General features: G+C 40.3%; 2 protein-coding genes across 17 annotated transcripts in view; one reads left to right on the top strand and one right to left on the bottom strand.

The window, feature by feature from the left end:
• Window positions 1-20,008: 20,008 nt before the first annotated feature.
• LOC136694110 (uncharacterized) lies at window positions 20,009-55,852 on the top strand. Of its 11 annotated transcripts, XM_066667484.1 has the most exons (22): window positions 20,009-20,338; window positions 25,958-26,224; window positions 26,431-26,706; window positions 27,771-28,052; window positions 28,674-28,781; window positions 29,459-29,599; window positions 29,701-29,829; window positions 33,234-33,368; window positions 33,672-33,812; window positions 37,920-38,021; window positions 39,010-39,063; window positions 41,604-41,687; window positions 42,757-42,810; window positions 45,866-45,946; window positions 46,313-46,351; window positions 47,747-47,785; window positions 48,018-48,056; window positions 48,282-48,320; window positions 48,562-48,600; window positions 52,307-52,345; window positions 54,428-54,466; window positions 54,767-55,852. In XM_066667484.1, the coding sequence occupies exons 1-22, from the start codon at window positions 20,275-20,277 to the stop codon at window positions 54,814-54,816; spliced, it is 2,241 nt and encodes a 746-aa protein (XP_066523581.1). In that variant the 5' UTR covers window positions 20,009-20,274; the 3' UTR covers window positions 54,817-55,852. The 11 variants fall into 11 exon arrangements, with proteins under 11 accessions (XP_066523581.1, XP_066523583.1, XP_066523582.1 ...); XM_066667486.1 differs by lacking the exon at window positions 48,018-48,056; XM_066667485.1 differs by lacking the exon at window positions 52,307-52,345.
• An 8,894-nt stretch (window positions 55,853-64,746) lies between these two features.
• The window catches only part of LOC136694109 (NACHT, LRR and PYD domains-containing protein 3-like), a 23,217-nt gene continuing 15,874 nt past the window's right edge, over window positions 64,747-72,089 (bottom strand). For all 6 annotated transcript variants that reach the window (XM_066667478.1, XM_066667481.1, XM_066667480.1 and 3 more), the window contains 6 exons: window positions 71,858-72,031; window positions 70,272-70,445; window positions 68,876-69,049; window positions 67,336-67,509; window positions 66,930-66,976; window positions 64,747-66,761 (listed from right to left, as the gene is read on the bottom strand). In XM_066667478.1, coding sequence (XP_066523575.1) covers window positions 66,217-66,761; window positions 66,930-66,976; window positions 67,336-67,509; window positions 68,876-69,049; window positions 70,272-70,445; window positions 71,858-72,031 — 1,288 coding nt within the window. In that variant the 3' untranslated portion in view covers window positions 64,747-66,216. The remainder of the gene's footprint in view (window positions 66,762-66,929; window positions 66,977-67,335; window positions 67,510-68,875; window positions 69,050-70,271; window positions 70,446-71,857; window positions 72,032-72,089) is intronic.

Raw genomic sequence — 72,089 nt, 5'->3', positions numbered from 1 at the left:
CTGTCCGAGTGCAACCTCCTGGAGCAGGAGAGAAATAAAACACCTTGGCTTAGTAGCTTTTGGGTTTTCGTATCAGCATTAAAATAAACACATGAAATATATCACTCTGTTTGTAATGAATCTAAATGAGTTTCACTTTTTGAATTGAGTTACTGAAATAAATAAAATTTTTGATGATATTCTAATCTGCTGAGTTGCACACGTACCACAGTAACACACCAGAGGGAGTGTTATACTGTGAGAAATTATTATTGTCACTCGTAGAGTAACTCTCAGCCAATCACATTACGGGGCAGAAATAATATGTAAAATACCACACAGTGACTTTACTCTCAGACACTTTACTCTTTTATTTTTCAGACGCTGGAGAAGGGAATGGAGACAGTAACCCCACTGTAAAGCTGAGTGAACGCTAGCGTGTCTGTCTGCCGCTGCTCTCCGGTGTGTTTCGTTTGTCTGTTTGTTTGTTCCTGAAATTTGGTGGCTTGACCTTATTTTTCCACAACCGAACGGATTACAGTTTTGGACAGTCTTCCCTGGATATTTTCGTCTTACCTGTACGAGTTTTTATCTACCAGCCTAACACGAGCCCTCGCTGCCCTGCTCCACTCTACTCCTGCGTGATACTTCGGGTGTTTGCAAATTAGCGTTCACCTTATGTTGCTTCATGCTGTCAGGTATGTAGTTCTAACTACATTTCCTGGTTTAGTGGTTTGCTGGCTAATGTGGTTTGGTTGTTTTGGCTGAGCCTACTCACGGGGAATCCATGATGTGCTATGTGGATATACATCTGATGATCGGTGTCCTGCTTGGTTTGTTTTATGGCCTATTTAACCCCGCTATCCTGCACTGTGAAATGCTGCGTTATACGACGTCGGAGCTTTTGCATCTGAGGGCCAAGGCTCCACTGCCCCCTCAGACCTATGCGCGTTGTGTCGCTATGGGAATAGCCCGACGCCCTCGTTACGTTCACCGGGGATCTCGCCGCGCTCTCTGTATCTCTGAATGCACTCGCAATGAAGAGTCTATTCCATCTATTCCATCTATATATTCAGCGTTCCGCCGCTATCAAATGAGACCATGGGGTCGAAGAAATAGTGTCAATTTTGGCAACCACCGTCATCTGGTGTATTCACATTCAACCCTGAACAATGTTACACAATCAGTTTCTGAACCAGTACCAGTTAAAATAGCGTTGATCAACGCTAGATCGCTGGTTAACAAGACTTTTTTACTAAATGACTTCTTCGTCTCCCGCTGCCTGGATTTTCTATTTGTGACGGAAACTTGGCTAACTATAGACGATTCAAGCCCCCTTGTTGAGCTTTCTCCTAGTGACTGTACCTTTTTTAATACCCCCAGATCTACCGGTCGGGGAGGGGGGCTTGCAACAATTTTCAGAAACCATTTTAAATGCCGCTTACTGACTGCAGGAGAGTATTCAAGTTTTGAAATACAGCTGTGTAAAGTGGAATTGCCGTGTCCTATACTCTGTGCTCTAGTGTACAGACCTCCTAAACCCAACAAGGACTTCATTCAAGAATTTTCAGATTTTCTGTCTGTCACCTTACCTAGTGCAGATAAAGTCCTGATTCTTGGTGATTTTAATATCCATGTTTGCTGTCCTTCTAAACCACTGGTCAGGGAATTTTCACAACTTATCGATACTTTTAACCTGACTCAGTCTATTATTGGTCCTACACATGTGCAAGGCCATACTCTGGATCTTGTTTTGTCCTTTGGTTTTTCAGTAAGCAATTTAGAAATTATAGATATATGTTGGTCTGATCATAGATCTGTCCTGTTCGACCTTCTAATTCCATGCTCTTCTCCTACAAGTACTCTGCCTGTTTATCATTGTACACGCTCCATCACACCCCATACAGCCAGTCAGTTTTCTGCCGCCTATGTAACCTCTCCTTCAGCTTGTATTATGGAAAATCCCCCTTTTGGCACTAATACTGATGAGCTGACTGATCTGTTTAATTCTACTTGCATTGGTATCATTGATCAAATTGCTCCACTTAAAAGTAGAAGATTTAAAGTAAAGTCTCAGCCATGGTTCAACAGTGTTACTCGTGCACTCAGACAGCAATGTAGGAAAGCAGAACGCAAATGGAAGAAAGATAGACTCCAAATCTCATATCATATTCTTAATGAATGTCTGAATAATTATCAGCATGCGGTAAAAGCAGCCAGAGCTAAATACTTTGCCGATACCATTGCCAAGCATTCTCACCGTCCTAAAGTTCTCTTTAATACAATTAAAACGATACTGCACCCTCCGGCTTCACCCATGCTTGATGCAAACTCTGATTTATGTGATAAATTTACGAGGTTTTTCATTTCCAAAACTGACTGTTTACGGACACTTAACTTTTCTCCAGCACCTGGCTCCTCTGTTCTACCTATGCGTTCTGCATTCCTAAGTCAGTTTGAGCCCATGTCATTGTTGGATCTCACCGATTTAATTCTGCATATGAGACCAACCACTTGCTCCCTGGATGCCTTCCCCACGCCGCTTCTTAGAGATGTGCTGTCTTCAGTTGGCCCAAGTATATTGTCCATAATAAACAGCAGTCTCATTAATGGTATTGTGCCTTCTTGTTTTAAACATGCAGTTGTTCAGCCTCTTTTAAAAAAGCCTGGCCTAGATCCATCAGTCCTCAATAACTTTAGACCAATCTCTAAGCTACCTTTCTTGTCAAAAGTCTTGGAGAAGGTTGTTTTTCATCAATTTTCTTCTTTTTTAGACAAACATAATATCTTAGACACATTTCAGTCAGGTTTTAGAGCACACCACAGTACCGAGTCTGCCCTTCTTAAAGTATTAAATGACATACTCCTAGCAGTTGATTCAGGAAAGTGTGTTGTTTTAATTCTCCTGGACCTAAGTGCAGCCTTTGACACAGTTGAACACACCATCCTGATAGATCGCTTGTTTTCTGACGTTGGCATCCAGGATCTTGTGTTGAAGTGGTTTGCCTCCTACTTAGAAAATCGAACTTTTTCTGTTAATATAGGACAGTCTTCCTCTTCCTCTCCTGCAACTCTTACTTGTGGTGTACCTCAGGGCTCTATCTTGGGACCCATCCTCTTTTCTCTGTACATGCTCCCTCTGGGGTCAATCTTTCAAAAATATAATGTTTCATATCATTGTTATGCCGATGACACACAGCTTTATCTTCCGCTGAAATCAGGAGAGAATTGTTCACTAAAACTCATGTTGGATTGTTTGAGGGACGTGGAGTGCTGGATGTCTAAAAACTTTCTCAAACTGAACCAAGACAAGACAGATGTGATCATTTTCGGAAATTCCCACTTGACCCCCACCATGGCCAATGAACTGGGGCGTCTGTCATCTAATGTACACAGCCAAGTAAAAAACCTTGGTTTCATCATTGACACCGATCTTACATTTGAAAAGCAAATAAGCACTGTTGTGAGAGGTAGTTTCTTTCAACTCCGTCATATAGCTAAACTTAAGAGAATACTGTCTTTTAAAGACCTGGAAACAGTTATACATGCTTTTATCTCCTCCCGTATCGATTATTGTAATTCTCTGTACCTGGGTATATCTCAATCGAGCCTGTCACGATTGCAACTGGTCCAAAATGCAGCTGCAAGGCTTTTGACTGGTACTAAGAAAAGGGAGAGAATTACCCCTGTGTTGAAATCATTGCACTGGCTACCAGTGAAATACCGAGTTGAATTTAAAATCTTACTGTTTGTTTTCAAAGCTCTCCATGGCCTGGCTCCGAAATATATTTCGGATCTTCTTTGCTTTCGATCTACCTCACGTGCCCTACGTTCCTCTGACAAATTGCTTTTAGACACCCCTCGCTCTCGATTGAAGTTCAAAGGAGATCGGGCTTTTGCTGCAGCCGCTCCAAGACTTTGGAACAGTCTCCCACTCTTTATAAAACAATCCCCTACAGTAGTAACTTTTAAGTCCAATTTAAAAACCTATTTATTTTCTCTGGCCTTTGGGTCCTTTTAAATTACTTTAGCCATTTGTCTCTGCCTTGGTTTATGTTGTCTTGTTATCTGTATTTTTCTCCACGTTTTATTGTTGGATTCTTTTATTTGTTTTATTTCTTTTATATGTATGTTTTATAATTTTATTTGGTTTGTTTTGTTAGTTGATTTTTATTGTGCAGCACTTTGGCTGACATTCACTGTCTTTTTAAATGTGCTATATAAATAAACTTGACTTGACTTGACTTGTAAACGGTCCTGAGGGAGTCCAGCTGCTGCCCCCCGGTGAAGGTAAAGTGTGTGTCCTACATTTGAGAAAAGGTCAGTGACACTCAGACGTGCAGTGTGTGGGTTTGTTTGTTCCAGTGGTGGTTTAATCAGGAAGAAAACTCTCATCTCTGAGACACTGTGAAAGGTGCGGGGAATGTTCAGGAGTTTCTCCTGCACACACTGCACAGGCTCCACTCCGTACTTCAAGTTTGCAGCACAAGAGAACATGTCTGACACAGACATTTAATAAAGATTCACAACTGTAGAAATATTTTGTGCACATATGAAAATGTCTGCACACACAGGTATCATTTGCATGTGTCTACAATGATTTTGTAGGTGATTGGAATTATTTGCAGGAATACTTTTAATCAGTGAGGTTTCATGTCTGAGAAATGAACCCACTGAATTCATTTTGTGCGTACGCAACACTGAAGTTGCTCCTATCCTGGGTCTTGATTGTTTTTAAGGCAGAACTGATCAGCCAATCAGCTCTCTGTCCACTTATTATCCAATCAGAATGTTGTTCACTGAGTAGTAAACGAGGAAACAAAAGATTCCAGCGTCTTTTGTTTCTCTGAGTTAATACATGTCTCATGTTTCAACTTTGGGTTCATTATTTAAGCGTGTTAGCGACTTTCCCGTTTTAAGGCTCCTTCCTTAGGTTACTTCCTATTCCACCGAAAATTGCACAAGCCAGAATATATACACTTTTACATATAAAGGTCTATGATGCCATAGAAAAAACACTTTTGCTAATACTTTTAAATTGGTAAGAACCTTAAGAAAGAGTAATTTTTAAACCTTTAAAAGATTCTTCACACATGCATTTCTTAAAATAAAAATAGTTCTTTATGGAACAAAAAGTGGTTCTTCTACGGCTTCACTCAAAAACCTCTCATCAATTTTAAGAGTGTATGTATTTATATATGTTATGGCAATTGTCTAAGTGCAACCAGGAAGGAAGACCGATTCTCAGGTCCGAGGAGAAATCAGAGGAATAAAAACACAGAGTCAAGTATTCACTCCAATCTCTAGTTTATTCAAACATTTGTTGCAGTGTATATATAAGACCCCAGTCACGTACACCCCACTGTCATGTGCCCCTTCTGCACATACACCAAACATCATGTGTACCGTTCGGACGTTATTACAACATGTCTCATTTCACAAACCCAGACATTCCCTTAATTGGGATCTTATGCTATGCATGTATCTGTTATCTTCTATTTCACTTCTGTCAGCAAAATGATTGCAGACAGTTAGGTCAAGTTCAAATCTACCTAGGGACCTTACTTTCCTATTCTAATCTCTCTGTTCCCCTCTCTCCTGGGTCGTGCCCTTAGGACACAATGTAATAAGCCCTTTGAGGTCACAAGCTTAAGCACAATATGTTCTATACTTCAATCAGGACGTATGTGTCTATAACAATCATAATAGAGTATATTGGTGGATTATTATCATTATTAGCTCATTACAATGTTATATTGTATTTTCCCATCACATTCCTCCCTTTTCATGATTAATTAAACATGTAATATAGAGCTACTTAATCATAAATCAACGTAAAAGTAATACAATGCAAAAGATAACATCTAAGCAAAGATGAAGAAGACAGCATCTAAGTAAATTAAATGGTCCCCCATGAAATCACTTTTGTATCTGTGAATTACTTTTTTAGATGTAAGATCCGATAATTTGAATTTAGGAAAAATAAGTATTGGTTCCCCCAGCATGACTAGTGCACACCTAGCTGTCCAATGTGAGGGAAGGGTTGATCTGAGGCGACCTCCGTGGCCATAGCCAACATATATCAACCCTTGGTCTCCGTTAAGTTACCAGATGCATATAACATGGAGGATAGAGAGTATACATGTTTTGAAGTGTAGCTATGTAATCAGAACCCTGTGGAAACACCCTTTGATTTTGATCAACCACCCACATGAAAAAATAACGCCCTGGAAAATGTCCCACTTCGATCGTGCACGGGCGAGAGCGATTCGCAACTACTCACATTATGCTTCTTGACAAGTTTCTTGTGTAACACTCATAGGGAGCATCCAAATTGTCAATGTAGTCATCTGGATTTTCAATCATCCCTGTAGGGGATAGCATTAATAATGATTTTAACCATATAGGACATTCACGTTGGAATACTGAGTAATTGAATGCTTTAGTGCCAGCTGCAAGAGCACAATCTCTAGGACACATATAACCTCCCTTCATTGACTGATCTACGATGTTTTCATCCTCACATGCTTTACTTTTATTACCATGAAATAAGCACTGCATCTTTAATGGTTCTGAATGCATGTATCTTATATATTTGGCACAAATGGTAGCATTGTAAGTAAATGGTATGATAATGGGAACTTTCCAAGCACTCATTCAAACATAACCTGATGAATTAGTAGCTGTTGTAACAGCAGAGATTAATACCAGATTGTATGGTCTCCGTGTTGAGATAGCCTAAACCTTGAAATAGCCTTTACAAAGTTAGTGCCAATAACATCACATTAACACTCAAATAACATTAACAGTCAAATAGTTTGCTTTACAGAAGTATTGTTGCTTTGTAAGGTTGGAGCTTGCTTGCACTGTGTCACGTGGATCCAAGACACACTTCCCTCAAATTTCATCACGGTTTCTGTAGTCAGCAGGACTTGGAATGAACCCAACCCCTGCTGTTGCTTCCAATGGTTAGGCCTGTGATCGCTTATCACTACCCAGTCTCCTGTTTCAAGGAGTGTAACTTCCCCTCAGATGGTTTGAGCAGAGCTGCTGCTGCCTGAGTTAACAGAGCGTAAAGTTGTTAGTAATTTCTTACAATAGATCAACATGTGGCCCTCCAAGTGTGACCTGGTGGATCCAAATCCCATCTCAGTGGCCTGCCAAACAAAATTTCAAATGGGGTTAAACCAGTTCTGGTTCTGGTTCGCATGCGCATATACATTAAGACCAGTGTCAGCCCCTGCACCCAGTTGAGCCCTGTTTCTGCACAACATTTCTGTAGTTTGCTTTTGATTGTTGAATTTCATCTTTCCACTGAACCTACACTTTGTGGATAATATGCACAAAGCAATTTCACTTCTATGTCCAATTTTTCTTTGAGCTGAGTGAGTGCTGTACTAATGAAGACTAGTCCATTGTCACAGCCAATGTGTCAGGGAATATCCCAATGTGGAATAATGTGCACCAAGACTCTTGCTACAGCCTGCACATCTTGCTTTCTAGTACATTCTTCCCATTTAGTGAATGTCCACTATCATCAAACAATACTTCTTTCCCTCACACAAAAGTCCATCTGTAAATGTTCAAATGGCTCACTGGGTGGAGCATGTGCCCCTGGTGTTACTTCAATCCCTCAGGCTGCATTATGCTGGACGCAAATAAGGCACTTCTCACAATATTTCTGAATGAAAATTAAAAATTGAAAAACATGGGCAGACATGGTCCATCTAAGGCCTGTCATACTCTGTTTTGAAAACACAGCCATCTTTACGTCAAGCAGTTTGCATCTGCGGACTGAGAAGTGATTTCAGTGAGAAAGATGGGCTGGAACACACACTTCCTGTAAGAGAAGAAACAATGGGTTATTTTGAGTGACATGCATGACTGCTGTGTTTGTGAGGGAATTGCCCCTAACGATCTCTGAAGTCTTAAATGTGAGCCTGACACTTAATCACTGCAACAGCTTTGGGCAAAAGAATTGCTTTCAATAAAGCCGCCAGTAAATTATGATCAATGTGTTTATCTGTAAATGTAAGAAACTTCCTGTATTACCACATCATTTGAAAAATCATGAACACAGGAATAATACAAATATTTGCACTCTTACCCTCAGCCAGTTTACAGGCCTCTGTTAGAGCCACCGATTCAGCTGCTTGAGCTGAGAATGACCCTGGCAACCTGCCAGAACACAAACACTCATTCAGAGACACAACAACCAAACCAACTTGGTTCTTTGGGATGTTAACCCATCAACAAACAAATTTAGATCAGCGTTAGGAATTGGAATATCTCTTAAATCAGGTCTCAATGAGCAGACCTGAGAGATGGCTGTCAAATCATCCTGTGTAAGGAGCAGGCTTTAGAATTGTGCAACACTGAATAGTAACATTCAGCAGTTAAAGCAACAAGGCATGATGTTGTAACCAGCGTGCAGCTGACAAATGACATGTTTCCTGTTCTAACAAAAATCATTAACACCTCATGTTGAACCACCAACATCAAATATTTTTAACACCATGATATCTCTAGAAGCTAGGATCACCAGTTTTGCTGGAGAAATATTTACCTGGGCACTTATAACGCCATGAGAACACAACAATGCAACATTATCTTCATAACATGCTTCAGCATAAGAAAAACAAATAATCTACTGAAGACGTGCACTGCCTCCTGGAAAAATAAATCCTCAAATCAGCCTTAAGGGCTGCATTAAAAATGATCAGTGATTCTTCATAACCCTGAGGCAATCGGGTCCATGCGCAAAATTTACCCTTAAATAAAAATGCCAACCAGTACAGGATTTCTGGGTGCACCGGAAAGCTGAAGAACGCATTCGGTAAATTAATCACAAAAAAAGAGCTGTTAACAGGTTTAACAGGTACCTGGGATAAGACTATGTGCTGATTTGGAACTTCTGGAGAGGGTGGATGAATCTCAGGATTAATCTCAGAATTTACTGCCTGCAGGTCTTACACAAATCTCCACTCTCCAGATTCCCCTGAAGCACTAGAATTTATTCTTTTTCTTCACCAAATAAATTAGGGTATGAGGAGGTGAATTAGGGCGTGGAACAATCACACCAGCAGTGATGAGCGTATTGAACACTGATGTGATGCCCTCAATAGCGACGCACTTGAGCGGCTACTGATTCTTTTTTGGTTGGTAGTCATTAACTACTACAGGTTGGGCGCATATCATCATCCCCAACTTTATATTTGCTTTTTGCATATAAGCAGTCTGGGACTGCAGCCAGACCCTTAAGAGGAACTGAAACCCATACACAGCTCTGGTTTGTGTGTGTGTTCATGTCAATTGAGAAAACAGAAACCACAGCTGTGTATTAGATGCGGAAGACTTCAGAATTTTTCACCCTTTTTTATTTTTCACACCTCCTTCATGATCCCGCCAATCATTCAAGGAGGTGCACTTGCACTGCCATGGACCCAGATCTCTCCACCCATCCTCAAGAAGTTTAGACAGTGATATATGAGGCTCAGAATGCAAAAATATACTTCTCTTTTGAACAAACAGTTTAAACAATTGCTTTTGTGAGGGTGAGAGGATGATGTGAGCCACAGAGTGACAATGTTCCCCACTAGAGATACACAAGATTTAGCTTCTCACTTAAAACCCATCAAATTCCTTTCCATGTGCACAGTGCAATGAAGGTCCTCTACTGATATGACATCAACCAAGTCTGTCAGGAGGTCAGTGGATTGCAGAAATGTAGACTTAACAGTGGACAGTAAATCTGCTGATAAAGCCAAGCTTTTCCAGTTTCCACTCATATTTATAACAGCAAGCCACTTGCCTGCTTCACCATGACATACACCACTGTATCCTCCACACAGACCTCGATGCCCACATAGACTCATTCATTCATTCATTATCTGTAAGCCCTTATCCAGTTCAGGGTCGCGATGGGTCCAGAGCCTACCTGGAATCATTGGGCGCAAGGCGGGAATACACCCTGGAGGGGGCGCCAGTCCTTCACAGGGCAACACAGACACACACACACATTCACACCTACGGACACTTTTGAGTCGCCAATCCACCTACCGACGTGTGTTTATGGACTGTGGGAGGAAACCGGAGCACCCGGAGGAAACCCACACAGACAGTCACCCGGAGCAAGAAACGAACCCACAACCTTCAGGCCCCTGGAACTGTGTGACTGCGACACTACCAGCTGCACCACCATGCCGCCCCACATAGACTCAGTATATATTAAATACTCAATTTACACATTAAATCCCTAAATCCCTGAATCTCTGCCCAGGAGATTAATTTTGTGAAATTTAGAAAACAAAACAATTATTTTTTTTCTTTTCTGTCTGCATAGAACATCCTAAAGACTCTGTTACTACATATGTAACTTTGGCCAGACACCCCTATGCTGAGGTCTATTTGAAAAACATGAAGCTGAAGTGGTTGCTCAAGAAAATACTAATAGCTAAATTCTATCCTTGCCACTGTCATCTTTATTCTAGGCATGGCAACATAAGAAAGTTATTGTGTTAATAACAAAAATTGTTCACTTATCTGCTCATGATCTTGTCCAGATGCTCCATTCCCGTCTGGCTCCTCGGTCCCGCTCCCCTCATCTCAGTCTGCTGCCTCCATTGTTGTCAGGTTCAGTCTCTTATGAAGTGGTCATGCAGTTCACAAGAGAAACAGCCTGAGATTCGTCCTGCTGTTCGTTGTCCTCGCCCATGCCCATGACCATGGTGAAAACCCCTTCATGGATCTTTACCAGCTACTTGTTTCCACAGAGCCAGCTGAGCCTCTGCCAGTTTACACACTTCCTACTTCTTGCTGTTCAAAGTATTTTCTGTGTGTACAGCAAAGTTCTCCACATAAGCAATGCGTTTCCACATGAGCACTCAAGTCTCCCATTTGAACTGCCAACACTCTCCAAAGTTCATGTAGACTTGGATGTAAAGTCTCACAGAACTGTCTGAGGCATTTACAGATTTCCTCACCCCCATCACTGACATCAGGGAGTGAGGCTGCCACCTCTTTATTTTAGAAAATGTCCAAGGCCCAAACACATGTCCTACACCGTCACCCATAGGCACTTGTAGCATTGGCATGTTGAACTGCTCTATCACATCCATCAGCCCGGAACTTCATATTCTGCATCACAGGAATGGAGCTTTGTGGTCATTGGTCATTGGTTTCTTTCCTTTTTCAGTTTGGGTTGAAGTTTGTTGCAGTCATCTTTGGAAATGTAGTCTAAGAAACTGTGTTGTCTCTCCAGTCTTTACTGTTTCCCCAACAGCGCCTTCTGCATGCTTCAACTGTTGTTGTGGCTGTGTGGTCAGCGTCGGCTGCTGCAGCTGTGTCAGTAGCACTGGCTGTGCTGTCAACTGCGCTACAAGAAACATAGAATCATCAACACCCTACCGCGTTTCAATCAGTGTTCCCTCCTGGTGTCCCGTTCCAGTTCAATATCAGTGGCATGGGTGGACCCGCAGCGGAGCCATCTCCCCACTCTGGAGGCTTCTGGTGGTTGGCTGGATTAAGGTTTTTTAATCCACATTTTTTCTCCACTCAGAGACCTCTAGATGCACGAGATGCCCTGGACAAGGAGCCCCCAAATTGTTTTGGCAATTGTGTAAGTGCAACCAGGAAGGAAGACCGATTCTCAGGCCCGAGGAGAAATCAGAGGAATAAAGACACAGAGTCAAGTATACACTCCAATCTCTAGTTTATTCAAACTTTTGTTGCAGTGTATATATAAGACCCCAGTCACGTACGCCCCACTGTCATGTGCCCCTTCTGCACGTACACCAAACATCATGTGTACCGTTTGGACGTTATTACAACATGTCTCATTTCACAAATCCAGACATTCCCTTAACTGGCATGTATCTGTTATCTTCTATTTCACTTCTGTCAGCAAAATGATTGCAGATGGTTAGGTCAAGTTCAAATCTAGGGACCTTACTTCCCTATTCTAATCTCTCTGTTCCCTTCTCTCCTGGGTCGTGCCCTGAGAACACAATGTAATAAGCCCTTTAAGGTCACAAGCTTAAGCACTGTACTTCAGTCAGGATGTATGTGTCTATAAAAATCATAAGAGAGTATATTGGTGGATTATTATCATTATTAGCTAATTGCAATGTTATATTGCATTTTCCCATCACAATATAAATGCCCTGAAATCCATGGCAAGCATCTTATTTGAATTTCCCCATCCTCCTATTGAGTATACAATACCTTGTGTGTGCAGCACGTGGTAGTGACCACAGCATTCCCTGCTGGGATTTTTTTGGAATGTCTTGGTTTTAATTTATTAGATGGACATGATTTAATATCTGCTGAACTTTACACTATTGAAGAGAGACAGACAGAGAGAGAGAGAGAGAGAGAGAGAGAGAGAGAGAGACTGTATGATTGGTGGAACAATATCTGTACATATGGGTGACTGGATGAGTGAGTGAAACTGTCCACAAGTGAGTGACTGGGTGAATGATATAGTGTGTTTCCAAAAGCTTGGTCTACTTTCTGACTTTAGCCAGACCAAACATAAAAACAAAAACTTATTTTTAGACGCTACCAGTAGTGTTTTAAGGAAAGAATGTGCTTTGCTTATATGTGATTTTAGCTTGTGGGTCACGGCCTCCAAACATTCAGAAGATATTATAATAAATGGTCTCAACAACTTTAAACTTTAAATTTATGTTTAAGTGTCTATTAAATTTAAGCCCAGTTTGACTGGAAGCCACTGTGAGTTGTGTTTAAACCATAAAGACCGGAATTTCGCAAGTGTCCCATTGTCTGATGCCTTTTTACTCATCCTTTGACAGCGTCATCAAACTTCATCAAAATGCACACTTCCAGGAAGGGCATAGAGCATCTGGTTAAGATTGTAACACTGTAACATCTTGGCTGTGTGAATATGAGAGCAGTAACTTGCTTCACCTTGTGCTGTGAATGAGGAACAACCCTAAATAAAAAGGTAAAGTGTTAACTGACTGCGTTATGTAGTCTCATTTGATCTGGATCCGTTTTCAGATTAACTTCTGTAATAACAAAGTTACCAAATTATATCTTGTTGTCATGTGGTCATGAGCTAATAGAGAAGTTAATGAAAATGTGCTTATCTGAATGTAAATGTAAGGACATTATAATGGCTCCTTTCATCAGATCTCCCTTTTCTCACTGAATATTTTTTCATTAACACTTTCCTAAGTGAAGTCTGGAGGACTCTTAAAACCTTAACCATTGTAACTGCTTCAGTAACCCTTCCATTTTCGTATTGTTTTACTGATCAGAAAATATTTTCAGGAATTATCTATGGAAACACACACAGAGGACAAATATGGTACACAGGAGTGCCCAAACTCCTATTTATTCCAAGGAGATTTAAAGAAATTTAAACAGAGGTTTGCATCAGGACAGGATTAAGTGTTCAGTAAGTTCAGTGAAAAACAGTAGGTAATTCAGCCTGTAATTTTCTGAGTACATAGGTGAAAAACACATACAGGGTTAATTCAGATGGCAATGAAACTACGTCCTAAATATGGATTTTCAGAGGTACAGACGAGTCCATACAGACAACACACCCATATAAAAATTGCTGGGGACTTTCTGTGAAGGCTTTACACTAGACGTAGTCATTCCTCCCAGGATGTACTTGTATGTATGCATTTTGATGTATTCTGGCCTACCAGTACACACACAGGTGCTTTGTTCTGCTGTTTTTCATTCCTTGGATTCATCTACTTGTCCATTCTTATTCTTTGTTCATGAAAATGTTTTTTATGAATGTATATTCTTTGAACTCCCTCACTACAACTTTAAACAATGAGTGTTTTTTTTTTTTTTTTGGTGAAATAACGGAGTACTGTGGATTATTTTTCCTGCTGGAACTTGTTGAATCAACTCTCCTACTGGATCTCCTTTCACCCTCTACTGCTCCCAAGGACTGTTGTCTGACTTTTTTTTTTGCACTGCTACCTACTGCACTCATGCTGGATTGAGCACAAGCTTTCCCTCTTCAAATTCGCGCCTGTGGTTAACCTGCTTCTTCTGAGTAAGTCTCCACACACCTGCAAAGGTTTCCTAAGATTTTAAAATGGTCTCTTAGTATGGTTCAACAGACCACACAATCATGGGGGTAACTGCTGATCTGACAGGGGTCCAGAGGGCCGACATTGACACCCTCCAGCTGTATCCAAGCATATTAATTGAAGGTTGAGTGGAAGTAAAAGAGGAAGATGAGATACACCAGGCCCAACAATGCAGACAAGCTGAAGGCCACTATCAAAGCAACCTGGGTTTCCATAACATCTCAGCAGTATATACTTTTCAGTGGGCCAACATTTCTGTGTTAAAATTCATTCTATGTTTCCGACCCCTTTTAAATTAAATAAGTTCCATGCCAGTCTTGGGTCCTAGAGGAAGACACAACAGGATTGCATTTAACAACTGTGTGTTGAAACGGTAACATAGCAAATTTACATAAATGGCAAGCCAATCATGTGTTCTCCTGATGCTCAGCTAACAAACCAAGAAGTAATTTGGTCCAGTCCAATCAATGTTCTCTGCAATCAGCTGACCCTGGTAGAAAGACAGTAAAGAGAAATAGAAGAAAACAAAACCTGACCAGAAGAGAGCTACATCAAACTCTGGATGTCTTATATAATATTTCAATTTTCTGAGATAATGACATTTCACAGTCAGTAAAAACACCTGTGTTCCTGGTAAATCAATACACTGACCATTCCATTTGTAATTTTATGTCACCTTGCCCCTGGTTTCCCCCAGAACTCAGGTTAATGAAAGCAAGAGGCTGTCAAGGGTTCTAAAGCAACTAATTGCACTAGTTGCCCACCCTCTTATTAAAGCTTACCAGCCTTCATTGTACCCACTCATCACCAGGCTCACAAATGCTTCTCTTAGCTCAGGTGATGTACCTTGTATATTAAAGACAGCCATGTTAGGCCTTGATCCTCATAATCTTTGTAATTAATCTAATTAACTAATTAAACATCATACGTTCCTTTCCTTCATCTACTCGTCAAATTGTACGACCTGCACACTTGATGCAATACCAACAAAACTATTTAAAGAAGTATTACCAGTCATAATCAATCCCATTTTAACAATCATAAATTCGTCCCTTAGACTAGGTCACATACCCAAAGCATTTAAACTAGCAGTTATTAAGCCCCTGATCAAAAAACCGAATCTTGATCCTAGTGTACTATCCAATTACAGACCCATCTCTAACCTTCCCTTCATATCTAAGATCTTAGAAAAAGTTGTGGCCCAATAACTTAGGTCATACTTGCATAAGAATAACATATATGAAAAATTTCAATCTGGTTTTAGGCCACACCATAGCACCGAAACAGCTTTAGTTAAGATAACAAACGACCTTCTTCTAGCCTCTGATCAAGGCTGCGTATCCATGCTAGTTCTACTAGACCTCAGTGCAGCTTTCGATACAATTGATCATACTATTCTGCTAGAAAGATTAAAAAACATGGTTGGAATAACAGGAACAGCCCTATCATGGTTTAAGTCTTACCTCACAGATCGCTATCAGTTTGTAAACGTAAATAATGTTTCTTCTACTCATACAAAAATGAGATTTGGAGTTCCCTAAGGCTCCATTTTAGGACCTTTACTATTCATATTATACATGCTGCCACTGGGCAGAGTTATTAGCAGGCATGGCATTACCTTCCACAGTTATGCAGATGACACACAGTTATACATATCAGCCAAACCAGATGACAAACCTACATTAAAGAAAATGGAGGACTGTGTTAAAGAAGTGAAGCATTGGATGTCATACAATTTCCTTCTGCTAAACAGCGACAAAACCGAGGTTCTCCTTCTAGGTCCAAAACCTGCTATAAATAAGGTATCAGATTTAATACATAATTTTGACTTCCCTGTTCTCCCGAGCTCATCAGCTAAAAATCTGGGTGTTATAATTGATTCAGATCTATCATTTGATCAGCATACAGGTAACATTACAAGAATAGCTTTCCTACATCTTCGGAACCTCGCTAAGTTAAGAAATTCCTTATCCCTCCCAGATGCGGAAAAATTAGTTCACGCTTTTATTACATCAAGATTAGATTATTGCAATGCACTTTTATCAGGATGCTCCAGCAGAAACTTGAGTAAACTCCAGTTAATTCAAAATGCTGCAGCCAGGGTCCTCACTAAAACTAGAAAATTTGATCATATCAGTCCAGTCTTATCGGCCCTTCACTGGCTTCCAGTTAAATTCCGTATTGATTACAAAATTCTTTTACTCACGTATAAATCCTTACATGGTCTCGCCCCTGAATACTTGCAAGACCTCATCACACACTATGAACCACCAAGATTACTCAGATCTCAGGGCGCCGGCCTCTTACTAGTACTCAGAATTCATAAGACGTCAGCGGGGGGAAAAGCCTTCTCCTACAAAGCCCCTCAGCTCTGGAACAATCTTCCAGCTAGTGTTCGGGACGCAGACACAGTCACTATGTTTAAGTCTAGGCTCAAAACACACTTGTTCAGTTTAGCCTTTGGCAACTAACCTCTGTCTAGTTTAAAGTTGTCATTTCAGGAACCCATGGACATGGAGAATCAGGGTAAACCTGGATGATTTGCTCACAATTTCTCTTGCTTGGAACGAAAGGATGTATTTGCCTGAGCTCCTTCTGGTTTCCCTACTCCCAGTCTGTTACAGTCTGATCTGTCACTACACTAAAGAAAATATTCACATGCTCTTATTCTCTGCTGCACTCAACTAAACTAACTGCTTCCCTTTTACTGTTTTACTGTTTTCTGAGAGAATGGTGGCCCACTGATGGAAGATTGTTTGCTGGATTCTCCTGCAGACCAGACCAGACCAGACCAGCTGCTCACCTTATTATTATTATTATTATTATTATTATTATTATGTAGCATAATGACACTTCATTGGTGATCATTTAAAATTCAATCTATAGTTTGATCAGAGGAGGATGGGTCCCCTTTGTGAGTCTTGGTTCCTCCCAAGGTTTCTTCCTCCAGCCTCGAGGGAGTTTTTCCTTGCCACTGTCGCCTTCGGCTTGCTTGCATTGGGCTTTGATTTAAATGTTCTGTTTGAAACTGTGAAGCTGCTTTGTGTCAGTTGTAAAAAGCGCTATACAAATAAATTTTGATTTGATTTGATTTGATTTGAAGGAACCCACAGTCTCTGTCCAACTCAAAGAACATCTGTCCTTTAACAACCTTTTTGAGCAGTTTCAGTCTGGATTCATTGGGCCAAGGTGAGGCTCATGAATGATTTGTTGTTGGCAGCTGATTCTGGTTTAGTTAACATTCTTGTACTCCTGGATCTTACTGCAGCATTTGATACGGTCTGCCATGACACCCTCTTGCACAGGCTAGAGACGTGAACTTGTCTTGCTGAAACAGCAATTGCTTGGTTTAGATCCTATCTTATGAGCAGGCAACAGTTTGTCTCTCTTGGTAGTTTCAGGGCAAATCCTTAAACTCTCACTCATGGTGTCCCCCAGAGTTCAGTTTTTGGCCTCCTTCCATTCATAATCTAATTGCTTTCACTTGGTGACTTTATCCAGCAATATGGTCTTCAGGTTCACTGTTATGTATATCATGCTCAAATTTACATCTGCACAAAGCCGAGGAGCCTGCCCCCACATTAATACGTCTCTTGCTGGGGAGAGACATATTAATGTGGGGGCAGACAACCACAGAGCCAGCTGTGCATCAGGCTTATAGGTAGGCACCCTAGGGTCCTTTGGAACAGGTGTCTAGGCTAGTACAGCAGAGTGAGTGGCAGCATCTGTTATCAGTTATGAATGACTAGATGGATATTTTTAGGCTGTTCTCAGAACAGTGGTGACACTCCAAATATTCTAGTAGCTCTGATATGTTTGATCCACACTTCGTGGTGGCAGTGCATGAATCAAGGAGCCCCTCCCATCTCTGTTATTTTACAGGTTTCTTATCAAATGTGAATCCACCATAAGCATTACTGACGTCTTGTGGAAAAATTACATTACTCTAGCTCCCCACGTAAAACTAACCCCATCCCATAGGGCTTTAGACTCTACCAACCTGTGCAATAGTATCATGCAATTGTACAAGACACACACACTACACAACACGTCTACTACAAGACATGCCCTCACAACTCATTTTCCTGACTGCCACCATGTAGCGTGTCTGCATTGTAATGCAGTAAAGCCTCTTTATTAGTGTCTGTCGTTTATGTATTATAGAGGATAGAATAGCTTATCTATTGTGTAGACAACTACAGTTAGTATTTCATTTCATTCCCCCTAAATTGTCATGTTGCCTAAGATTTAGTTTGTATGCATTTATTTAAGCTCTAAAGACTCATGTTTAATTAGTTATATGGAGTTACATTTAAATTAAATACAGATTTTCCCATTGTTTAATACTATGGTGTCAGTCTATCCATGAATCCTTTCAGTTTTACACGTTAACATTATATATAATCATGCAAGTAGTATACATTTTTCCAATGAAGAGTGGTATATTAATAACCATTAGCTTAGTGCTTATTTTATTAACAGAAAATAGATTAATCAAGAAGTGGGGATTTTTTTGACAATGCCATGAAACTCAAATGCGTTTGCTGTTTTTAAGCAAAGAAAATACATGATCACAGTTGCTTTATTGAAATATGTTGTTAGGCACACTCTTAATTTAAATGTCCTTAATTAAATATTCATTCATTCATTCATTCATTATCTGTAACCCTTATCCAATTCAGGGTCGAGGTGGGTCCAGAGCCTACCTGGAATCATTGGGCGCAAGGCAGGAATACACCCTGGAGGGGGCGCCAGTCCTTCACAGGGCAACACAGACACACACACATTCACTCACACACTCACACCTACGGACAATTTTGAGTCGCCAATCCACCTACCAACGTGTGTTTTTGGACTGTGGGAGGAAACCGGAGCACCCGGAGGAAACCCACGCGGACACGGGGAGAACACACCACACTCCTCACAGACAGTCACCCGGAGGAAACCCACGCAGACACAGGGAGAACACACCACACTCCTCACAGACAGTCACCCTGAGGAAACCCACGCAGACACAGGGAGAACACACCACACTCCTCACAGTCACCCAGAGGAAACCCACGCAGACACAGGGAGAACACACCACACTCCTCACAGACAGTCACCCGGAGCGGGAATCAAACCCACAACCTCCAGGTCCCTGGAGGATTAAATATCTGAAAAGAGATTCAATAAAAACACCACTTCAAAAGCCATACCATAATTGCAGTAACCCACACACACAAACAACTAGAACAGCAGTGCTATACAATGCTCACATGTATTTTAGAATATGAAAACCTGTTGAAGTCTGTAAATCAAAAGTGAACATAAAAGGCTCTTTCAATAACAGCATTACTTATTCCTCGGCTTCTGTATTCTCCCTCAGTTCTTTAAAGCTTTTAATCGCATGTCCACATCCATGAACATGACTGATGTCTAAGCTACCCTCTTTGGAGTGATCTGTTCAATAAAAAAAAGTTCAGGGTCCCATGGGGGAACATTGAAGAACAAGGTGAAATGGGGACAAAGTATGCAAACAATAGATGAATTGCAGTCTGTAATAGCAGAACTAGAGGCACAGTGGTGCAGCAGGTAGTGTCCCAGGCACACAGCTCCAGGGGGTTCAAATCCTGCTCTGTGTGACTGTCTGTGAGGAGTTTGGTGTGTTCTCCCTGTGTCTATGTGGGTTTCCTCCTGGTAGGGCACCAAAACAGTTCTTCTATTGTAACAAGCTTGACATTGTAAATAGGGAATAACTCTTTTTTTTGGTGCACCCCGTTCCTTGCCAGGAGCAAAGCATTACGTTAACTATTGCTAACAAAATATTCACGGTAAAGCAGACTACAACATTACATTTAGACAACATTTCAACAAAAACATACTGCTATGGATTATCCGGAGTGGGCGTGTCCTGTAGTGTAGTATTTGCGGGAAGCAGCCTGGAGTAGCACGGTCAGCGAACACGCGAAGTGGGAGGGAGCGGGACGTTGTACTGGACTCGGTTCTGTCGCAAAAAAGCGGGCACAGCCTCCGCATCCGGTTTTGTTCCGTTACTGGACCAAGGCTCCTCAAGCTCCGTAAGAGACGGTTTAAAGTCTCGGTTCACACGCGAACTACACGCCAGAGCTCGCGGAAGTTTGTGGAGAAATTTCTTGGGAAGAGTGGGTTTGTTAACTCTTATTAGAGGCACGAGGAGCGGGTTTATTATTACTATTAAGGACATGAGGAGTGGACAATGATTGCTGGTGGAGGATTAGCGGCCTTCCTGCTCCTCTCTTTTCTTCTCCCCGGTTCTGGAGGTGAGTTCACGGCTGTGGGAGTGTGCAACTGGGAGATGGGGGGTAGGTTTCACTTTATAACGAGCTTAATTTCAGGTAAATTTAACGTCCAGGAGAGAAAGTGTTGCTGAGGTGAACAATACACAGCGTAAATGAACCTCTGTATCGCATTAATGCAGTGATGAATCTGGGTTTTTACGTTTACACAAACCTGGGGATATGTCAAGAATTATTATGGCTAGAGGCAAGGCACGTCTTTTTTATAGAATACCTTTCATACACAAGTGCAATTCAAAGTGCTTTACAGACTCAAAAGAAAGTTTAAAATGCTGTTCAATTAAGAGCAAGTAAAAAACATAAAAGCCATTTTTAAACAGTTGATATTGTATTTTATTAACAGTTAAAAATAATTATATATATATATATATATATTAAAAAAGATTCCAACAGTTAAAATGATAAAAGAAAAATCACTCAAGTGCGGTTCCAGAATAAAAAATTAAGAGTACATTAAAATATTTTTTTAAAACACTGTAAAATATTTCTCCAGCTTCAATTCACAAATGTATGATCAAAAGCTGCCTTAAATTTTTAAGTTAAATCAAATTAGAATTATTATTTACTCCAACTCAAAGTCAAGTTTGACTTTGAATTCCTAGAAACAATTAGACCATGCCATAGCTGCCTTTAATTCTGTTTCAAACTCACTCAAAAGAAAATCAGAGAGGAACCAGTGAGAGGCAGCCTTTGGGAGTGGAGTTAAAGCTACTGTGTCACCCTGAGGGTGAGGCCTCTGACCAATTATCGCTCTAAACAAAGACCTAGGCCATTAAACAACCCAAAAGCACCCGAAATATTACTCCCACTCACACAGCACACAACAATGAATATAAAGCACCAAAAGCAGTGACCAAGACAGGGGTGTGGTGCATGCTGGGAGCTTCTGCTGAGTGTACCAAAGCCCCGCCCAGAGTCCATCTGACTTAGACATAGCCATATCTGGAAGTGTCAAGTTCATTCCACTCCTTCAAATTTCCACTTCTTTAAAGTCATTAAACAGCTTCAGTTGAAAAGCTGGGAACTCCAGAAATCACAATACAATAAGTCTGACACATGAAATAATGATACAATTAAACAGATTTTTTTTTGAAAATCACACATTAAGTGGCCTTTTAACTAAAAATCTAAATGTTGTTAATTTATACATTTTGGGTCATATCGTTTCTGAATGCATCATATTTAGGCATTTACCAAATATATTTTTTCTTTAATTGGTCTTTAATTTAGTTCACTGCATCAGTTAAAACAGTTTTTCAGACTTCTTACAATTTGTTATTCATTTTGATTCATTTTAATTAAACAATTAATAGCAAAGGTTTGTCTCAGATTTTATGAGTTTAGAATTTAAAACACCGACACTAGCAGGGAGAGCATTCCACAAACTTGGAGCAGAACTGCTGAAAGCTCTGTCCCCATCAGAGCACAGCTTAGTGTGTGAAGCAGTTAGATCAGCGTCTGCACAGTGGCTTATAAGTGTGAAGTAAGTCGGAAAGGTAAGAAGGATCCAGTCCATTTACTACTTTATATGTAATAATTATGATCATATCCTATGAAAATATCCTATGCCAATCCATTAGAGCTTCACATAGGGCCCTTCCCACTCTGTTCCTACCGGTAGCCACCAAAATTCCTGTTGATTCCTACACTTCAACACTAAGGTTGCCTTGGCCATTTATGATCCGATCAGCACCCAGCTCTCCTTAACAACTACGGTTACTCACTGAGCCCATTCCATGAGTACCTTAACCACCCACTGTATCACTAGCTCTTCACAGGGGTCATCAGGTAGGCACCTCCCCTCGTCAGTGTTTCACTGAATTAAGCCCACGACTTAAGAAGTAATCATTTAAAAGCTATACAAAAACTAACTGGGAGCCAGTGGCGATTTTACAGAACAGGTGTAATGTGGCCACAGTGTTTAGTCCGGGTCAGAAGCATGGCTGCACAATTTTGAATATGAATGCATTCTCTCCATTTGTTTATCTGGAATTTTAAACAGTAGACTGTTACAGTAATGATAATTTGCTGAAACAGAGACCTGTTATTTGCGTTTCTGCCATGACTGAGTCACTCACTGACTGTGAGAATTAGAGTGAGTCACTGACTTACTGAGGAACCTCCACAAAACAAGATACTCAGAATGGATCATTCCGTCATAGATGAGTGCCCAGACAAAACATTTGTAATTTCACAATATTTTAAATATTGGTGTAATGAGTCCTCTCAGGGTGAATACATAATTAACGTAGTGCAGTTGTATTCACGGACCACAAGGTTGTTTCACAGTAAAACAGAACTTTCAGTTTCTAACGATGACACACCAGTTTCCAGTGTTCAGTTTCACAGTGAAGATGTAATGCCCTGAACATAGAGATTACAACTCGTGTTTGCATTTGCCCATAAGTTATAAACAAGCACAGAATTAGAATCACTTTACTGGCCTCTGTGATTGCACACAGGGGTGCAGTGGGTGGTTTGGTACTTGTGCAATGATGGGGCAGCTGTGGCCTGGTGGTTAGGAAATGGGCTTGTAACCAGAAGGTTGCCGGCTCGATCCTCAGAGTCTTTGAGCAAGACACCTAACCCCAGCTGCCCATCTAGTGTTCACTAGTGTCTGTTTCAGTGCACAGATTGGGTTAAATGTAGAGAACAAACTCCCATGTGCAATCGCAGAGGCCAGTAAAGTGATTCTTATTCTGTGCATGTTTATAACTTATGAGAAAATGCAAACACAAGTTGTAATCTTCCCATGTTCATTTTTAAAAAGACACACTGTGTGTTGTAGGGTCACAATTATCTGAACACTGTAAACCGTGGTGTGAAATCTTTAGAAACTGAAAGTTTCGGAATGTTCTGTTTTACTGTGGATTACTCTTTACACAAATATTTAAAATATTGTGAAATAGCAGCAAACAGTGAATGTCTGGGCACTCCTCTATGAAGGAATGATCCACTCTGAGCATTCTGTTTTGTGGAGGTTCCTCAGAGAGTCAGTGACTCACTCAGTAATTCACAGAGTCAGTGAGTGACTCAGTCATGGCAGGAACATCAATAACAGGTGTCTGTTTTAAAACTTTATCTCATGACTTTGCATTATTTGTAAGTAACACAGTGTTTAGTCCGGGTCAGAAGCCTGACTGCACACTTTTGAATATGAATGCATTCTCTCCATTTGTTTATCTGGAAGTTTAAACAGTAGACCTCCACAAAAGTTACATTTTTGAACAGATTTGAACTATGTTTACATGCTATGCACTGCAGTAAAAACAGTACAAAATCCATTTACAGAAAACTCACCAAAATGTGAATTAAAAAAAAATCATTCATTCATTATCCGTATCCCTTATCCAGTTCAGGGTCGCGGTGGGTCCAGAGCCTACCTGGAATCATTGGGCACAAGGCAGGAATACACCCTGAAGGGGGCGCCAGTCCTTCACAGGGCAACATACACACACACATTCACTCACACCTACGGACACTTTTGAGTTGCCAATCCACCTACCAACATGTGTTTTTGGACTGTGGGAGGAAACCGGAGCACCCGGAGGAAACCCACGCGGACACGGGGAGAACACACCACACTCCTCACAGACAGTCACCCGGAGGAAACCCACGCAGACACAGGGAAAACACACCAAACTCCTCACAGACAGTCACCTGGAGGAAACCCACGCAGACACAGGGAGAACACACCACACTCCTCACAGACAGTCACCCGGAGGAAACCCACGCAGACACAGGGAGAACACACCACACTCCTCACAGACAGTCACCCGGAGGAAACCCACGCAGACACAGGGAGAACACACCACACTCCTCACAGAATTGAACCCACAACCTCCAGGTCCCTGGAGCTGTGTGACTGCGACACCTACCTGCTGCACCACCGTGCCGCCCTTAAAATATTCAATGATTGGTTATTCCTTATAAAGATTTATTAATTGAAGTAAACAGAAAGTAATATTGTCTAAAGTTTTTGGAAATCACACACTGTGTCTAGGAAGTCTGGCGTACATCATTTGTCCTGCTGAAATTAAGGACTTTTCTGACACAGCACAGCACATTGTTCACTTGTTTCCTGTTGCTCTTTCTTGCTCAGTTTATCATTGCATTGTTCCTTGTCTTTGATCCTGTAGTTTCTCATATATTCTCTTTACTGTTTATTTGATTTTTCTGTGCTCTTAAAGGGGAAATCTGTAATACTGATATCAAGTGTTTAAAATCTACAATGCCATTTCAAAACAGTGGAGAGAGCTCTCTGCCTCCTCCCCCTCCTCCTCAGATATCAAGCTCGGGCAGATGCCAGTTTGAGGAAAACTGAATAAAAAGTAAGATGAGTTAAAGAACTTGGGCCATAATAGCTAAGAAGAATGTGCCATAATCAACATATTTACACATCAAAAGTGTTCATCATTTCCCTAAAACATCTATCTACACAAAAAAAGCAAATGAGCGGCTGCCATTTCCCTGCATTTAAAGCCACATTAGATATTTAGACTAGACAAGGCTGGTGTTCCTTTTCGCTTTTTACCTTCCATCATAAATGTCTTTTAGGAGGAAGACCTTATCCACAAATTTCGTAGTCAAATATTTCATTTCACCTAATGTGTCTGTTTTACAAGACTTATTGATGTTATTGCCAGCTTATTAAATTACCTGTTCCACCTTAACAGCTTCAGCTAGTGCTGTAGCTTTTGATTTTTTTTGAAGCAACATCTTATTCCACGTTATCCTTTTATCCAATTGTATGTGATGTCACTAAATATTTACCTAAGTGAAAGGCAAAAATGGAATGAGCTGCCTGCCACTTTCCCTGTATCAGGGCTGGATCAGGGCAACACCTGGAGAGCAGCAGGAACAGGACATCTCAAAGCATGAGAGAGACAGGAGAAAGAAAACCAGACAAAGGGAACAAATAAAAATACTGAGGTTAATATGGTCATGGTAAAGAACGGGCAAAATTGTCCTGCGTAAAAAGCTTCCACTGGTCAGGCAAGAGAACCCAGCGACAGACAGCGTGTTGGCGGTTACTAGAAAGCTAACTAAAAAAGCCTTAGCTATGGTGATATGACAGGGTTAATACAGAACAGTGATAATATGAAAACCAGCTCGAAAACACTAATAGAGAAGGAGTAACCTGAGAGTGAATGATTAACCAAAAGCTTGTTTGAAAAGGTAGGTTTTTAATCTAGATTTAAAGACTGAGAGTGTGTCTGAGCCCCGAACAGTAACCAGAGGCTATTCCAGAGTTGAGGAGCTTTGTGAGAAAAGGCTCTTCCTCCTGCAGTGTTTTTCTTAAAGCGAGGAACAAAGAGTAGATGGGCATCCTGTGAACAGAGTGTACGTGACGGGCGATAAGGTATGAGAGGTTCAGTAAGATACTGAGGGCCTAAACCATTTAGAGATTTATAAGCTAAGAGGAGTATTTTATAGTCAATGCGAAATTTTATGACTAAGTAAAGTATATTTCCTACAGATTGCTCCTTTAAATGTTTATCAAAATATGTCAAAATCTAAGCAAATGGTGTCTCTCTTAAATCTTCATCCAATAGAGAGAGATCTTTTGTCTTTTCCCCACAGATAAACACTCTCTGTTTTACCTCTTCACCGTCCAGTCTGAAGTCTCCTCACACAACATCTACCAGTTCAGTGTAGAGACTCTGCTGAACGACACACAGACGGACTCCTACAGCAGTCGGGACGGTATCAGGACTCCTAAACAGAGCTGGGTGAAGGAGATAGAGGAGAGTGAGTGGAGAACAGGATCTGAGAAGCTGAAGTATGAAGGACAGTGGATGAACAAGAGTCTTCAGACACATATAGAGGCTTTCAGACACAAAGCATCTGGTGAGAAAATATATTTTTTCTCTTATTCCTGTAAATAAGAAAGAAGTATCTCACTTTGTTTGATACCGAGCATCATCATAACAAAGACCATCGTCACGGGGGAACGCTAGTGCATTCTTTTCGAAGGAAAAGGAAATGAGCAGGTAAATGAACAGTGTCTAGTGATTTCTGCAGCTTCCTGATTAACTGTTCTTCTCCTGTTTCAGAGCGTCATGTTCTTCAGTGGAGAAACGGCTGTGAGGGGGAAAAGCTTCCTGACGGCTCAGTGTCAACTTTAAACTGCATTAATGAATACGGCTACGATGGAGAAGATTTAATGTCTTATAACTGGACCTCGAGACAGTGGTCAGTCTCAGTGAAGGAGGCCCAGGAGATGGTGGAGAAGTTGAAATCTGAAGAAAGTCCAGATCCTGCTCTGGTTTGTCAGGACTGTGTGAAGTGGATAAGGATTTATTTACAGTACAGTCCTCAACACACACCCAGTGAGTATCTGGAAACTTGTCGTAATCAGGGTCTGTGATTTCATTCTTCACTGTATGAGGTCAGCATTGTATCTACAATATCCACAGTGTGAGTTCATCAGGTGGTTTGGTATAAGTGTTGATTTGTGAATCTGCATAGAAAATACCGAACATACTGTCTGATGATATTGGCAAGCAGTATCCCACACATAATGAAAAGCAGAGACTATGAATTGAACTCTGGGGAACAAATTGAGAGAGTTGGGAACAGTCTAAACCTGCTATCTGCCTGTGAGATATGATGTGAACTATGCACGGGCCATAACAGTGATGCCAGGCATTGCATCCTGTGTCACATGCTGATATAAGATATAAGAGGGAGAGAATGTTGACCAATCCAGAGTTGTCTTTCATAACCCTGACCAGACTGGTTTCATGTTAACGGTGCTTTCAGCTGGGTAGAAACTGCACCGTCAAAGTGTCAAGCCTAGGCTCAGGTAGCTGCAGCTACTACTGAGTTGTGAAACACTGAACCCGAACTAAAAGAAACATTGATCATTTTGATTATAAGAGGATTGACATGCTTTAACAAGGGGTAGGGGGTAGGATCAAGAGAGAGTTGGCAGATTTAGACTCGATAAGTTTAGCCAGCTTCTGAAAATGGGTCTGTCTCAAAATCTAGTAAGTTGTATACAACATTGTGTGTGTGCTTCAGACACATTTTTAGATCCCTGTCCCAATTTTTAGATTCATTAAATACGCTGCCTACTGAGATACCTTAAAAGAGCAGAATTTTAAGGCAGCATTAAACTTTTCCTCAGATGTGAAGGCTATCCCATGATGCAGCAACTCCCTCATATTTCCCTCTTTTTCTAGAGCAAACATACTGAGGCAGATCACTACATTAAGGGACAGACCCCATTATTCCTCTCCCCATCAGGGATTGTGTGTGAGTGTGACTGGGTGAGTGTGTGAAACTGTGCACAGGTGTGAGTGTGTGAACGACTGGATGAGTATGTTTATACAGCATTTACATAACCTCAACAATTGGACAAAAAACCTTTATATGCTCTTCCTCTCTGCAGCTGTTCCAGATGTGTATGTGTTTGTGAAGAAATCTCAGACTGAGTCCAGCAGACTGACCCTGACCTGCCTGGCCACGGGCTTCTACCCCAAAGACCTGAAGATGAGACTGAGGAGATTCACCACTTCACTCCCTGATCATCTACTAACATCCTCAGGAGTCAGACCCAATGGTGATGGAACCTACCAGCTGAGGAAGAGTGTGGACGTCCAGGAGGAAGATACAGCAAGATACGACTGTATTGTGACTCAAAGTGGTCACAAATCAGTCATTAAAGAATGGGGTGATTAGATCTTTTTGTTAAAGTCATTGTAGATTGTGAGCCAGTGCCCTGGGAGGAGACCTCAGTCTCTCTGCGTAACTGTAATTCACTATTTCGCAGTAATATCTCAGCAGTAATGTGGCTAATGTGGAGAGACAACCCACCTGTGGAAGAGGTAGGAATCAAATGAACCGAAACATTAAGACCACTCAGAGATGAACTGAATGACACTATTTACCTCATAGCCATGCCAGACGTGGAGTGTGAGATTAATTAGCTGGCTAGAGAACATTAGGAACACGCTGACCCCTGTTCACCATCCAAATCTGGACCAGTAAGCATAAGAACTGGACGTTGGAGTGAAGGACAAAAGTGGCATGGTCCAAATAAGTCCTGCTTTCTTTTCCATCACATGGGCAGATGTGTACCTGCAAAAAAATTGAATGAGCAGATACACTTCAGAAGATGACTGTAGAGGATGTGTGATTCTCTGTGCAGTGTCCTGCTGGAGACTTCTGGGTTCAGGTGTATCCCTGACAGAAACAGCACATTGTCTCTGTGCTTTAAACTATTTTCCTCTATGCTTTTTTTATGATGAAAAATGTAAAAGCTGAAATTAGTAACGTGTGTGTGTTTGTGAAGGTAATCACTGCCTGAGTGTAGCCCTGATTGGAGTGATCATAGGAGGAGGGGTCTTGCTGTCAGTCCTAAGCAGAATCATGGTTGTCTTTATAAAGAAGAGGAGGGCTGGTAAGTACAGACTGTGTGAGGTTCTAGATTCATTTACTGCTTCCATCAACTGCTTCAACTGTTCTTATATCTTAAATATGTTGCCTACTGATATACCTTAATAGGGTTGAATTTTAAGGCATCATTGAACCATTCCTCAGATGTGAAGACAATCCCATGATGCAACAGAGGCTTTCTTTCAGAGCAAAAGTACTTAAAATCATGATAAAACTGGACAAATGACAGAACAGGTTGTGATATAATTGTGCTAATCTCAGATCTGGAGAAGTTCTGTATGAAGGAATGATATCAGATCTGGAGAGGTACAGTATGAAGGAATGATCTAAGATCTGTTGAGGTTCTGTGTTGAGGAACGATCTCCGATCTGGAGAGGTTCTGTATGGAGGAATTTCTCAGATCTGGAGATGGTCTGTATTGAGGAATGATCTCAGACCTGAAGAGGTTTGTACAGAAGTAGGACCTGGAGAGTTTCTGTGTGGAGGATCAATGTCAGGACTGCTCCTTTTTTTATTGTAGGAGACTAATAAGTTTTATATGCAGTAGGAAGCCTATCAAGTAGTAGGAGAGCTAACAAGTGTTCTATATATTAAATGAAAAACATACATATTCATCAATATTTTTTTTTAATTAATGTTTTTGTAATGTCTAGTCAGTGAATATATAAAATTGTTTTACAGACAGAAATGACACCAACTGGCAGAGTTCTCTGAGAGTGTGTCTGAATGAAGCTGTGGTTGAAGTTGTGGTTTTGCTGGTACTACAAGCTGTAATGGCTGTAAATGTTGGGATCTATATCTCTCGCCGTAACAAGATATCAGGTGAGTTCATACTTTCAAAGTGTTCCGTAGCATGTAGCAGAAGTTTAAGACAGAAGTCTTAATACATATATAATATTTGAGTTTGTGATAATTGTCTATAGATGATCAAGGATGCGACTGCCTGAGTGTAACCTGGACAGGAGCTCTGGCTGCTGGAGTGATTGGTGCAGTGTTCTTGGTAATTCTTCTGACCAAGTCCATCCTTGTCTTCAGGAATATCAAGATGGCTGGTGAGTACAGACTTATCAAGTGAGTACAGAGTATCAATAGAGATTCTGAGCATAATAATAATAATAATAATAATACATTTTATTTGAAAGCGCCTTTTAAGAGACCCAAGGACACTGTACAATAGATTATAAAGAAAAAAATAAAAGGTAAATAAAAAGGTAAATACACATACATACATACATACATACATAGACACATACATAACCATAAAGACGTACACATAATATCATCCACAGGCTAGTTTAAAAAGATGAGTTTTGAGTCTGGTTTTAAAAACATCTACAGATGAACAAGCTCGCAGTTCATCAGGAAGACTGTTCCACAGCTTTGGACCCACAACAAAAAATGCTCTATTTCCAATGGTGCTTAGCTTAAAATGTGGGACCTCAAGCAAATGGAGGCATGAGGACCGAAGAGTACGCACTTAGATAAGAAGGGGCAAGGTCATGCAATGATTTAAACACCAACACAAGCCATTTGTACTGCATACGGAACTTCACTGGAAGCCAATGAAGACGACTTAGGACTGGAGTAATATGCTCCCAAGATCTTGTATTGGTCAGAACCCTAGCAGCAGAGTTCTGCACATACTGCAGCCTGCTCAAAGCCCGAGCAGGGAGGCCACACAACAGGGCATTGCAGTAGTCGAGTCTGGAAATTATAAATGCATGGACTATGGTCTTAGCAGCAGTGAAAGAGAGAAAAGGGCGAATCCTAGAAATATTTTTAAGATGGTAGAAGGATGTCCTACATGTTGTTAATATGTGATTCAAATGATAATGTAGAATCAAAAATTACTCCGAGATTTCTCACTAGTGTTGAGGTAGAGACATCAAAACCAGGGATACAAACAGTAGTGTCACTAAGCCTCCTGACTGTTGCAGGAGATGCAATTATGATGGCTTCAGATTTTTTATTATTTAGGCTCAGGAAGTTCTCCAAGCCCTCACATCGGTTAAGCAATTCAGCAAGGCACTAGGTGGCAAGCTGTGAGAAGGTTTTGTACAAATGTATATCTGGACATCATCAAAACAGTGAAACTGCAGCCCATGATGTCTAATGATGTCACCAAGAGGAAGGATGTACAAAATAAAAAGCAGGGGCCCAAGGACAGAGTCCTGGGGGACACCATGTGACAAGGAGCATGTGTCAGATCGAAAACTTCCCATTGAAACAAACTGCTACCTACCAGAAAGATACGATTGAAACCAAGCTAATGCAGTACCAGTTATGGCAAACATATTTTTGAGCCGAGTTAGTAAAAGGCTATGACACACTGTATCAAATGCTGCAGTAAGGTCCAACAGTACAAGAAGACTCAGCAGTCCTTGGTCAGCTGATATCAGCAAGTCATTGACAACCCTAACAAGAGCAGTTTCAGTGCTGTGATTCCTCCTAAATCCTGATTGGAAGACCTCAAACAGATCACATGATTCAATATGTTCTGTTAACTGAGCAGCTACTGTTAATTTGCGAGATTCTCATGATTTAAGCCAGGCTTCTTGAGAACTGGAGTAATGGCTGACAGTTTCAAAGGAGCTGGGACCATTCCTTAACTAAGTGAAGCATTGATAATTTTCGTAATAAGAGGACAGATAAATGGAGAACAGGCTTTCTCCTGCTGTGTTGGAAAAGGGTCTAATTGACATGAAGTTGCCCTTGAGAAATTAATAATCTGTGAAACATACTGTTGGTTTACAGTATTGAAGGTGGAAAAATAGCTGCTGCTGAACTGAGAAGATAGTTGTGGAATGTTTAGCCTGGTTGCAGTAGATTGTATGTATTTTGTATGTAAATCCAAAGTAAATTGTATGTGTTTTATGATTGAAAAAGTCCAAGAACCGAGAGCAGAGTTCAGCTGAAGCATAGGGAAACTTTTCACAGGGCTCAATAACTTATTGACAGTTGAAAAGAGAGCTCTACGGTTACCGTGGGCACCATGAATAACATCAGAATAATAGAGTGTTTTAGCTTCCTGTAGTTTTTCCTTATAAAACAAGACATGAACATAGTTAGCAAGGGCATGTATAGTCAGGCCAGTTCTGTTTGAAAGATGTTCAAGCTGATGATCAACAGCTTTCATCTTGCGCAGCTCAGCAGTGTACCAGGGAGCAGGCTGAGAAAATGTAACCTAGCGTGTTCTTAGAGGTGCCAGGTGGTTTAAAATATGTGATAATGTTTCGTCATAGTGGTTCACTAGCAAAACAGGATCTAAGCAATCAGGTACCGGGCTCTGACTGAGCATCTCCATAACAGCAGGAGGACTGATATTTTTAACGCTCCGGAATACAAAATGGCGTGATTGACGCTGCCCTCACTGTTGACATGATAGCGAAAAATCAAAGAACACAGCTTTATGGTGAGATACACACAGATCAATGCCTCTCATATTAAAAGGGGTTTTACCCAGAGAGCAAACAATGTTCAAGGTGTGGCCCTTGTTATGAGTAGTATTAGCAAACAGACAGTTACCAGAACTGATGTGAATATTAAAGTCACCAAGCAGCAACAAATCAGAATAAACAGGAATAAGTGTTGAGATGAGCTCAGAAAACTCTGCCATAAAAACAGATGAACATTTTGGGGGACGATAGATAAGCAGAACCAAAACAGGTTTAACAGCAGGGACCAAACGTGCCAAACACTCAAACGAGGTCATATTTAGGATTAAAACTGTTTTAACTTTGAGGTCAGATCTGTACACCACTGCAAGTCCTCCACCTCGACCAGTTAAATGAGGTTTATCCACGTATTGATAGTATGGAGGCAGAGTCTGATTGAGCGCGAAATACTCATTGGGCCATTGCCAGGTAATATAATAATATAACAATACATACTGCTGTGCCATGTATGAGGGGCTGATATATTCAGTGTCCAGTCTGTCAGCTCTGCTGACCATATTAGTTCACTCTGTAGTTCTAAAACTGTAGTTCATCTGTTGCTCTGCATACTTTGTTAGCCCCTTTTGATCCTGTTCATCAATCATTTTTGCTAATCATTGACATCTGTTTGCGACCCAATTTCTCTGCATTGAGCAAGACATTCACTGCAGTGCACCACCTCTTCTCAGTCTATGAATCACATAACACACCCTGCAGGTATTTATAAAGGTATTTATAGACTGGTCATCTTCACGAAATGCCATCTGCAAAAGCCTGAAATTACTACTACCTAAAATATGCAAGGTGATATTTTATCATTATATTTACAATGTAAATGTTACGCTGAGATTGACCCACCACCCAAATCATACCTGCTCTGTCGTGGTCCTGACCATTTGAAGACCATTTGAAGGATGAAAAGGGTAAACATATATACAGAGCAACAGATTTGTCCAGAAACATTGGGCAATGAGTGTGTGAATGAATATAATGTGTGTGTGTGTGGGTGTGTAAATTTACAGACAGACAATACCATAGCTGGCGGAATGGTCCTGGTGCGAGACTGATTGGAGAACTGGTTCTTCTGGTTCTGCTGTTGTTGCTGGTTGTGTCGACTGGGATCCATGTCTCTCTCGCTGCATACCACAGGATATCTGGTGAGTCTTTACTGGGTCAATTTTCTGCAGCATAGTGCAGCAGGGGTTGAGAAAGAAGATGATTTAGGTTCACATCAGAACATTTTCTTCCTTCCTGAGGGAGTTTTCATTCCCACCTTTGGCTCAGAAGAGGCTTGGACCTGGATCTGTGTAAAGCTGCTTTGTGACAACTTTCTGTTGTGAAAAGTGCTAAACAAATAACATTTAATTTTTGATGACAGATTTATAATGGCGGTGGTGGTGGTGGTGATGATGATCATGATGATTTTGTGTGTGTATGTGTGTGTGTGCGTGTCTCTACAGAGGATAAGAGCAGTGACTACCTTAACGGAGCATTGATTGGAGCAGCGATCGGGGTATTGATTGGACTAGTGATTGAAGGAGTGATCTTGCTGTCATTGCTAATTTTGCTCATTATTTACCCAATGAGGAAATTTACGGCTAGTGAGTACAGAGCATTTTGGTTTAGAATGAGATCAAATTGTAAAATATACGTACTGTGACTAAATCTTTCTACAATCGCTTTGTATCTTGTAAATGATCTCTTAACCCACTGGAGCCAGCAAGGCAAGGCAAGGCAAGTTTATTTATAGAGCACCTTTCATACAGAAACAATTTAAAGTGCTTTACAGAAAAAGAAACAATTAAATTAAAAGCCAGAATAAAATCATAAATTTCCAATAAGATAATTACATAAAAAGAGTAAAATGATTAAAATGATTAAAACAATTTAAAATGACAATAAATGAAAATAAATAAAAGAAATAAAATGCTGTTACAGAAAAGTGCAGAATATTTTAAACTGAGCTGCAGCTGCTCAAACAGGAATGTTTTCAGTCTTAATTTAAAAGTGTCTAATGTTGGGGCTCTTCTAATATTCTGAGTCAGCTGGTTCCATTTAAAAACGGTATAGTAGCTAAACGCTGCCTCTCCATGTTTAGTTTTGACCTGAGACAGGACTAACACTAGTTCCTAAAGATCTGAGAGCTCTGCTCGGCTCATATCTCTGTAGCAGATCTGATAAATACATTGGTCCTACCCTATTTAGACTTTTATAGAGCAGTAATAACACCTTAAAGTCTATTCTAAAACAGACAGGTATCCAGTGTAAGGATTTTAGGATGGGGTGGGGGGGCTCTCTTCTTTTGCTCTGAGTGAGACTCTGGCAGCTGCATTTTGAATCACTGAAACTGTTTAATGGTCTTTTGTGGAAGTCCAGCTAAGAGACCATTACAGTAATCAGTGCTAGAAATAAAGGCATGGATAAATTTCTCCAGGTCTGGTTTAGTCAGAAAATCTCTAATCTTACTGATGTTCTTAAGACGGTAAAATGCTGATCTAGTAACCGCTTTAATATGAGACTAAAACTGAGATTTGAGTCCAATAATACACCAAGGTTGCGAGCCAGTTCTTTAGATTTGAGGGCCCTCGAGTCCAGATACGTAGCCAATCGTAGCCGGCGGGATAAATCTAAACCTAAGCCAAAACACTTAAGCAACTCAGTAGTTTTTGATCTAGAAACATAATTAAACTACCTGCAGAAACTTTAAAGTGTCTACTTTTTAAATATATAGAGGTTGAAAAGAAATGTATTTTTACCTGGGTGTAATAGAAAAATACGTAACAAGAGGCATGTCTCTCACTGAGACTCAGACCATGACCCTGGATTTTCCACCCATTCATATTCATAGGAAAATAACATGATAATCCGTCTGCTCTTACTGGAGGATTACGATGTGAAAACACTCATATAAACAAATATTTGAAAAGTAGACCCTTTTACTGTAACGCATGATTTAGGTGTGACAGCCTCTGGTGCTGCTCATGTAGGAGAAATTCCGTTCTCACATGTGCTGACTCTGACTTCATCTTTTGTGTTTACCGTCCATGTGTTAAAGAGGCAATAGGCTCCTCTGACCACAGCACATACTATTATTCTTTTGGACCCACTGAGATAAGATTGGGACCCAGAGAATTAATGAGTATTTCCACATAGAATTGATGTGTGGTTTTCTCCTTGTGTAAAAGAGTTTTTGAAGTATTCACAAACCCAAGTAGCTGTCTTTATCACTGTAGCATGAGTTTCTGAGATAAAAAATGTCAATCATTCAACAATGGTATTTCTGCAAATTTTCTGATTCATTTACATTATATGAAAAGCAGTGGCAAAATATGTAAATTCATATTAATATCATAAATTATATAGCAAGGCAATTATGCAAATAGTATGTTTTTTATTATCACTGAACTGAAATAATTATTAAAAATAGGTATATTTACTGGGAATAACTGTTATTTATTTTTGTAATATATAATTACTTAGTTGTAGTAATATTAGTAGTTATTGAAAATAGTAGTAGAAGAATCAGCAGTAGTAGTAGGGTAGTGGTAGTAATAGTATTTGAGGTGTATCTGAAGTAAAGTAGTATCAGCAGGAATAGTGAATTTGTAGCATAGTAATAGTATTAGTAGCAGTAGAAGTGTAGCTATAGTAAATTAGTATTAGAGGTAGTACTAGAAAAGTAGTAGAGTAATAGTTTTAGGAAATGGGTAGTAGAGGAGTAGGATGAGTAGTTGTTGCTGGACTGCCTACTGGGCCGGCCTAAAAGAGGCATTTTCGCTTACCGACTAACTGATTGTCTCCTAATGTTGAAAAGCGCATGCGCGAGTAGGAACTGTTGGTTCGGCCGAATGTCACAGAGAGAGCTTAAGGTGACAGTACTACACTGTCTGTTGTTAGTTCAGCCATATTTCACAATCCAGTTCATGAACTAAATTTGGAACCGTTCAACGTGTTTCCACTGACATAAACTTGTTCACGAACCAGAAAAATTTGTTCCAAGCTGGAACCACAGAACCGAAGTAGACCCTTTAATGTTTCTGCAGGTATTTTTATCATGTTCCTAGAACAAAATGTTGTGTAAGTGTTTTGGTGCAAGTTCAGATTTATCCCGCCAGTGGGAGAGCTGACTCCAGAGAGGTGAATTAGCAGGGTGTAATCACTGCATTCACAATATTAGAAAATGTTGAAGTATTCCAAAAAATGACAGAATATTCAGATTGAGTAATGTAAAGGAGTGCATTGCAAACTATATTTTAGGTCAGTGAGAGGCCTAACCATGTTCATGAAAGACGTTGGGGTAACACAGGTAGTCCTGCTAACCAGTGTTTACACTGACAACACACATAATAACATCAATAGTACAGTCATTAAGTCACATTTATATCCATCCATCCATTATCTGTAACCCTTATCCAGTTCAGGGTCGCGGTGGGTCCAGAGCCTACCTGGAATCATGGGCGCAAGGCGGGAATACACCCTGGAGGGGACGCCAGTCCTTCACAGGGCTCACATTTATATATTAAATCATAATATATATAATATTAATTGGCTTGACCTTATAGTTGTTTTTCTTTTCTTGCAGCTGTTCCATACAGAGGGCGGCACGTACACCAAGCAGGTAGTGTCGCAGTCACACAGCTCCAGGGACCTGGAGGTTGTGGATTCGATTCCCGCTCCGGGTGACTGTCTGTGAAAAGTTGGTTTGTTCTCCCCGTGTCCACGTGGGTTTCCTCCGGGTGCTCCGGTTTCCTCCCACAGTCCAAAAATACATGTTGGTAGGTGGATTGGCGACTCAAAAGTGTCTGTAGGTGTGAGTGTGTGAGTGAATGTGTGTGTGTGTCTGTGTTGCCCTGTGAAGAACTGGCGCCCCCTCCTACAAATGAGTCATCTCCTACAAACGAGTCAAAAGACGACCCATGCTATTGTTCCCTGATGATTATAGTATCATTAGTAACAGTAGTAATAGTAGAAGAGTAGTTGTAGTAAAGTAGTAGAGGAGTGATTGTAGCAGTAAAGGAGTTGCAGTAGTAGGATTGTAGTATTATCACTAACAGTAGTAATAGTAGAAGACGATTTGTGGTAAAGCAGTAGTAGGATTAGTAGCAGCAGTAGTACTAGTAGAGTACATAATGGCAACAGCTGCTCTTTAATAGCTAGAGCCCCTCCCACTGGACTGAATCATTTTAGACTGGGGGTAACACAGTTAGTCCTGCTAACCAGTGTTTACACTGACAAGACACATAATGGTATCACTATTACAGTCATTAACTCACATTTATATTCATTCATTCATTATCTGTAACCCTTATCCAATTCAGGGTCGCGGTGGGTCCAGAGCCTACCTGGAATCATTGGGTGCAAGGCAGGAATACACCCTGGAGGGGGTGCCAGTCCTTCCCAGGGCAACACAGACATAGACACACATTCACTCACACCTACGGACACTTTTGAGTCGCCAATTCACCTACCAAAGTGTGTTATGTTTTGGACTGTGGGAGGAAACCGGAGCACCCGGAGGAAACACACGCGGACACGGGGAGAACACACCAACTCCTCACAGATAGTCACCCGGAGCGGGAATCGAACCCACAACCTCCAGGTCCCTGGAGCTGTGTGACACTACCTGCTGCGCCCCTGTGCCGCCCCATTTATATTCACATACATTATAAATATTAGTTACCTTGCCCTTGTTTTTTTTTTTCTTGTAGAGTGTGCATGCAGTAGTTTAATCTCCAAATACTACGATGGTCCAGTCCAACCCATATATGAGCAAAATGACAACCCATGCTTCCATTCTCTTATGGCCTCAGGTAAGTGAACACTTCAGAATAAATGTATTTAACACACACCCAGTGAAGCAGGCAGCCATCCTTGTCACCCAGGGAGCAGTTTGGAGTCAGGGGCCTTACTCAAGGGCACTTCAGTCATGGATATTCCTACTGGTTGTGGGACTTGAACTGATGATCATCCAGTACTAAGCCTGCTCCTCTAACACTAAGGACATGGCTGCTCACAATTAGGTCAACGATGCCCTTTGGCAGGAACAAAGTCTCACAAGGAGGAACTCATCCTCCTCTGATTAAAAATACTCCATACACCATACCACCACATAGGACTGTACTCGGGTATACTGATCTGATCATAGAGATGATGGTAGGAATAATGAATGATGCTGCTGCTGGGTAGTTTATTAGTGTCCATGTGACATCATGAAGTTGGTCATGAAGGGTGGACAAGTAGTTTAAAGCAGATAGCAGTAGCTGAAGAGTAAACAGGTGGTTTGAAGCATAGCAGGACATCACAATTCACCTGTGGCTATTGACTGTGGTACATCTGAATATAGCAGCCAAACTAATGCCAGGATCACACAAATATTTGAATATTAGAATATTTAATATTTGAATATTTGACCCAGTCTGACATTTCCTACGACATGTTCCCTGACGATGACCAATAGGAGGACAGAGCACACATCTGTAAACACGGAGAAGAAAAAGAGAAGCTCTTCTGCAGCTGTCAGTTGGAACTGAGCAAATATTCAGATTGAGTAATGTAAAGGAGTGCAAACTATATTTTAGGTCAGTGAGAGGCCTAACCCAAACCCCTCCCACTGGACTGAACCATGTTCATGAAAGACATTGGGGTAACACAGGTAGTCCTGCTAACCAGTGTTTACACTGACAACACACATAATAACATCAATAGTACAGTCATTAAGTCACATTTATATATTAAATCATAATATATATATATAATATTAATTAGCTTGACCTTATAGTTGTTTTTCTTTTCTTGCAGGTGTTCCATACAGAGGGCGGCACGTTTGCAGATTGTTGCGCTCAGAGTTTCCAGGTAGGCTCTGGACCCACCATGACCCTGAATTGGATAAGCGGTTACAGATAATGAATGAATGAATGAATGTTACACACAGTTTCATCTCCTACAAACGAGTCAAAAGACGACCCATGCTACCGTTCCCTGATGATTATAGTATCGTTAGTAACAGTTGTAATAGTAGAAGAGTAGTTGTAGTAAAGTCTGTAAACAAGAGATGAAAAAGAGAGGTTCTTCTGCAGCTGTCAGTCTTTTTCCTTTCAAACACAAAACCTACAGCGTGTCTGTAGACACGATTGACAGTTTCTTGACCCACTTCCCTGACGACATCTAAACTCACGCAAGAATGCGAATGATGATTTGTCCGTGTCAAACTTGTAGTGTTGCCAGTCTCCTGACCAAGACATGGCACAAATATATAGCTTTAATCCGACATAGTAAACGTCATGAATGACAAAAATATTGTGTAGTCTAATCCTGGCATTAGAGGAAAAACTAGCATGTAGAACCCTGAAACTCTGCCATCCCTCTGCTCAACTGTCAACAAACCTGAGTGATCATATGAACAGTGGGACAACAGCACCAAAGTCTCAATTCCCTAAGTCCATGAACAAAGTCTCACAAGTCTACAATATTTATCTGCAGTTAAACCCAGATCCAAAATATTAATTCTATGCTAGTCTAAAAAATCTACAGTATGCAAGTGAGTATTCAAACTATGCTTGAAGATTGAGACCGTGTCCAAGTCTGTGTAGGAACCCTGTGTAGGGTTTGTACACTATATCAATAAAATAATTTTATAAGCAATAAAAAAATTTACTTGCAAGCCAGTGTGAGGCTTATAGAACTGGGTTGATATTATCAAATTTTCTTGTTTAATTGAGGACCCTGTCTACAGAATTTCGAATTAGCTAAAGTTTACTTAAGTACATCTTGGCATAATGTGCAGCAGTAATCTTGCCTTATCATAATAAAGTCTTGTGCTAATTATTGTGCTACATTGATTTAAGGATTCTGTGATTAATCATGATAAAACAAATATGTAGAGTGGTGTGCATGACAAATTGATTGCAGGAAAATATTTTTTTTTTTTACTTTATCATAATATTTCAGAGTAGTTATTATATTTGAATTAGAATTTTGAATCTGTTGAGTAAATGTTTCAGGGAGAGATTTAACATCAAACACAACAAAGCTGATTTATTTGTCATGTTCCTTGAATCTAATTCGTAAACTCATCAATTAATTAAAAACACATTGACAATTGGTCTATTTGTTTGTTTTAAGTTTTTGACATTTAGAAGCCTGTGAAACAACCCAAGATCTTTTGTTACTGTAAGATGGGAAATCATATCAGTGGTATAAATTTTAATGTTCAAAAATCAATTAGACAAATATCTGTGTTCAACGGAGCCCCTAAGGTGACATGGTGGGTTTATTTAGCAAGTCATGGCCACTATATAGTATTTTGAGGCCAAAAAATAATATATTGAGGCCACAAAATAATATACTGAGGCCATAAAATAGTAAATTGAGGCCTTGAAATGACTGCGAACCCTGACAAATCTTGTACAAACCTACATTGTGTTCCACCATTTTTGCTATTTGATTCTTCTCCATATATCTCTCTTGGAGAAAGTTCTCTAATTCGCACTGCTTTTCCATGTCGCCCATGAACCTCAAGGCAATGTGCATTAACGTTAACCAACTGTAATCCGGTGTTAGACTTAATCTCAAAGGTTAAATGTGTGGTTGTTCAGTTGCTATGCCAATCAAACTTGTATGCGTTGCAAATGCAGGTCCCTTGGTCCAAGCTTCAAAATACTATTTTGTGGCCTCAAAATACTTTTTTGTGGCTGCAATATATTATTTCATGGCCTCAAAATACTATTTTGTGGCTGCAATATATTATTTTGTGGCCTTAAAATACTATTTTGTCACCTTAGGGGCTCTGTAGTGTTTTAATTCATGTTTATTGTGTGAATAAACTCCAATGGAAACATGACAGAAAAAGAAAATCACTGTAGAAAATTAAACTGGACAGTGTGGTGCCAGGTGTCAACTGCTTCAAAACACTGAACCATTTCTGATCCAGTTTGGACCCACTGTGTTAATGCTTAAGAAAGCATTCCAATGGCTATCTCTAACTTTATAGTAAATTATCCTTTTGAAATAATCTTCAAGAGTGGAAATAATCTGTAATAGTCAGCATGTTATAATGCACAAATAATAATGACTAAACACAGAGACATAGGGCTTCTGATAGCAACTCGCTTAACAAGAGGAACAGCAGAGCAAAGAGCAAATCAATCTCGGTTTTATAAATGCACCACTCCGCACCAGATCATTGCTGCTGTGACTGCACCAGTCATGAAAACAACACACAACATTACTGCCTTGCCCACAGGAGCCAGCTCAAGTATTCTGGCTTATCTCTGCATCTGTGCTGTGAGCACAAAAATAGACACATCAAATAATTTATATTGAAGGCATTTCTCATTGTGAACTCAGAGACTTTCTTAATTATTCCAGTCTCTTCACTCTCTTTCTCTTTACAGTAAATGATGTGTATGAAGATGAGACTACGCCCTTCCCTGAGCGCAATTCTCCCAGGAGTCAATACAATTTTAGGTTATTTTCAGGTAATAAACACTTCTTTTCACTGTTGGCTTACACAGAGCTGTTTAGTCTAAGTCTTTATTGTGAGGTGTGTGTGTGTGTATTTGCATGAGAAAGAGCCTTGAGGGAGGGGCAGATGATGAAAACATGATCAAGATTGTCATCACAGGCTCATACCTCAGACAAATATAGCAGAGAGTAATAATCAGTATGTTAACCTCTCGCATCTCAAAGCCTGACTGTGTAAAAAATGTTTTAATTCAAACACCCCAACCACTTTTCCTTGTTAAGAACTCTGGGGTGGATTACTGTCAAATAAAAATGATGTCTCTGTAGCTTCTAACTTGTCTTTTGAAATCAGTTGAGCGTGGGTAGCCGTGGCCTAATGGTTAGAGACCAGGCTTGGTACCAGAAGGTTGCCGGTTCAATCCCAGGGTGAACATCCACAGCTGAAGTGCACTGGAGCAAGGCACTGAAGCCACAGATGTTTCCCGGGTGCTGGGGATGGCTGCCCGCTGCTCTGAGTGTGTGTTCACAGCCCCTAGTGTGTGTGTTTACTGTCACAGATGAGTTAAATTTGGAAGACACATTACGCTGTATGTTGTACAATGACAAAGAATTGCACATTAGGTGAAATTGTCTCTCACATTTTCCTGATCAGATGATGATCTAATCTCAGCACATTTCCTGAATCACATGGCTCTGATTATAGTTTATTCTGATTATATGGTTAAAGGTTATACCATTAAACTTTACTATTAAATATACATAATATCCTCAAGTTATTAACTTATTCATAACAACTAAATAATGATCTTAGTTGGAATTTAGTCATTTTAGCTTGTGACTGCAATTTAGAATCACTAGCTGACAGAGACCTCAATGTTGTTTAAATATTGAATTTTTTTTAATCTTGTACCTGAATAACTGGAATGGGTTATTTATTTTATAATAAATCAGACATGTTGTGGGTCAGACAACTTAGGATTCGACAGAGGAAAATATTTTTTATTAACAGCATTTGGAATTGAACTTCAGTGAGCTGCTGTTCAGTAAAATCTAGTGAAAATATTAAAATATTTTCTTTTTCAGGAGATTCACCACTTGCTTTAACCAACATCACTGTGACTTCTATAGTCGTCTCTGGTAATGTATCTCCTATATATGTAAATATAGAAATTTGTACTATATATATATATATATATATATATATATATATATATATATATATATATATTGTGTTTGTGTTTGTGATCTTGGTTGTAAATATATTAAAAATATAAATGTTTCACCGGAGTGACAATGAGGGCTTTAAAAACTCCAGCAGCACTGCTGTGTCTGATCCACTCGTATCAACATGCCAATTTATGTTTCAGCATTGACTCAACACTAGTTTACTAGTTTACTACATAGGCTGTACAAGGTCCATACCCTTGTTTGTGTTTATACTTCTGCTTTGGTGTCTACATCGCTCTGCACTTACAGCTTCAGGTGTAGTGTCCACGTCGACACATTGCCTACAGTGTAGGCTTGACATAGACACAGAGCTTGGGTTTAACACACCACCACCACGTCTGTGTCACTGCAGAACTCAGAATGATCCACCACCCTTATGTATGACTCTGGTATTGGTCTGATATTCAGAGTAAATAAAGATAATATATGTGTAACATATGTTGTTGTAATGTTTAGGCCATTATTATATGGAATCAGATTTGTGCCAAAAAGAATCGCACAAAAAAATTCATCTCAAACGAAAAACTTGACCTTTGTGCTCCATGGTTTTAGTGTGTGAGCTCTGAGTTCTGCGAGTGCTCTCTGAGTTTTGTGCTCCAGCTGCACAAGTTTTGTGCGCGTGCTCTCTGAGTTTTGTGCGCGAGCTCTCTGAGTTTTGTGCGCGTGCTCTCTGAGTTTTGTGCGCGTGCTCTCTGAGTTTTGTGCGCGAGCTCTCTGAGCTTTGTGCGCCTGATCCCTGAGTTTTGCGAGCAGTTTTGGCACAAGCTCTCGCGTGTGCGGGACTTCTCAGTGGTGCCTTCCCATTGGCTAACGAGTTTTTGAGTGACAACTCAGTGCCCAAGGCATTCGTTGCAGCTCAGTAGAGACAGGAAATATTTCAACATTGTGAGTAATTTAACACAAACACGAATTCTCTTTGTACTTTACTGTTTAAAATCTATGAAATACCTTCAAACTCTCAAACAACCAATGTAGATATTGAGGTAATGTACTGTCTAAATCAAAACATTAAAGATTTTACTGTGAAAACAAACCTGTTTGTCTCTCGTTACCAGATACTGGTCTGAGGTAAATGCACACCGATGTCTGTTTACTCAGCGTGAAACAGAAAAAATGAGCGTTTTTTGGAAAATATTATTTATGAGTGCTTGATTTTCTGTTCAGAAACCTATCGTGTACTAACATAGAGGGTCTTCCCTTTCCCGTAATCACTGTAAGACGGTTTAAATGCTCAAATATTATTTTGAAGATCACAGTTAATCTGTTTTTAACAAATGCCTTATGTGCATAAGAGAAAAGAGAAACATCACAGACAAAAGTGTTCCTGCTTCTTTAATGACTACAAATTTAATAAAGTTGTATCAAACTTCTGCAAATTCCACTGTCATTTTTGGATTTTGAGAGGAAATGTGAATAATTAATAAATCATTATTCATTATTAACCATAATGAATTATTAATAATAACAATGATTATTAATACTAATATTTATAAACAAGAAGTCAAAATGTTCTAACACTATACAGTTCAAGCAAAAGAACTATCTGTTTAAATGTTATGAAAGAGGAATTTATATCAGAGCTATTCAGCGCGTAAATGCGTTATATTCTGCAAAAGCGGAATCCCGAATACACACGCTTCCTGCACTCAGAGTCGTGAACAAATTATCACTCAAAAACTCATTAGCCAATAGGAAGGCACCACTGAGAAGTCCCGCCCATGCGAGAGCTTTGTGCCAAAACTGCTCGCAAAACTCAGAGATCAGGCACAAAACTCAGAGAGCTCGCGCACAAAACTCGTGCAGCTGGCGCACAAAACTCAGAGAGCACGCGCAGAACTCGGAGCTCACGCACTAAAACCATGGAGCACAAAGGTCAGAGCTGGATATTTTGTTTGAAAATTATAAGTTTTACGTTTGAGATGAATTTTTTTGTGCGATTCTTTTTGGCACAAATCTGATTCCATATTATTAGAACCTTGGCTTTGTCCAGCAAAGCTTCCAACCCTGTGCTTTATTATTAACTTTAATGGGACCCAAGGATGTGTCACCAGCAGGGGGCGCTGTGAGCTGGGGGTGGGGATCAGGGTAAACAGCACAGGAGAGAGTCATGGTTTATCCACTGTTTACAGCAGGTTCTGAGTCATTCGTCTGAGCTCTTGAAGAGAAAAAACATCCAATGCGCCTGGAGTCACACAGACTACAGCCTCAGAAAACACACAGACGCTGCATTTTCCTGATTTTCTGTTCTATCTTTTCCAAATCAGAAATTGGATAATGAGTAATTTCCCATTTTACAAGGTCCACAGACCGATCGGGAACCGAACTGGTTTCAGGTTGGTGGATCAGTGCTATCGCTGGTGAAGTGCTGAGTAGAGATTCATGATATATCGCTTTAGCATAGTCTTCACAGTGTGCATGTCACGCTGTGGTTAAACAGACCACAGCTGCTTTTTTTTTTATCATTGTATACAGCTTCATTTTTGTTTTTTTTTTGCTTGACAACAAAGGAATATTCACTCTGTTTATTTTCCATGACAAATCTACCAGAAACAGACTATATTTGTCCAGCATCACATATTTAACGGCACTCTTGCACAAAGTGTTTTGTTGTGAGTGACATAGGTGTGCAGTGTATTGGTGTCCTTTTATTTGTATAGTTTTGTTTTAATGAGGTTTTAATGGTGTAATAATAGGCTAACTGACCCGATTTGTTAAACGTGGTAATTCCCTGATGTGATATTAAAGCTTTTTTAAATCAGTGCTCTGTTTTATTCTGTGTACAGAGACCTAGCACCATGTGATCCCCTGTATCCCTTCTAGACACCCCCTCTATTCACAGATCAACTCCTTATTTCATTAAATATGCGTTATTAAAATCAGGGTGTGCTGCAGTGTGATTTTATCTGATGTCGTGCAGCCCTAGAGCTGAGAACTGAACCCAGTGTGTTTTCTCCTTCTCTCTTAGCTGTTCAAGATGAGAATGATGATGAAGATGATGATGACAAGGAAAGTCAGAGCCACACTAAGAAGAGACTGAAGACAGGAGGTGAGTCCACACCTGTTTATTAGAGGGACATTCACTAATTTTGTCACATAGTGTACACAGTTCTTAAATTGAATTTCTTATCAGAAAGTAATGCATAATAATTAAACAAAAGTTAACAAAGGCAATATAATTAAATGTTGAATATTCATTAGTTCATTAACATGTTGATTCTGATTGGCTTTTACTGAGGACATTTTAAATCACTAACATTTTTTAAATTAAGAAATGAGCTTATTACCCAAACCCTAATATCCAATATCATGTCAAAAATAATCACATGTCCAAACCCAGATTGCGCTTATGTAATATTCTCAGATTAATATTTTACTCCTGCTCTTCATTAAAACGGTTCATTTTCAATCACAGAACGACACACTGCTTCAATGGATATTCCTCCAACTCTGGGTAATGACAGTCTCTTTCTCTCTCTCTCTCTCTCTCTCTCTCTCTCTCTCTCTCTCTCTCTCTCTCTCTCTCTCCGTGTGTGTCTTTCTATCTGCTGTTCACTTTTCCATCACAGAACAATTTTTTTAATTAAAAAATGAGCTTATTCACCAGATTCAGATTCAATTTATTTGTCACATACAAAGTTATACAAGTACAACATTGCAGCGAAATTACATTCCATCTGTCCACTCACCTAAACAGGGGTTAGGTGTGTGCAACAGACGCAACGGCAGCAGGTGCCCACGCCATCTTACAGTTAGAAAAAAACAGGATTACAACTGGGAAGTAGTGGTAAAAAAAGAAGGTCGCAGACTGCCTTAAGGAAGCACAGTGTATGATCTTGAAAAAAACAACACCTATAGCACACAAGCAATACACACAGATAGTTTCAGTGACGTGGATAAAATCAGTAGGAGGCGTGTTCAAGGGGGGAAGGGGGGGTGGGCAGGTTCAGTTCATGAAAATGTCCAAGAATGTAGTAGCAGTCATGTGTCCTTGAGCCCGCAGTTCAGACAGGGGGAGGTGCAGCAGATCTCCATAGCGACCATTCCTCCTGAGGAGTTGACTATCAGTGGCTCCAAAGCCGCTGATAGCTGGGACAGCCAAAACAAATAATTTCAGCTTGTTAGAATCAGAGACCTGAGCTGAGTTTTGAGCTAATAGTCCCTCTGATTCACAGTTCTATTTTTGCACGGGTCTTCCAGTCGTTCAGTCTGGGAGTTCAAAGGCGTTAGTTGCTCCTTGATGGAATCCAAGCTTCTACTCTCAGTCCCAGTCTGTGCACCAACGGCTCTGCCCATCCCATCAATCATGTTGGTCAGTTTCCTTGGATTATTTACAACTGACTCAACTCTTTTAATTTTCCGATAAACCAGGGCACCGCCTAATCCAATCAGCAGAAAGCCCACGATCGTAAATCCAAATAGGTATGCATCTTCAATGTCCTCAATGTAAAGAGGCGCCAGACATACCACGCGCCACTTCTCCCATCCATCCATGGCATATCCAGCCGGCGTCGTTCCATCAGGACAGGAGGGCTCCCCCGTGCCCAAGCTTCTCCTTGACAAGATGGTGTCGATAGCGTTGAGAGACCAGCTGATCAATTCCATCTCTAATTTTAATTCGAAGAGCGGTGTTAAGAGAGACTCCGAGGGTAGACAAGACAAGTCCAGAGAAACTAAGCAGGAAAGATAAGGAGCGGAGACCGCCTCCCACGAGAGCAAGAGAGAAACATCCCCAAACACTACTATCAAATATAATGTTCAAAATGATCACATTTCCAAACACTGATTGTGCTAATTTAATATTTTTTTACTCTGAATCTTCATTAAAATGATTCATTTTCAATCACAGGACGACACACTGCTTCAATGGATATTCCTCCAACTCTGGGTAAGGACAGTCTCTCTCTCTCTCTCTCTCTCTCTCTCTCTCTCTCTCTCTCTCTTTCTGCTGTTCACTTTTCCATCACAGGACAATTTATTTATTTTAAAAAAGGAGCCTATTCCTCAAACCCTACTATCAAATATAATATTCAAAATGATCACATTTCTAAACACTGATTGTACTTATTTAATATTTTTTACTCTGAATCTTCATTAAAATGATTCATTTTCAATCACAGGACGACACACTGCTTCAATGGATATTCCTCCAACTCTGGGTATGTCCCCCTCTCTCTCTCTCTCTCTCTCTCTCTCTCTCTCTCTCTTTCTGCTGTTCACTTTTCCATCACAGGACAATTTATTTAATTAAAAAAATGAGTCTGTTCCTCAAACCCTACTATCAAATATAATATTCAAAATGATCACATTTCTAAACACTGATTGTACTTATTTAATATTTTTTACTCTGAATCTTCATTAAAATGATTCATTTTCAATCACAGGACGACACACTGCTTCAATGGATATTCCTCCAACTCTGGGTAAAGACAGTCTCTCTCTCTCTCTCTCTCTCTCTCTCTCTCTCTCTCTCTCTCTTTCTCTCTTTCTGCTGTTCACTTTTCCATCACAGGACAATTTATTTAATTAAAAAAATGAGTCTGTTCCTCAAACCCTACTATCAAATATAATATTCAAAATGATCACATTTCTAAACACTGATTGTTCTTATTTAATATTTTTTTACTCCTACTCTTCATTAAAATGATTCATTTTCAATCACAGGACGACACACTGCTTCAATGGATATTCCTCCAACTCTGGGTATGTCCCCCTCTCTCTCTTTCTCTCTCACTTTGCCGTTCAGTAAATATTCAAATAATCAGTTTACCCTGATTCCCCATGTCCATGAGTTCCTGAAATGACAACCTTAAACTAGACAGAGGTTAGTTGCCAAAGGCTAAACTGAACAAGTGTGTTTTAAGCCTAGACTTAAACATAGTGACTGTGTCTGCGTCCCGAACACTAGCTGGAAGATTGTTCCAGAGCTGAGGGGCTTTGTAGGAGAAGACTTTCCCCCCGCAGAAGTCTTATGAATTCTGGGTACTAGTAAGATGCCGGCGCCCTGAGATCTGAGTAATGTTGGTGGTTCATAGTGTGTGATGAGGTCTCGCAGGTATTCCGAAGATGTAGGAAAGCTGTTTTTGTAATGTTACCTATATGCTGATCAAATGATAGATCTGAATCAATTATAACACCCAGATTTTTAGCTGATGAGCTCGGGAGAACAGGGAAGTCAAAATTATGTATTAAGTCTGATACCTTATTTATAGCAGGTTTTGGACCTAGAAGGAGAACCTTGGTTTTGTCGCTGTTTAGCAGAAGGAGATTGTATGACATCCAATGCTTCACTTCTTTAACACAGTCCTCCATTTTCTTTAGTGTTGGTTTGTCACCTGGTTTGGCTGATATGTATAACTGTGTGTCATCTGCGTAACTGTGGAAGGTAATGCCATGCCTGCTAATAACTCTGCCCAGTGGCAGCATGTATAATATGAATAATAAAGGTCCTAAAATTGAGCCTTGGGGAATTCCAAATCTCATTTTTGTATGAGTAGAAGAAACATTATTTACTTTTACAAACTGATAACGTTCTGTGAGGTAAGACTTAAACCATGATAGGGCTGTTCCTATTATTCCAACCATGTTTTTTAGTCTTCCTAGCAGAATAGTATGATCAATTGTATCAAAAGCTGCACTGAGGTTGAGTAGAACTAGTATGGATACGCAGCCTCGATCAGAGGCGAGAAGGAGGTCGTTTGTTATCTTAACTAAAGCTGTTTCAGTGCTATGGTGTGGCCTAAAACCAGACATGGTTTTTCATATATGTTATTCCTATGCAAGTATGAGCAAAGTTGTTGGGCCACAGCTTTTTTTAAGATCTTAGATATGAAGGGAAGGTTAGAGATAGGTCTGTAATTGGATAGTACACTAGGATCAAGATTTGGTTTCTTGATCAGTGGTTTAATAACTGTGAGTTTAAATGCTTTGGGTATGTGACCTAGTCTAAGGGACGAATTTATGATTGTTAAAATGGGATTGATTATGACTGGTAATACTTCTTTAAATAGTTTTGTTGGTATTGCATCAAGTGTGCAGGTGGTACAATTTGATGAGTAGATGATTTTCTCCAGTTCTAGCTGTGGTAGTGGGTCAAAGTCCTCTAGTCTTTCTTCCATGTTTTGTTCTATATCATCCACACCAGATTACAGACAGGCTGGATTTAGTAATATGGTATTTATTGTTTGTCTAATATTTTCAATCTTATTGTTAAAAAAGTCCATAAAAGCATTGCTGGTGTGAATGGCTGGGATCTGTGGATCAGTAGCTGCGTGATTGTTTGTAAGTTTAGAGATTACATTAAAGAGTGCTCTAGGATTTTCTTTATTATTTTCAATCAGTGAGGACAGATGTGCTGAACGTGCATTGACGAGTGCCCTTCTATAATCTATAAGGCTGTCTTTCCAGGCACAGTGAAATACATCAAGTTTAGTCGACTGCCATTTCCGCTCTAATTTCCTTACGGTTTGTTTTAGGGTGAGTGTTTCTTCATTATTAGATCGTGGAAGACTGAGGGAGTGTATTTATGTTTTTTATGTTCGTGCCCAGGGTCAAAACCAAGTCTAGTGTGTGATTACAATAATGAGTAGGACCTGATACATTTTGTGTGAAACCAACAGAATCTATGATTGATGTGAATGCCTTTTTTAGGGGATCATCACTTTTCTCAAAATGAATGTTAAAGTCTCCTACAATTATTAACTTATCACAGGACACTGCCAAATTAGCAGCTAGTTCACCAAATTCTTTTATAAATTCTGAATAGGGCCCTGGTGGTCTATAAATGTTTAATAAGGAGATTGTGTTCTTATTTGTGGCGGGGTTAATTATGTTAATGTACATAATTTCAAAGGAAGTACAGTTGTAACCATGTTTTTGGTTAATAATTAAATTATTTTTGTAAATTATACATAATCCACCTCTTTGCCCGTCAATCTGGGGCTGTGTACATATTTATAGCCTGTAGGAGTGGCTTGATTTAGTGCTAAATATTCATCATTTCTGACCCAAGTTTCAGAAAGGCATAAAACATCAAGTTTCTGATCCATTATTATTTCATTTATAATGACTGCTTTAGAGTTAAGTGCTCTTATATTGAGTAGGCCAAACTTTAGGTCTGAGGGAATGATACTGCTTTCTATTTCTGATGGTTTAATAGTGATTAGGTTATTGGGGCACGCTGTTTGATATTTTCTGGGTTTAAGTTTGATTCAGGGGACAGACACAGTCTTGATACTGTAACAAATGTTTATATTTCTTAGAGCAAGCTTTGTAGATACACACTTACTATGTTCAGACAAATGGCCATTATCTGTAAATGTATCCATAAAATCACTTACCTGCTCACTGTGTAATCTACTCTACTGTGAGATTAGTCAAGCCTGGCATAGAACATCCTCGATGTTCCCAGAGAGAACTGCAGAACCTAGACGACTAGGGTGAAGCCCATCCCGGCGGTAGAGGGCAGGATGTTCCCGAAAACACTCCCAGTGGTTGACGTAGTCCATGCCGACAGTGCCACACCAAACCCGGAGCCACAAGTAGAGTGCAAAGAGCCTGCTGTACGCCTCACATCCTCGTCTGTAGGTGGGTAGGGGGCCGGAGATGACGATCCTGGCGTCCGTCTTCTTCCGAGCGGTATCCAGAAGCGAACGGTAGTGCTCGTTCAGGACCTCGCTGCGGCGGGTGGAATTGTTGTTTGTCCCCACGTGGAGAATGACGGTGCCAAAGTCCTCACGCTGCCACAGCGCCGAGGGATGTCGCCTGGCAACATCCAGGACACGAGCACCTGGGAGACAGGACACAGTAGCATTAGTTTTAGTGCCTGAGACTCTTAAATGTCTGACTATAGAGTCGCCAATAATAAGAACACCGCCCTGTTTAGCTCTCAGTACCGGTGCAAGTGAGGGCCAGGAGCTGAGCACCTCAAACCAGTGGAGCTGGAGCTGGAGTAAAGATGGCCGTCCCGGAGAGCCGCCACGATGAAGGAGCTGGAGTGCCAACGGCCGCGTAGGAGGCGTCGTGGGCGGCCTCGAGCCTTGTCTTCTCCTGCTGGAGCTCCGTCTGCTTCTCCAGGAGACGCTGAATTTGGCGGCCTAACTGCTCGATCTCTGTGCTGAGCCTGGAGAGAGATCGTTCCTCCGCTGTCGCCATAATCAGGAGAGAAATAGAAAAGTGATAATGGTATTGACAGTGAATTTACAAAAACACTAAGTATAACTAACAAGGATAAGTTAGCAGAGTATTAACAGTAAATACTTTAAGTAAAAAGCTTAGGAACGGTACTAAACAGCAGCAAGCAAACAAACAAACTGAGTGCGCGAACTGTCAGCCAGAAGTGCTGACCAGTGAGTTAGAGCTGAATAGACTCTATCAGAAATGAAATTCATATTAATCTTGTCGTTTTTAGAAAGACGTGCCTGTTCAGTGAATACTGCACTTCATTTCGGTAATGAGTCTCATTTCTTTCTTTAATACGTTCCCTAGTGCACTGCTCATTGGTGTTACATTAATGTTCAGTTTTCCGTTTGAATGAATGCACCGTGGTGTAGTTTGCCCTCACAGAGCCATGAGAACAGGAGTAAATAAACCCTCCAAAAGTTTGTAGACACCCCTCATAGTTTGTGAATTCCACATTTAATAAGGAGCACACATTGTAGATGCAGACTCTCAGCTGCACAAAAAGTGTATAACAAAATCTCTGTGGAGAGGCAGTGAAATAAATACGAGTGTGTACGTGTGAGACTAAGGTCACCATGCTCAGTGCCATATGTAAAGTCCACAGCACTGTGCTGCAGCCAGAGTCTTCCAGAACAGCTCCTTCCTTTTCAGAACCTGGCCCTACTAATATTTATGTGGCCATCATCGGTTTCTCCCATAAATGTTGCAGCCTACAGTTTAAAGCTTTCTCAATAGAGACAGTTACTGCAGGACAGGTTCATTCTGGATGAGCAGGGGTCCACAGATTTTAGGTTATAGGCTGCATTTTAATATAATGCACACTTCGGGTCAGTCTTTATTTTTAAACTTTTTTATAATTAACATTTTACTTTAATAAACATATTTTTTCTGAAGTTAACCTGAGAATCAAACTGCTTTACAACCTCTGAACGAACCAGTTTATGTGCCATATAGTGGGTCTCAATTTTTGTGGCATAAATATATCACTGTGTTGTTCTTGTTTATTTCTTTTGTTTTCAGTGATAACTGACTGCTTTTTAATTATAACATTTTTGGAAAGCAGGAAGTATACTTTTATGATAATTTTCTAATACTAGCATAACTCGCAGTCATACCCTTAGGTTAGATCAAACCCATACCCTTTTAGGGTCAATTTACAGGTGTCTCCTTGTAAAATACAAACCGCATTTCTAGAAAAGTTGGGACAATAACAGTGTGTGTCCAGTTCCCACTTCACATCACCATATCCTATTCATTTCAGTAAAGACAGCTGCCACATGTGCAGGCTGCATGATGGTTTGCGATGCATCGAGGGCAGCCTCAACTGAGCTCATTCATTATCTGTAACCCTTATCCAGTTCAGGGTCGCGGTGGGTCCAGAGCCTACCTGGAATCATTGGGTGCAAGGCGGGAATACACGCTGGAGTGAGTGCCAGTCCTTCACAGGGTAACACACACACACACACTTTAGAGTCGCCAATCCACCTACCAACGTGTGTTTTTGGACTGTGGGAGGAAACTGGAGCACCCGGAGGAAACCCACGCGGACACAGGGAGAACACACCAACTCCTCACAGACAGTCACCGGAGGAAACCCACGCAGACACAGGGAGAACACACCACACTCCTTACAGACAGTCACGCGGAGCAGGAATCAAACCCACAACCTCCAGGTCCCTGGAGTTGTGTGACTGCAACACTACCTGCTGTGCCACCGTGCCGCCCCTTCAGCTGAGCTCAGCTTTATTCAAATGAATGTGGACATTACCCTGCATGTCGCTAATCAGGCAGGAGAAAATAGGGTACGTCATGTGAATGTCCCAATCAGAGCCGTCTTTCACCATTCTGCACCTTCTGTGTGTTTGACCGACCTGCCTGCAGTTCATATCTGTCTCATACCATGCACCATGAAGAGGAGAATCAGGACAGGGCGACCACAGACTGTTGAGCATCGCAAGTCTTGCATCAAGCAGGAATGGGCCAAAATTCCACCTGCAAAATTTTAATAATTAGTATCCTCAGTTCCCAAAGGATTAAAGCCCTCAGATTAAAGAGAGACTAAAAGGAAAAAAAGATGCAATACAGTGATAAAATGCCCGTCTCAGCTCTTTCTAAAGTGCGTTATAGTCAACAAATTCTCAGTGTGTTTGTATTTACAAAATACAATCAGATTTTTAATCTTCCTTCAATATACAGCCCTTTCCTTTTAGCCATCTGCAGTCATATATTTACAGTCTCAGTCTGATGTTAACATATACATTTACAGCCAGGTCCTAGTCCTGAGATATATTTTTAGTCGTATATTAACCTCACAGTAAATTAATGTTTGGGGTGTTTCTGTTGTTTTCAGGGAGGAGGAGTGTCAGGATTGTCTCCATGCCAAATCTGGGTAACATTGTTCTTTTGTTCTTTGAGGAAGAAAGATTGATATAAATGTGTATTGAATCAGTAACTCTTTACTGCAGTAGTCTCCTCGTGCTCAAGATTTACGTACATCTCAGTTTCAGACCAAATATAACACACAGGTTAATAGCAAGAGACAGAACATCATTTCCAGCTGTATCTTAGTTTCTCACACATACACACACATACACATACACACACACACACACACACACACACACTGCTGACTTACTTGACTGGTTTAATGAATGATGTAGTGATTTAATGAAATGATGATTTGTTTCAGCTGTTGAACCAAGACCGAGAAACACTGAGGATAAACAGGGTGGACTCTAACTGCTCCAGATAGTAACCAGAGGTGGATAGAGTCGCTGCACCCCACGTTCAATCAAGTCCTTAGAGGAAAGACTTTACACTTGGTGACCAACTTGGATATGCCTCAGGCTGCTACTTCCACTCATACATTCTCCAGTCAACAAAATATCAACGAGATCTCCAGATCATTAAAGCTAGGACACCCGAGAGCGAGAGATGATCGGTGTATTAGACGATGATCCATACAGAGTATATCGTCACTGTCCAATTAAAAACAGGCATCTCCAAAACAGTAACTTTACAGGAGGAAGAAAAACCTTCTTCACTTTCAGTGGAAGTACACGTAAAAAATATTGTATTCAGAGTAATTTTGGAGCATTTCTAATCATCATTTCATTATGAAATTGTCACGGGGCAAGTTAAGTAGTAAACTAAAGATCCACAAACATGGAGGTGAAGATTTTAATTGGACAGCAACCATATAGTTTTATTTCTGTTTATTTATTAATTGTTTCGTTTATTTGCACAGTATAGGATCAAACTCACTATCAGTGGAAAGTAACCTCAAATAACACTGGACTCCCAGAGAGATTAAGAATGGTTTAAACCCACACACACACGATTTGTATTATATTAGTGTCATGCGTTTTTATTGTATTTTTTGTCTGAGCCAGTGTTTACTGCCTAAATAAATTTTTAAATCTCATTTTCTCAGGTGCCTGAAACTCAGCAAAGTCCAGTATCATTAGTTTGAGGTTATTATCCAGTTCTGTGTTTTTAATTTATACTTTCTGTTAAATCAGGCATGCTGTTTTTTTTATTTACTGTTGTATTTTTTTAAACCTGTATAACCAAAGAGAAACTCTGGAAACAAACATTTTTGTTTTTCACACTCACTCACAACACATCGACTTTTTACATGGAACAAATCTTGGTACTGTTTACTCTGTAGTTTTGTATCGTGTTGAATTACTTTTTTTTTTATTATGAGAAAACCGTTTTATACAAGAGCCACGATAGTTGACAAGTAGAATAATTTAAAATAATAAAAACCTTTCCATCGCACTGTGTGTGTGTGTGTGTGTGTCCTCTATTTGTCAGTGAAGTGTTTCACACCCAGACCCTCTAAATAATCATAATGTTGGTCCCAAACAATATTAATATAGGACTGACAGACAAATATAAGTGACATATTTCACTAGTCATTAAAGTTAGCTTGTGTCTGCTTTTATCTTAATACACGGTCAGTTATTAAAGTTATATATGAATTAATGCTCTAGATTTGCACCCCCCTCCCAACACAAAGAGACGTGAAAATATGAGCAGAACTGTAAACATCATTAAAATACACCCAAACTGTTTAAACACAACTATATAGTGATCAGTGTGATGACTAAGATGCTTTTGGGAATCATTCATTCATTGTAAGCACTTTTCCAATTAGACCTTTTCACAACAGTCATTATTTTACAGACGTCTGGACCCAGGACTCCTATGAGCAAGCCAGGGTTTCAGCCTTGATAATCTGAACCGATGAACACAAGCCAACATTCCTATGGCGATTATCACAATTAAAATGACCGACAAAGACTAGAGTCTGATTGGCTGCAGTGGGAAATGATCAGTAGTACCCCGCCCACCGCTCAACTCCCACGCTGTCTCCTGTCTTGAAGAGGAGAGTGGACGGGAGACAGTGGAAGGTTTTCCTCTGAAGACTGAGTTTAGTAACTCTTAGTTAAACATGCGGCGTTGATGATGGTTTTAGGGCGGTTTCTGCTACTCTTTTCTCTTCTCTCCGTTTCTAGAGGTGAGTTGTCTGCTCGGTGAGAGTCTGAAGGACTGGGGAGAGGTGGGTTTCATTTAATAACGAGTTGAATTTGTGAGTGCTGTAGAGAAAGAGGATGAACTGTTGCTGAGCTGGACGTTACAGAGGGTTAATGTGTCTCTGTATCGCAGCTCCACAGATTTAAACGGTGAACATTGCTGGGATTTTACCTGAGGACTGGGATTTACTTTTTGGAGACTTCAGTAAAATGTATCTATGCATTGACTTTTTTTTTGTATCGCTGTTATTCCACATTCCTTCAGTCAGAACCAGGGAAAACATGACTCCGCCCCGTGTCCCGAGCTGCTGTCTGTTTCAGAGGTGGAGTCTCCCTCGCGCAGTCACGCCACCTACACGGAGGATTTCCTGTGCGCGTCCCCTGAGAGCAAGGAGACGGCGGACCACTGTTGTTCCACTGAGGACAAAGTTGGAGGTCCACTAGTGTTTTACACAGCGTTTTCTGGGCGGACCGCTGCTGATTAAACAGAACTTTAGACAAAATGCCACATTTTAGCACTTTTCCATTCACAGTCCAGTTTACATTTTTTCTTCATTAGGTTCTTTTTGTTCTTCTTTATAAATAAGATTAGTAAATAACTTTAATCCAGCACAGTGTCAACATTTTTATCATTTAATCATTTTATATCAGTCTTATACTCATTATTATATCTCTCATAGCTGTTGGTAATATTTGTATTAGTGTGTTTTCCAGAATAAAAGTCTCTGTGAATGTAGAATCTGTTTGAGGAGATTATAAATGAGTTCTATCCTGTACAGGACAGTAATCTGAGTGGTTCGATGGTGGACCAGCAGTGGTCTACAGTCAGTGGTGTAACAGCCTTTTTATGCCAGTGGACCGATACATGTTCGCTGTCTGGTCTACATTGCAGTGTACGGCTGGGACAAAATTCACTACAATTAGTAACAGATCTGACTGGCTACAACAACGTCTTATAACTGTTAAACAGGCCACAAACGGCCATTCACGGTTTCCATGTCATTTGAATATAAAAGAAAACCGTTACCCTGGAAACACCGCTGTACTTTTGAAGAACGTGTCCTAAAGTACAGGGTTTACTCTTTGTGTGTTTTTACTGTAGTAAATAGGAGTAAATGCCATAACAGGGTTAAATCAAACTGTTACCAGATTCTCCACCGCAGCCTTGAAGAACGCAGGGTACAATATTTATAAATATATAAAACAGGTTTCTGGAGGAATGTGGAATAGTAGAACTTCAGATTTAAATGGACTTTTCATAAACAGAAGGATTTAAATTGGTATTATTAAATAACCATAAATCAATAAAGAAAGGGCTTTTTGTCTGAGCTTTTCTGCGAGTTCCCCATGAACCATGATGTAGAGGCACATAGGAAATACATAATGTAACTGACTGTGGTTTACAAAAGACTGAAGTTAATTATTTACTGCCGCTTTGATTCTCCAACTATGAATAACTTTAACATCTACATACTGCTGCACAGATTATACTTAAAGATTCATAGACTAATAATGAAGATGCAATAAGAGAGGAACAATTAAAATGAAGTTAGTACAACACATACAGTGAAATTATAATGAAAATAGTTCATTAATTTGACACAGCTCCAGAGACCTGGAGGTTGTGGGTTCTTGTCCCATGACTGTCCCTGTGACTGTCTGTGAGGAGTTTGGTGTGTTTTCCCTGTGTCTGTGTGGATTTCCTCCAGGTGACTGTGAGGAGTGTGGTGTGTTCTCTGTGTCTGTGTGGGTTTCCTCCGGGTGACTGTCTGTGAGGAGTGTCATGTGTTCTTCCTGTGTCTGCGTGGGTTTCCTCCGGGTGACTGTCTGTGAGGAGTGTGTTGTGTTCTCCCTGTGTCTGCGTGGGTTTCCACCAGGTGACTGTCTGTGAGGAGTTTGGTGTGTTCTCCCTGTGTCTGTGTGGGGTTCCTCCAGGTGACTGTCTGTGAGGAGTGTGGTGTGTTCTCCCTGTGTCTGCGTGGGTTTCCACCAGGTGACTGTCTGTGAGGAGTTTGGTGTGTTCTCTCTTTGTCTGCGTGGATTTCCTCCGGGTGACTGTCTGTGAGGAGTGTGGTGTGTTCTCCCTGTGTCTGCGTGGGTTTCCACCAGGTGACTGTCTGTGAGGAGTTTGGTGTGTTCTCCCTGTGTCTGTGTGGGGTTCCTCCAGGTGACTGTCTGTGAGGAGTGTGGTGTGTTCTCTCTGTGTCTGTGTGGGTTTCCTCCGGGTGACTGTCTGTGAGGAGTGTGGTGTGTTCTCCCTGTGTCTGTGGGTTTCCTCCAGGTGACTGTCTGTGAGGAGTGTGATGTGTTCTCCCTGTGTCTGTGTGGGTTTCCTCCGGGTGAATGTCTGTGAGGAGTGTGATGTGTTCTTCCTGTGTCTGTGTGGGTTTCCTCCGGGTGACTGTCTGTGAGGAGTGTGGTGTGTTCTCCCTGTGTCTGCGTAGGGTCCCTCCGGATGACTGTCTGTGGGGAGTGTGGTGTGTTCTCCCTGTGTCTGCGTGGGTTTCCTCCAGGTGACTGTCTGTGAGGAGTTTGGTGTGTTCTCCCTGTGTCTGTGTAGGTTTCCTCCAGGTGACTGTCTGTGAGGAGTGTGGTGTGTTCTCTCTGTGTCCGTGTGGGTTTCCTCCGGGTGACTGTCTGTGAGGAGTGTGGTGTGTTCTCCCTGTGTCTGTGTGGGTTCGAGTCCTGCTCTGGGTGACTGTCTGTGAGGAGTGTGGTGTGTTCTCCCTGTGTCTGCGTGGGTTTCCTCTGGGTGACTGTCTGTGAGCAGTGTGGTGTGTTCTCCCTGTATCTGTGTGGGTTTCCTCCGGGTGAGTGTCTGTGAGGAGTGTGGTGTGTTCTCCCTGTGTCCACGTGGGTTTACTCCAGGTGACTCTGTGAGGAGTGTGGTGTGTTCTCCCTGTGTCTGCTTGGGTTTCCGCCGGGTGCTCAAAAGTGTCCGAATGTGATGTCTGTTGGTCAAGTCGTTTTCTGCTGTTTTCCCGACCCTGTGATCAATAATGGCACAGCAAATGGCACCAATGAGGTTGGAAATCAACTTATTCCTCATAATGCTTATCCATACAAGGTTGTAAAATACATTGTTTTATATATGTGCAATTAAGTCTGATTGTATTAGAAGCACTAGATAGTATTTTTACCGTACAATTACAGTTTCAATATCCTCTGTTGACCTATAATAAGGAGAATAGAGCCTCTGTCATGCCCATATTTACTCTTTAGAAACACTGCATTTTGGGCATACTACTTTTGGAAAAAAACAAACAAACTTATGGTTACAGTCACCTGTTAACATCTCCTGTTTGAAATCACATAATTACGTTTTTCATCATCACTCACCCCAATTTTCCCTCATCCTTGGCATATATTGCAGACCTGAAATGCAGGAATAGATGTATACTAACAAATGAAATGACTGACCAGACAATGGCTGACCAGAAAATGATCAAATAGCATTTATTTTACAATTTGGGATTTTTTTTTAATGTTTTTTACATACTGTCCCAAATTTTACAGATTATAAGTTGCATGTTAATTTACCACAGTAACTTCAGTAAACAATTTTAATGAAGATTCAAAGCTCTAATATTCAAATTGATGTTTCTAATGTCATGATCCCTTCTTGGATCTGGGCCTTGATGTGGTGGGAGGTCTTGTGTGGTCTACCATGGCGATCAGGTCTGGAGTGTAGATACCGACCAACACAATCTCAGAAGTACCTTTAGGACAAGTACAAAAAACTGTTTTTTGGCACAACCTCACTGGCACAGCCTCACAGTGTGTGTGTATACACCCAATAGCAGTTCTGAGCTTTCAGCCTGTTACTCAGTGAAGTTCTGGAGAGGACGCCATGCACAGGCTCCATAGAATTATCTGGTGACTTCAATGCTCACTTTAGCAATGACTGAGAAATCTGAAGAGCAGTGACTGGGAGGAACTCCCACCTGATATATGGCTGTATATAATTATGGTCAAAAGTATGTTGGTGCCTGTTATGGACCCAAAAACCAAGTGGTGGGCGCCAGTATTTAAGGAAACCCTCAAGAAGGCAGAGGCTTTTGAAGCTTGGCTGAATAGGGGAACTCCTGATTCATTGAATGGTACCAGAAGACAAAATGTTTGTGGCTTCGGCAGTTGATGGAATCCAGAGTGTGGGAATAGTTTGGAGAAGCTGTGTGGAATTACGTCTGGGAACTTCAAAGAAGTTCTGGAAAACACTCTTACAGCCCTAGAGTGGGAGGTGGGACACTGTTCAAGCTGTGCCCAGCAAGGATGATGAATCCCCGAAACTTGACTGACCAAGAGTTGGTTAGCTCTTCATTCTCTCACAGATAATTGATGGGAGTTTGCTTCTCCACTCTAAAATGTTTTGTGGATCGGGAGAAAGCATTCAAGATTTTATTTCTCACATATAAATTTGTAGCAGTTAGAAATACACAGTGAAAAGAAAAAAAAATATCCATAGATTGTGCAAAAGGATACAGTTTACAATTTGACTACAAAATGCTGTCAAAAAGAAGGATATAAATAAATATACATAATAATTACGAGGAAAGTAATAACAAATAAAAAACAAAAATAAACCATAAAAATAATTAAAAGTCAGTACATGCAAAAGTGTAATGTGCATGTAGACAATGAATACAGTGCAAATGATACATGATAATAAGTGGTATGTGTCTGAGAGAGAAGGAATGGTCCATGTGCATTAAAGGTTTAATTTTTGAATGATCTGATGGAGCAGGAACAATTTCCTCAGGGTAACCAACTGAACAGGCTATGGTTTGCCTGATGCCCTGAACCGCCTGGAATAGATATCCATAAGTTGTTTTTCTGTGCAGTCCTGGTGATGCACTCAGAGCATCGGATCACTCTCTGAAGGTCTTTCTTGTCTTGGAAGCTGCAATTTCCCAACCAGGTGGTGATGCTCCCAGAAAGAACAAACCCAATAGTAGCTGTAAAGATAAGTCTTAGCAACACTGTGTAGATCTTAAATTTATTCAGCCTCCTAAGATGGTATAAGCATTGCCGTGCCTTCTTTATCAGGGTGGAGATGTGTGTAGTCCATGTCAGGTCCTCAGAGATGGGGACTCCGAGGTACCTGTAGTTGGTCACTTACTCGACCGAGGCTCCCTTGATTTGTAGTGGTGTGTACAGAGTCCTCCTTTTCTCTCTCCTTAAGTCCACAACCATCTCCTTTGTCTTGGAGATGTGCATGTTTAAGTTGTTGACATCACACCATGATGACAGCTGTTCCACCTCACTCAGATAGGCCTTGTTGTTGTTGTTAGTCATTAGGCCTACCACCACTGTATCGTCTGCAAATTTCACAGTGGTTTTGGAGCTGTGAGTGGCTGTACAGTCATGGGTGCATAAAGAGTTCAGGAGAGGACTCAATACATATCATTGGGTGTCACCGGTGCTGAGAATTGTGGAGCTGGATGTGAACTTTCCCATCTTAACCTATTGAGGTCTGTCAGACAGGAAGCTCTGTACCCAGAAACACAATGAGTGGTTCAGCCCCAAACCTCTGAGTTTTGTGACCAGACTGAAGGGAACAATTGTGTTGAACGGCAAACTGTAATCCACAACAGTAGGTCTACATAGTTCCCTTTTTTGGTGTCCAGATGGGTGAGGATGGTGTGGAGGACATGTGAGATGGCATCTTCAGTACTCCTATTGCTGCTATAGGTGAATTGAAGTGGGTCCAGTGATGAGGCAGAAATGACAGAAAGAGCCAGCCAGAGTTTGAGGATGGTAGTAAACACAGGGGCTAACTGGTTAGAGCATGATTTTTGCACCCTCCCAGGAATGCCATCAGGACCAGCTGGCTTCCAGCTGTTTACCCATTTTAGCGCTTTTCTCATGTCCATCTCTGAAGTGGTGTCCTGACCAGTGAGGACTGCCCACAGCTGTAGCGTTAATTAACTAAGTACTAAGCTAACGGTATTAATGTGCTGACCTCGAAACATGCATGAAATGTGTTTAAATCTTCAAATTGTGAGGGGTCCATGTCAGTTGAGGTGTTGGTTTGTGAAAATCTTGATAGCCCGGAGTTCTTTGCCAAACTCGTCTGCTGCTGGTCACCCCCTAAACAGATGGCATGCTCCCTTCAAGTAATTTTCAGATTCCTCTGCTCCCAACAAAACTGATGAAAATAATGGGCAACACACCAGGTAACAACCCTTTTCAAAGTTGAAGTGGGTGTGATGGAGTGCGGAAAGAACTACAAGATGCAGGGCAGTGGCCCATAAGGACCAGGACTGAGAACCACTCATTTCTTCTTGGACAGAGACACCAGTGCACCAGAGATTAACACGTTTCCTTAATCTCTGATATTTAGCTGCTGTACAAATGCTCTGAATGTAAGCTTTAAAACTGATGAACACTTTATAAGCAAAAAAAGCAGTATTTTTTTAATGTATCACATTTTATAACAAATAATTAACTTGTTGGAATGGATGTATTTGATTATTATTTCAGTGAAATGTTCATATTTGCACTTTTAATAGTACATTGGTACATTTGGCCAGTGTTTCCATCTGTTGAATCTGACAGTTTATATTAGTGTAAATGCATCTGTTTCCCCAAGACACATACAACAACCCAAACTCCTCCTAGTACACCCAAAATCCTCCTCATGCAGTCTCACCAACTAATCAGATTTCAGTCTGACTAACCAGAGATACATTAGACTAGAAAAACGCATTAGAAAAAACGCATGTGGTTAAAACATTATCAGAATGCAATTCAGATTATACAACCCCTGGCAAAAATTATGGTATCACCAGTCTGTGAGGATGTTCCTTCAGTTGTTTAATTTTGTAGAAAAAAAAGCAGATCACAGACATGACAAAAAAAAACTATAGGCATTTCAAATGGCAACTTTCTGGCTTTAAGAATTACTAAAATAAATCAAGAAAAATAATTGTGGGGGCCCTTATTTTAGAACAAGCACAGGGAGTAAATTATGGAATCACTCAACTCTGAGGAAAAAATTATGGAATCACCCTGCAAATGTTAATTACAAACACTAACACCTGCATCAGATTAAAGCTGCTTGTTAGTATGCAGGTAAAAAGGAGTGATCACACCTTGGAGAGCTGTTGCAACAAGTGAACTGACATGTATCATGGCTCCAACACCAGAGATGTCAACTGAAACAAAGGGGAGGATTATCAAACTCCTTAAAGAGGGTAAATCATCACACAGTGTTGCACAAGATGTTGGTTGTTCACAGTCAGCTGTGTCTAAAACCTGGACCAAGTACAAACAACATGGGAAGGTGGTTAAAGGCAAGCATACTGGTAGACCAAGGAAGACATGAAAGCGTCAAGACAGAAAACTTAAAGCAATATGCCTTGAAAATAGAAAATGTACAACAAAACAAATGAGGAACAAATGGGAGGAAACTGGAGTCTGTGACCGAACTGTAAGAAACCGCCTAAAGGAAATGGGATTTACATACAGAAAAGCTAAAAGAAAGCCATCACTAACACTTAAACAGAAAAAAAACACACACATAAGGTCAATGTCATGGCCTGCAAACAGTCCGGATCTCAATCCAATTGAAAACCTGTGGTGGAAGTTAAAGAAAATGGTCCATGACAACCTGCAAAACTAATCTGGCAACAGCAATCAGAGAAAGCTGGAGCCAGATTGATGAAGAGTACTGTTTGTCACTCATTAAGTCAATGCCTCAGAGACTGCAAGCAGTTATAAAATCCAGATGTGGTGCAACAAAGTACTAGTGATCTGTTGGAGTGTTAGTTTGTCATGATTCCATACTTTTGTTACTACAAAATTAAACAACTGAAGGAACATCCTCAGAGAATGGTGATTCCATAATTTTTGCCAGGGGTTGTAGTCACATATAGTGACCACTGGTGTGTTCACACTTTACTCATGAAAGTTCAATGTGTGAGCCACTGGTGTCACATCAGATTTGTGCTGATACAGAAGTAAAATGACACAAAATATCAGAAAGCTGTAAACACCAATGTGTAGCCAACACCCATGTCCATAAAGATCAGAGCTCTAAAGAAACCTAGCAATCATAAACACAAAACACAGAATGTGTTAAGTAGAACAAAATGACAATGAAATAACTTTTTGTGAACAAGCGAAGTTTTGATTTTAAGATTTATTCATAACTTAGTCACATGTTCAATAAAGACTTGCTTTAAACACATGATCACAAATGAGTTCATGCTGCACCTTAATTGGTGTGTTCCCTTTCACATTGTTAAAGTTTTTTTGTTGTGAGATGCTGGTGTACACAATTTGGCCTAATTCTTCTGTCGGAAAGAATGCAGCAATCCAGAGGTTTGAGTCTCCTTTAAATTATAATATCACCCTAAAGAGACTGAGTGCAGTAGACATACAGAGTACATTTAAAAGAAAAAGAAGAAGCATTGTATTGCTATGAAATATGTGTTCTGTAATTAAACAAATGAATCTCAATTAATTAACTACTTGCTAGGATTCTCCATAAGTAACTTATATTTAAACATGTAAAATAATAGGCAACAACACTACACACATATGTTACTACATTTTAAATAAATAGGAAATGACTGTTGAGAGAAGGTAAAACCTGGCACCATTAAATAATGAAAGAGCTAATAACATAGCACAAATAGCCAAAGATAAAAAAAATTAATGTTGTTATATCTACAGTTCCATAAACCATGTAATATGAATAAAGAGTAAATTTAAGCTCTCAGTAACACTGCTATTTACTGCTGACTCTAATGCAGCTGAAAACTAAACTGTACAAATCATTTTGTTAATTCAAAATGGTTCTAAGAACTGAAACAATGGTCACTTAAAGTCACATATAAACACAAAAGTTAATAAAGGCCTTTGTTATTACTTGTTTTTATGCTGAAATTACATTTCACTTGTTTTAGAGCTCTGACTGTGCAGGCGTTAGTGCTACTGCAGAGTAACTATATGTCCTCATTTCCCTGGATATATACTATTTTTGGCATCTTAAAATATGCAGGATTTCTAAATTGCCAATGCCCAGGATTAAACTAGCTATCTGCAGTCTTTCCCCTTATCCAAATTCTTGCCATAAGGCCCAAGGCCTTCTTTGAAGTGTAGACTTTCACAACATTTGATGATGTTGTTTAAATGTGAGTAGAAATGGGTGTGAGGTTTGAAATGATTAAGGTGTAAAAGACCTGAGAGTAGAGTTGAGACTCACTTACACCACTTCAGAACTCAACATCCCTACAACAATAGACATGAACGAATTCCTCATTTACAGCTGGGTATAATGCAATCATTCCCTGCATCATCCAACTGAAATCACATATCTCCAAGTCCATTTTGAATGTGCAACAATGTTCAAACAAGAAGTAAGAATATAAAGTGACATATGTAATAAAAATCCAGATCACTCTCTAGCACTCCATATTTCAGTTGGTGTCAGAGAGAGAGAGAAGTTGGAGGTAAGAGGAATTGAGTGAAATAACTCTCTCTCATTCTCTAACACACACACACACAGACACACACACACACACACACACACACACACACACAAACACACACACACACTTACCATTTGTTCTAAAGCCAAAGGTGTGTGAGTCTATTCTGTGTCACACAGTTGAACTGAGGAGCCCAAATCCACCTTAAACCCAGCGAAGAGGGGCTCAGTGAATGTGGAGGTAAACGTGTGTAAGTGTGTGAGTGTGTGTGTCTGAGGTGAGATGCTGTAGAAGGACAGAACGCCAGACTCCCAGTCCAGATACACTCCGACTCTGTTTGAGGGAGAAGGGGGTGGAGGTGTTTTACCTCCTTGATTATTGTGTCTGACAGAGTAACTTTCACCAGAGCAGTTCAGACTCCAGGATTTTTTATTGAGTCCAAATCCACACTCAGCACCACCTCCTTTCCTCCTGATTCCTCTGTATGACACTGATATTTCAGCCTCCCCCTCCCCGCTCCACTCCACCTCCCAATAACAGCGTCCGGTTAAACTCTCCACACTCAGAACCTGCTCACACCCTTCAAATCTCTCCGGATCATCTGGATTCGACTGGTTCTCCTCCACACACTTCACATTTCTGTTTCCCTCAGACAGAGAGAGACAAGGATGTGCTGTGTTTGGATCCAGGGTGAGATCACAGCCATCTGTACACACACACACACACAAACACACACGTACACAAGAAAAGAAAACACATGAAAAGAAATACAATGTGGATATGCCTTTGTATGTGTGTACACGTGTTTAAGTCGTCTGTGTGTGTGGAGGTATTTGAGTGTTTATATTTTATATATGTTTTGTGTGTATCTTACATTTCTTTACTCCTGGTTTCATCCTGTTCTTTCCTCCATGTTCCAATCTAAATAAATACATGTTTACATGTTAAATTCGTTTTCTCTATGACTACATATAAAATATATCCCCACAATCAGCTATAATAATAGTGTCACACTCATAGTCCATTCTCTCAGCTCCATGCAGGAGCACTTTGTAGTTCTACAGCTAAAACACTGTACTCCTCTTGCACTGCATACTTTTTTTGAAGTTATGTTGTAACAAAATTTTGGAAGTAGGTCCACGCCCGAACTCCTCTCCTCAGTCCTATATATACCCCGTGAACTCATGTCATTTCCATGTCAGACAAACTTGCTTCCACCTCCATCATGTCTCCACTGTAACTGTAGAACTACAAAGTGCTCCTGTACGTTTGTAACTCACTGTAGTTTCTCCAGTGCACAATGTGGATCCTGCAGTAGATCAGAGAGCAAATTCACTCCAGACTCTCCTGGGTGATTGTAGGTCAGAACGAGTTCTCTCAGGTGGGAGGGGTTTGATTTCAGAGCTGATGCCAAGAAGGAACAACCTTCATCTGTAATCATACACCCAGATAATCTGCAGAAAGGAGGGAAAAGTGAAATGAAGGGAACCATTAATTCATTTAGCCCCTGGACCCTGAGAAAATTTTAAAATAATATAATCATAGATTCCTTATATTTTTAATAATTCAGTTTTTCAATATTATGTTTCTCTTCCATTTTATGTAAGCACACTTAATCATATTTATCAAATCAACAGTTACATTTTATGTATTTGTAACTGCTATTGGCAAGGGCTTCCTCAGTGTTTCAGAACTCAGTGTGTGTAATCAAAGAGGGGAACTCTTGGAAAGTGGATAATTAATATTAATTATATATTTGTTTTTGATCACTCTGAAACATTTCAGAGTTGCTTTTCTATTCTTTACTTTGAATCTTGTATCTTTCTCTGCCTGTTTATCACTGGTTTATAATGATGATGTGTGAGGGGGTTGTTTTTGGGACAACTGAGAGTGATAACACTATAATTTGTGTATACTCCTACTTACGTTGGAATAGAGAGACCAGGTAACATCTCTGTAAGACTTGAACATCTCTGTTTTCAGATAAGTCCTACTCTCCTTCCTCATACTGGGGTGACTCTAATTTATTCTACTTCTCCAATGACCTCAGAAGCCAACACTTTCTGGTCCCCCAAATTCATTCTCTGCTCCTGCAGCCTTTAAACCACTGTTATGCCTCTCACTCTGCCGTCCACACAACCTCCTTTTCTGATTTGATGCTCCACACAGACTCTGAGTCCTCCTGATCTCCCAGGAGGTCCTGGGAGTTCGACTGCCACCCTCACACCAATCAGAAAGGGAAAAGGGGATGTCCATCACTTGAGTACTGATACACAACCCCTGGCAGAAGGACTATTTAAATGCTGTGTGTTGTTTCCCAGTTTCTCATAATACTGCTACTTGTATTTTAGATTTTACATATTTCTAAGATTGACTCTTTATGTGCTGAATATCTCTTCTGTATATCTTGACTTCTCTTTTGCCTTACCCTTTGACACTGTTAGCATAATAGATCTAGATTTTGACTTTGGAGTGTTTTTTTCAGCTTTGGTTCTTGGATTGCCCTTTTGAGATTAAAATACTCTTCTTCCCGCATTTGTCTGCTCCTGTCGTCCATTGCAGCCACTATATCTTCATGTCGGAAATAATTGTTTGCTGCTAACTTAATGTTTAAAATATTGAATATTGCACCTTTAAAATTAATGTTATCTTGTTTATTTTTGTATGTGTAATTAAATTACTGCCATGGTAAACATTTACAAAAGCAAATGAGGTTTTTTATGTACCGACTAACCAGTATGTATTAACCCACCAGTAAAAATGGATAGAACTAAAAAAAATCAATTAACAAAGAAAAGGGACTAAATTTACAAATCTCACCTGAGAGTCTCCAGTTTACAGCTTGAACTCTTCAGTGCAGCAGAGAGCAGCTCCACTCCTGAATCCTGCAGATCATTATTACTGAGGTCCAGCTCTTTCAGGGAGGAGTGTACTGACTGTAGAACTGAGCTGAGAGTCTCACAAGCGTCGTACCCAAGATTACACATAGCTAGACTACAAAGGAATAATATACATAAAATTTAAAAAGAATTGAAATCAAGTATCCAAGAATTTTTACAGAAATAATTACAAAAATATTTGCATGAATATAAATCATTTATATTGAGAACATTTTGCTCAAATGATATCTGGATGTATATTATTTAATTTCCAGCAACCATTTGATGTAGCGATAGTAAATTCAAAGTGTCACATTTTCAGCACAAGTAGCTCATAATGGATTTTAATTTTTAAAAATCTCTAATATATTTTAAATGTAAAATTATTCTAATTAAAGATTATACTGGATTTGTGACTTTTTCAATCAATATTTCATTAAGCTTTGATCTCCCAATGACATAAAACTCCATTATTGAACTGGACATGTCAAAAAGAGAAAACATTTCCTGTTGGTTGTACTGACTGTAGAACTGAGCTGAGAGTTGCACAAGCTCTGTCCCCAAGGTTACACATAGCTAGTCTACAAAGGAATAATAAAACAAGTATCAAAAAATATTATTATATAATATTCTTAATATTAATAGCTTCATATTCTCTCTATAAGCTCTTAATAGCTAATGAGTTCATTTCAAAATCATTTTCTCTGATAAATTATCAATGTAAAATTTAAATTACTCAAGTATTTTACAGTGTCTTTAACCTTGGTCAGTCTTTGATCCCTTGTTGAGATACTGCTTCATTACATATTTATGATTCAAATACTATCACCAAATTATATGGTTTAAATTGACAGGTTAGTAACAACAATAAAAACAGCTAAATAAAATTTTGGAAACATTTAAATTAGTTTTCTTCTTTTTAACAGTTTTACTGTTATGATTAATTTGACCACTTGGGGCAGTGTATAAGAAGAAAAGAAAACATCTGCATAGTCCTGTGCAGGAAATGTTTAAGGAAGGAAGACAGCAGTGTGGAAAATAATTGTATTTCAGCTTTAATTTTGGGCTTTCCAATCCAAGTGGGAACATTTGAACAGTAATGAGCCTCCATGATGTTCTTCTGGAAACCATGAGGCTTATTCTCATATGGACAGTGGAAAGTAAATATATTTGTATATTCAGAGATATTATGGTATGGACAATTGGGTTTACTTTCCTACTAACTAACGACAATGAGAATGAAACATAAGCCTGGCCACTCAGCAGTGGCTTATTAGGTATTAAATTATCTGTTTATTTTCAGCAAGGAAATTACTACATAACCCATAAAAGTTCACCTGAGGGTCTCCAGTCTACAGCGTGAACTCTTCAATGCAGCAGAGAGCAGCTCCACTCCTGAGTCCTGCAGGTCGTTGTTACTGAGGTCCAGCTCTTTCAGGGAGGAATTTACTGACTGTAGAACTGAGCTGAGAGTCTCACAAGCGTTGTCCCCAAGATTACAAAAAGCTAGTCTACAAAGGAATAATACACACAGTGATTAAAACAAGGAATATGAAATTAAATATAAAAGAATGAATAATTTTGCAAAAATTCTAATGTTAAAGGGAAAACAAGCTGGAAGAATATGGAAAGGCCAACATTTACTTCCTATTAAGGATTAAGCTTCCATGCAAACCAGAATCAAATTACACAGAGATTTTTGGATTTATATTCATATGTAATGTTGCTGAATAACTATCCATCCATCCATCCATTATCTGTAACCGCTTATCCAGTTCAGGCTCGTGGTGGGTCCAGAGCCCACCTGGAATCATTTGGCACAAGGCGGGAATACATCCACAGGGCAACACACACTCACACATTCACTCAAACACTCACACCTACGGACACTTTTGAGTCGCCAATCCACCTACCAACATGTGTTTTTGGACTGTGGGAGGAAACCGGAGCACCCGGAGGAAACCCACACAGACACGGGGAGAACACACCAACTCCTCACAGACAGTCACCCGGAGCGGGAATCAAACGCCAATCCACCTAACAACGTGTGTTTTTGGACTGTGGGAGGAAACCGGAGCACCCGGAGGAAACCCACACGAACACGGGGAGAACACACCAACTCCTCACAGACAGTCACCCGGAGCGGGAATCAAACCCACAACCTCCAGGTCCCTGGAGCTGTGTGACTGCGACACTACCTGCTGCGCCACCGTGCCGCCTAAGCAGTAATTATAAGTATACTATTCTCGTCATGCTTTTGTCCCAGTCTGGTCCTATTCATGTGATATGACTCCTATGAAGTGGCATGTGATGTCTGTTTGCCATGGTGTCTTTGTTTATGTTTTGTTGTTGTACATTCACCTGTGAGCCTCACTGGGTCAGGTGACCCAATTCACAGGTTTTTCTAGAGATCAGGTCCTTATATAAGCTCTATGTTTGTGAGTAGAGTTTGTCATTTGTTATGAGGTTAACTCTGGTAGTTTGAGGTTTATGGACTTTCCTGTGTGTTCATGGGAAGTGTTTGCTTTTGTGTTTATTAACTCCACATTTGCACCTGCATTTTGGTTTTCTCTTTTTCATTCCCTGTGACAATCCTCTCAGGTGGATAGTTTTTGTTAAATATATGGACTTCAATGACCCAAGCCATCTGCTTCCTTTCATTGTTACACCCTGATAAGGATGATGTACCCTTACACTGAACCAGATTTTAGTAGAAAATCACAGATAAGGAGAACAAAAATATAAACGCAGTAAAACTACAACCATAAGGGAATTTTACTGTAGTTATTATTTACTGACTGACTACTGACTAACCAGTATGTAACTCTCCAGTAAGGAGAGTTAAAGTTATAGGACAAAGATAGAACAACAACAATAAAAAAAGAAATTAACTCAGAAAAGGGACTGAATTTACAAATCTCACCTTAGAGTCTCCAGTTTACAGTTTGAAATATTCAGTCCAGCAAAGAGCAGCTCCACTCCTGAGTCCTGCAGGTCGTTGTTACTGAGGTCCAGCTCTTTCAGGGAGGAGTGTACTGACTGTAGAACTGAGCTGAGAGTCTCACAAGCGTCGTCCCCAAGATTACACATAGCTAGGCTACAAAGGAATAATGTACATAAAATTTAAAGAGAATTGAAATCAAGTATCCAAGAAT

Source organism: Hoplias malabaricus, chromosome 4 (assembly GCF_029633855.1).
Source record: "Hoplias malabaricus isolate fHopMal1 chromosome 4, fHopMal1.hap1, whole genome shotgun sequence".
Taxonomy (NCBI): Eukaryota; Metazoa; Chordata; class Actinopteri; order Characiformes; family Erythrinidae; genus Hoplias; species Hoplias malabaricus.
The sequence above is the reverse complement of the archived record's forward strand: the minus strand, read 5'-3'. Positions and strand labels throughout refer to the sequence as shown.

Bases quoted from the DNA above. Each gene is read 5' to 3' on its own strand.
- LOC136694110 (XM_066667484.1), top strand. From the start codon at position 20,275: ATGATTGCTGGTGGAGGATTAGCGGCCTTCCTGCTCCTCTCTTTTCTT. The intron at 28,782-29,458 runs GTAAGTACAGAC...ATTGTTTTACAG, and splicing joins TATAAAGAAGAGGAGGGCTG to ACAGAAATGACACCAACTGG. The intron at 45,947-46,312 runs GTGAGTCCACAC...TTTCAATCACAG, and splicing joins GAAGAGACTGAAGACAGGAG to AACGACACACTGCTTCAATG.